This window comes from Thunnus thynnus, chromosome 22 (genome assembly GCF_963924715.1).
Source record: "Thunnus thynnus chromosome 22, fThuThy2.1, whole genome shotgun sequence".
NCBI lineage: Eukaryota > Metazoa > Chordata > Actinopteri > Scombriformes > Scombridae > Thunnus > Thunnus thynnus.
In genome coordinates, this window is record NC_089538.1 from 4503978 (window position 1) to 4570069 (window position 66092).

The 66092-nt window shown below is 36.8% G+C and overlaps 5 protein-coding genes and 1 long non-coding RNA gene across 10 annotated transcripts in view; 1 reads left to right on the forward strand and 5 right to left on the reverse strand.

Annotated features, from left to right (window-relative positions):
* Positions 1 to 10631: 10631 nt before the first annotated feature.
* LOC137174591 (uncharacterized) lies at positions 10632 to 15122 on the reverse strand. Its single transcript, XM_067579980.1, has 5 exons — positions 14887 to 15122; positions 14233 to 14598; positions 13869 to 13970; positions 12216 to 12316; positions 10632 to 11592 (listed from the first exon to the last, which is right to left on the reverse strand). The coding sequence occupies exons 1-5, from the start codon at positions 14942 to 14944 to the stop codon at positions 11443 to 11445; spliced, it is 777 nt and encodes a 258-aa protein (XP_067436081.1). The 5' UTR covers positions 14945 to 15122; the 3' UTR covers positions 10632 to 11442.
* Positions 15123 to 18152: 3030 nt separating this feature from the next.
* Positions 18153 to 23830, reverse strand: LOC137174589 (uncharacterized). Its single transcript, XM_067579979.1, has 5 exons — positions 23670 to 23830; positions 22785 to 23153; positions 22406 to 22519; positions 20784 to 20884; positions 18153 to 20135 (listed from the first exon to the last, which is right to left on the reverse strand). Exons 1-5 carry the CDS (start codon positions 23725 to 23727, stop codon positions 19983 to 19985), a joined length of 795 nt encoding a protein of 264 aa, XP_067436080.1. The 5' UTR covers positions 23728 to 23830; the 3' UTR covers positions 18153 to 19982.
* A 12625-nt stretch (positions 23831 to 36455) lies between these two features.
* LOC137174586 (uncharacterized) lies at positions 36456 to 41055 on the reverse strand. Its single transcript, XM_067579977.1, has 5 exons — positions 40997 to 41055; positions 40267 to 40644; positions 39888 to 40001; positions 38172 to 38272; positions 36456 to 37521 (listed from the first exon to the last, which is right to left on the reverse strand). Exons 1-5 carry the CDS (start codon positions 41046 to 41048, stop codon positions 37420 to 37422), a joined length of 747 nt encoding a protein of 248 aa, XP_067436078.1. The 5' UTR covers positions 41049 to 41055; the 3' UTR covers positions 36456 to 37419.
* Positions 41056 to 45162: 4107 nt separating this feature from the next.
* Positions 45163 to 46503, forward strand: LOC137174587 (uncharacterized). The gene is made up of 4 exons (XR_010925408.1): positions 45163 to 45248; positions 45570 to 45599; positions 46130 to 46235; positions 46420 to 46503. It is a non-coding gene; the product is annotated as an uncharacterized lncRNA (long non-coding RNA).
* A 199-nt stretch (positions 46504 to 46702) lies between these two features.
* LOC137174584 (uncharacterized) lies at positions 46703 to 60614 on the reverse strand. Of its 4 annotated transcripts, none has more exons than XM_067579970.1 (5): positions 60549 to 60614; positions 58873 to 59262; positions 57564 to 57962; positions 47005 to 47121; positions 46703 to 46897 (listed from the first exon to the last, which is right to left on the reverse strand). In XM_067579970.1, the coding sequence occupies exons 1-5, from the start codon at positions 60604 to 60606 to the stop codon at positions 46806 to 46808; spliced, it is 1056 nt and encodes a 351-aa protein (XP_067436071.1). In that variant the 5' UTR covers positions 60607 to 60614; the 3' UTR covers positions 46703 to 46805. The 4 variants fall into 4 exon arrangements, with proteins under 4 accessions (XP_067436071.1, XP_067436075.1, XP_067436073.1 ...); XM_067579974.1 differs by lacking the exons at positions 46703 to 46897; positions 57564 to 57962; positions 58873 to 59262; positions 60549 to 60614 and adding exons at positions 49933 to 50033; positions 51557 to 51670; positions 51947 to 52324; positions 52901 to 53209 and having other exon boundaries at positions 46910 to 47121; XM_067579972.1 differs by lacking the exons at positions 46703 to 46897; positions 47005 to 47121; positions 57564 to 57962; positions 58873 to 59262; positions 60549 to 60614 and adding exons at positions 49096 to 49312; positions 49933 to 50033; positions 51557 to 51670; positions 51947 to 52324; positions 52901 to 53205.
* A 4224-nt stretch (positions 60615 to 64838) lies between these two features.
* The window catches only part of LOC137174585 (uncharacterized), a 7476-nt gene continuing 6222 nt past the window's right edge, over positions 64839 to 66092 (reverse strand). For both annotated transcript variants that reach the window (XM_067579976.1, XM_067579975.1), the window contains exons 6-7: positions 65971 to 66071; positions 64839 to 65318 (exon numbers count right to left, since the gene is read on the reverse strand). In XM_067579976.1, coding sequence (XP_067436077.1) covers positions 65169 to 65318; positions 65971 to 66071 — 251 coding nt within the window. In that variant the 3' untranslated portion in view covers positions 64839 to 65168. The remainder of the gene's footprint in view (positions 65319 to 65970; positions 66072 to 66092) is intronic.

Genomic DNA, 66092 nt, shown 5'->3' on the forward strand with positions numbered 1-66092 from the left:
TAAAACCAAAGAAGAGTCAAAGTTCCAAAAATAAAAATTCACAAGGAACAAAAATCAAATTCTTCACTTTAAAACCGCAGAAACATTTGTAAAGGTGTCCTTTTTCATGCTCCAACCTTCCATGGAAGAAAAACAACAAACCAGGGAAATAGATTCAGCAGATGTATGTTATGACTTTCTGCTCATCTTATAAATGTTTCAAATGTGTCTTACCTCTGTTTCTTCATGGCCTTCTAACACAGTTTTGGGTCTGTTTGATGATGCTTTGGCAGATCCATTGACGATAACCAATTATAGGACAGGTTTGTCCTGAGGAAGACACGTGACATCACATAAAGCAGAGTGAGAAACTTTACTGCAGGAGAAAAAGTTGACAGGAAGATACCCAAATCAACAAGAGGACCTGAAATAGAAAACAACAGGGGTGAAATTTGCGAAGAATAAAGCCACCTGGTGCTGGTTGTCATAGTGCTGGTCTTGATCTTCATAGTGCTGGTCTTGGTCTTCATAGTACTGGTCTTGGTCTTCATAGTGCTGGTCTTGGTCTTCATGGTGCTGATCTTGGTCTTCATGGTGCTGGTCTTCATTGCTGGGAAAGCAGCTTGCACTAGGATTTGTGCCAAAGGTTGTAGGTGGGAGTGGGAGCTGCATGTGGTTGAAGTCTGTAGAAAAAGACCAATAGTGGCAGCAGTCTTCTACTTACCAGCTAAACCAGTTCAACACGTATCTCCAATTTTTCTAATTATTTGTAAGAAACTGCAAAACCCTTTCGGAAAAACGTCCTAGAAATGAACCATTAAATTCCTGCAAACTACATCCAAAATTTCCTGTAAATTGTTAGACAATTAAAGGAATAATAAGATAAAATAAAGTGTTACCAGAATTTTAATTCAAGGACAATAAAACTTGAACTTTAAATTTGAAGTTGAAGTCAGAGTGAAACTGTAAATCAGTCCCATTTGATGGGAACTTAACAGCCAAGTTCCTGTGATGTAAATGAGATCAATAAGTCTGTACAGTCGGTCTAAATGTGTCCCAAAACATTCACTAACATAATGTGCTGTTTTTGACATTTTGGAAATTTGTCTGATCCCAGACTTTCAAAGTTTTCGAATCTCACATTTTCCATGATGGAAGTTTGTTTTGTGGCTTTCGTCAGTCTCTGTGAGTCTTTAGTCCTTGTCAGGAAGTGAGAAGTCCTCAGTAGAGGAGATCATGTCCATCAAATCATTGAGTGAGACTTGTGAAAACCTATTCTTGACCGTTAGGTTTTGTGTATTTTTGAATGATGATCGTAAATAAATGATGCACCTGAAGACAAACATAGTAACCATGGAAATCTGAGCATCCATTTTCTACATGTCTCACCTGTCTGCTATAAAAGTTGCTTTCAGTCTTTGTATTACTGGGTTGTTCATATTAATATATGTTCTGTTTCAATGTGTCTTGAATGTCTCTTTATTTGGATGTGTCTGGATGATCACGTAGGAAAATAATGTGTCATAATAATAATAATAAGAAGAATAAGAATAAGAATAATAATGTGCCTAATTGGTCATTTATCGCATCAAAGCTGAACTCTCCCCCATAAAAGCTGCATGTGCTCCAAGCAGTAAATAGTCAGCAACTGAAGTCATCATCTAACAGAAGGCTGTTGATGAGTGTTGAGGATGGTGAATGTGGGCAGGTGAGAGTGACATGAGGATTGTTTGGAGTGACACAGTTAGTACAAACTAGGGGAGTCTGAGGCGTGTCTCTACCACAACATACTGTATAAATCCTCCATATATGAACCAACTTTTTTCCATCTTTCTTATAATTTGTATAATTGCACCAACATGTTTTGCAAAATCTCCTAAAATGTAACAGTTACATATCTGCAAATTATTATGAATATTTCCAGGAAATTAGAATAAATGCAGTGACCTGTAAAACAAAATATTACCAAAATAAGTTGTACTGAACAATGTTGATCTGATCTTAAGGAGCATGTTTGGTAAAGCTCCCTCTGGATGTTGTAGCAGTTCTCCACCTGCTGAGGGCGCAGCAGGACAAAATAAGTCAGGGAGAGAATCAGAGTTCAGCAGAGAAAAAGCAATGTGTTCATCCATGATGAGTACTACTGTATACACACCTGGATGTTTCCCATTACTGCAGTAGACTGCAGTTTTCACAGATGGGCTGCAGGTTTGGACCTAAGTGGATGGATTATTGCTTTGGAGGAAAATTTTATTAATGACAGACTAACATTTATATCTGCGGGCCTGATTGGTTGTTATGAGGTGAAAAACTTTTGACCCTTTACTAAAATACATGAAGACATGGTTTATATGCTGTGATAAATCTTACTAAAAGGATTTTGGTCTGGATGCTCTGAACCAATTATTGTAGGGGTCTTCCTGATGAATTAAAGACAATCACATATGTTCTGTATTATTGTATTTCATCACATCAACCTTTACATGTTTCTGTTTTTTCTACACTACACTTGTTTACTGTCTTTCCCAGAGTCACATGAGAAGAGCAATGGAACAACAGGTGAGGAACACATCAGTAACAACCTGATTTAATAGATAAAGTCCCAGTGTGGCACACGGGGTCAGTGTGGTTGAAAGCCTTGATCAAAATCAGTGACGTGTCAAACATCAGCCTCTCCATTTGAAGGTATATCTGTGTTGCTTCAGCTGATCTGCGGAAGGACAAATTCATTTGGTCTCCAAATTGTTGGAAATGTAAAAGCTCTTTTACGTAGCAAACCAGTGTTTGCTGCTCCACCAACTGGACATTTCCCCCATTAAAAGAATAATTGACATTTTGGGAAATATGCTGATTCTCTTTCTTTCTGAGAGTTACATGAGAGGATTGATACCACTCACGTATCTTTTTTTGTGATGATTTTTTTATTGGTGAATATACAGGCAGAGCACAATTGTTCTGTGTTTAACATGTTTCAACGATACTGATTAAAACAAAATACAAACAATAAAATATGAGAAAATAAAGAAAATCAAAAATCGTATCAAATCAAAATACAAATCGTACAATACACACTCCTTTAAAATAAACCAGTCACATGTCTGTAAGTAAAGATCTTCTTTCACTTTGCTTCTATCTTCCTTTCATCTCTTTCCTCTTCCTCTTGGTCTTCTTCTCTTCTTCCAGCAGCAGCTGAAACATGAGCGCACTCATCGATCAGCTCCACCAGTCATCACATACCATGCGTGCTGTTAACGTGTGGTTTAAAAGTCTTATATACTGTATAAGGAAGTTGAGTGTTGTGTTGTACCTGTTTTGTCTTGGTGAGACTTGGTCAGTCTGTTGTTGAAGAAGAGGAAGGTCAGAAGAAGAGTAAGGATGGACAGACACCGCAGCACAAAGATTAACACGTCCTTCCAGTAAGAACCTGAAATTACAATCCCTCTGATGTTACCTTCAGCCTTTAAATCATGCAGAATATGAGCTTACATGTGTCGTTCCGTCTTTAGGTTAGCTACACATTTTCATCACATTTTTACATTTCTTGTTTGGAAAGTTTACAGGATGCCAGTTAATTTCAGTAGATGATGAAGCCATTTGAAGGTTTAAATGGTTTAAATATATTTAAACAGATTTTACATCTGTCTTAATTGGAATATTTCATGATCATTTTTAACAATAGTTGTTTTAAATAAGATCATTTAAATGGGAATGTAACACCTTCCTTCATAAATTATGTTTTAAATGCATTGATTAATTAACTGAAAACCTATATAATGTAGCGTTGCATTTATGCAGTAAATCCTGTACAAGGATGAAGATGATATTTGTCCTAAAGGCGAAATGGCTTTTAACATTGATTTTAATAACATGCACTCAAGAACCGAACTGTAAGTAAATGCAGCAGATTATTCTACTTGTCCAAAACGTCAGAATGAAAGCACAGAGACACATGTCAGCAGTGCAGTGATACATGATACATGTTGATTTTCAACTAGTCATTGTCACTGCAACACTTTGTATGTTGGATGTTTAATCACTTACTGTCAGCTGTGTTGTCTTTTGTGTTGTCATGTGTGTTCTCATCTGTTCTCTCTCTGTTTTTAACTGTGATTACAGTACCTTTTCCTTTAGCCTCAGTTAAAAATGGTATCTCTTCAGACACTTTGCAGTAGTATATCCCTTCATCCTCTCTTGTGATGTTTGTAATGGTCAAGGTTGAACAGTTACAGGCCTCCTGCAGAGATCCTTGAAATGTATTTGTTGAGATGATGCCATTTTTATTCTTAATTTTTGTTTGATTTTTCAGCCAGTTAACTCCCACTCTTTCAAACATCTCTGTCCAGCAGCAGGTGATGTTTACCGTCTCCCCCTCCATGACAGAGACATCAGGACTCTGGGTCACAACAAGTGTGCCTGTTGATGAAACACCTATGAGGAGACAGAGTGATACAGGTTAGTTTATACTGCATCATTCCAGTAGAGGTAGGAGCTGGTGTGCAGTTGAGAAATGAGGTTGATAAAAGCAGTGAGGTTGAACCAAAGGCTTAAAAAGCCCCGTAGAGCTGCAGGGTTGGCTGATCATTTCTTTGTGGCTTTATCATTATAAAGGCAGACAGACATTACACATGGCCATTTGATTGATTCATTATTTATGTTTCCAATCACTCTACAACATTTCACAGAAATATAAGCAAGAAATTGTAACAAAGTAAACCAATGTCTTCCAGTTCCAAAAGTGTTATGTTAACACCCTCATCTCAAAAAAACAAACAAAAAACCCCTGATATTACATTTCAATAACATTTTGCTAGAAATTGTGTGGAAAGCAAAAAAACAAACAAACAAAAAATAAAAACACAATCCCTGAAAGTTTCTGAAAATTAAACCAATAATTATTTATTAAATATTTTTGATTTTAGTATGCAAGCATACAAAGAATTTGTCTTGGCATTTGTTCCCACAAATGCAACATAGAAGAATAAAATTAGAACAAAAGTAATAATGAAATAAACAAAATAATATTAAAATTAATTTAACTTGCATTTTAAATTTGAAATCTATGTACAGAATGGAATAGTTATAGTCTTGAAATGTAAAAGTTAAAATGAAATATTGACAGTCTAAAGGAAATATGGACAAAGGAATGAAGTGTATGAAATGTATGAAGGTGACAAGTGCAAAAATTAAATGTGATGTGTAATAAATAATTCAATTATGTAACAGTGAACACTCAGTAAGTTCATATCAGTTATACAGTATGTTGTATATATACTGTATATATTCTTAAAATGAAAATAGCTGAACAAGCTTTTAATTCACTACCCAGATAATTACAGTTTTACTCTGTAAATAAATACAAATCTGCTTTAGCGTCATACGTCCATGCCGAGCTTTGAAATGAGGTTTGCTTCTATAATTGTCACCTGATCTAGACTCAAATAACCTGTGAACATTCTCAATAATCTGTTTGTATGTTTATACATAGGCTAACAAACAAGTTATTTTTATCATTAATCATTTTTATTGCAATGAACTTAATAAATAGTCTTTCGGTATGTTTACTTATATCCACATTATTTATAATTCTTTATTTGATTCTTATCTGTAGAGTTATATTATCCACACAATAACTTCAGTATGATAAGATGAGTGAACAGTACATTTGAAGTGCTTATATAAGTTATGTGAGGTTTCAAAGAAAACCTCCAGTCCATTATCACACCCTGAAAATTTGATTTGAAAAATCTTTAGATAGTGTGACTCAATCATCCTTTTTCAATTCCCTAAATACTCTGGTTTTGATCATATGTAATGATTCACGGTTAATATGAAAAACCATCAATGTATGCAGCTTTAAACAGAGGTGATTTGAAGGTTAAAGTTGCATAATAATTGTGTTTTTACTTACTCCAAGATGAGAAGGCAAGTAGAGAGGCGAATAGCAAACTGCTCAGTAGAAGCTTCATCCTTTCAAAGCGATTCACCTTTGAATACTGAAACTCATCTCTTAAGCATCTACACACACTCACAAGATAATAGGTGCAAGGTATCATCTTCATTTGAGGTTTTTCTGAGAATTTTTGTAATGTATAAAACCACAACTAGTGTTCCCTTCCCTCTAGAAGAGTCAAAGGCAGCTAGAGGTTCTATTTCATCAATCAGTCATTATTGATACAATTGTATAGAACCTTTCATACAGGTTAAATAACTGACTGAAATGTAGATGGTAAACAGTGAAACAATCTGAGAGTAATGTACACGAGAAATAAGACTTTTGAAAATGCAATAAAATAAACTAGATTTAAAAACTATAACAGTAATAAAATGGAGTGAAATAAAAATTAGATTAAAAAATCTAGATAAAAAATAGCCACAATTGAAGTATGTCCTCCCCTCTCTGCCCTCACTGTGAAGCTTACACAAATTTAAAAAGAGAGAAAGAAATGTTTTCTTCTCTTCTGCCCTGCAGTGACAGATTCCCTTTCTTTTGTATAGTATATTTTTTAGATATTTTGCAAGATTTGATGCTCCCAAATTTTCCACAGCTACAGTATATCAGAAGTATCAAAGAAAACACTTAAAGCAGCAATAATCATTATTCTTTATATTTTGTGTAATGTGAAAGATCTTGCTGGTGATGATGAACCCATAGAGAATTATCACCCGACCCCACAGATGCCCTCAGTTCCTTTGAGCATTTTAGCATCTTTCAGCTCATTGTTTTGGTTTCACAGCCCACAACTTATCACTGTTTTGGTTCAGTCACAAAGCAGCAGACTTTGGTTTTCAGTTGAAAAGCTCTGATAAACTCACTCTATGTACCTGCACCAAACAGCAGACCAACAACTAGCTAGTTAGCAGCTGGCTGGGGAACACAGCAGAGCCAGGAATTTCCCTCTGGAGTTTGTATTGTTCTATCTCGACATTTTGAACATATTTTGTAGTTATTAGCACAGTATAGTGGAAATAATGTATTCCTTATAGTCACTATGTGTATAATGGCAGCTTTTTACTTGTACAATATTAAAATAAGGACAGGACATATCTGAACAGTACTGTACAGATTTATACTGATAAGAAATACTTGAGTTTGCTGTAGACATTGTACTTTACCGGGTGTACTGTTGACCTGCATCATGCATCACTTTTTTATAAGGTCTACTGAACCAGCCATTCTCAACCAGTGGGCTGCGGCCTACAGGTGGGCCTCAGAGCACCATCTAGTGGTTTCCAAATGGTTAAAATGGTTTTTCCAAATAATTTACAAAGTTTACAAAGCTAGTTATTTTTATATCTAAATAAATAAAAACATCAAATTAAAATGCATAATTTCAATGACTAGTTACATTTTAATATCACCACGCCAATAACGACACATCATTAGGTAAAGACAAACATGTTTTGCCACTGTTAGCCAGCTAGCTTCCATGTGGGTCCTGCTTCAGAAGACACGGCTCTATCCACTGTGTTGGAAAATGAACTGATGGAACTATCAGCAGACAGCAGCCTGAAGCTTCAGCTCACACAAGTTGACTCTGCTTCATTCTGGATACTGGCTGCCAGTCAATATCCCTCTCTGTCAAAACAAGCAATCAAATTTCTGTTGCCTTTCACCACCACCTATTTGTGTGAGTCAGGGGTTTCCGTTGTGACTGTCACAAACTCAAAGGCAAGGAACAATCTGAAAGCAACTTGGAATGCTACTCTGCACGTCAGTCTCTCACCCATCCCACCATAACTTGATCTCATTATTTCCCAGAAGCAAGTGTCTCACTGAGGGTAAACTGAATATTTATTTTGGTCATTACAGCTGACAGTGACATAACACGTATTTACATATTTATTTGTTATGTTTTTTTCATTTATTTTGGAAGGTGTTTCTCAGAAATGTTTTAACAATCAGAAGTGGGCCTTAAGTTACAAAAGGTTGAGAACCCCTGTACTAAACGGATGTGGCCTGGTGTTCTGTGCTCTGGACTACCAGTATGATGATGTGTGAAAACAGGAAGACCATCAACCACAAACTGCAAAATTTTCAGTCTTCAAAGCCATAACTGACAAAGCTCTTCAGCAGCACTGAGATGTTGTTTGTGACATGCAGCTCAACAAACACAGCTGCTAATTCATAGATAAATATTTCTGAGAATTGTGTTCTCCCTTTGACCTCACTATATTGTCACTTTGGGTCCACATAGGTTGTTCTAGAGTCAGAGTTAAGACTGATGGAGCTTTTGTTGTACTGGCACCAAATAGCATCAGATCATCCTGCACAGTCTACATTTAGTGTGATTGCGGTGCAACAGCACACTGTCTTGCAAACGTAAAGGCTCCATCCACTCAAAAATGTGTTTTTCTTCTTGTTCCTTCAGTTGGATGTTTGAGCTTCACTGTGCAGAATGATGTATGTACAGAGTTTGTTTTCACATTCATCTGCTGAAAGTGGAAAGTTTCTCTGGGCTCATTGAAAACATGATTTTAAGGGGCGGGCCTGAATGCATGATTTGCGACATCACAACTACTTTGAAACCAATTTAAGTAAACAATTTACACAAGTGTGATGTGGAAACTTGAAGCCTCTAGTGCACATACACTGAAAATGGACTTAACAGGGAAGTAGGAGACATCTTGTATCCAGTAATTAAACTTTTGAAATGAACAATATTTATATATTCATAGATTCTGGATTCACCAATGAGAAGAAGGCATAGATGTCCTTTTAAGGATTTGTATATTTATATTTATATTTATATTATTTTATATGTCGTAAAACATGGTTGAAGGAGATCTTTAACTTAAAATAAAACCCATTTATGCTACATATACTGTTCATATAATCATATGTGCATACTTTTATGTACAGTAGTTTCCTATATTTTTATGAAGCTTCCATATATAATTTGCTTTTCCTGAAATGGTATTTATTTACTTCTACAGTTTTAATGCTACAAAGACAATAGCTATGACTTTGTAAAACTGTACATAACTTTATCATGATGTACAGTTTATATGTTGTGTTATGAGTTAAATAATGCAATAAAGTCTATGGAGACCCATTCTGTTCCACTGTGTTTATAATACAGATGTGTGCACATTACAAACTCCAGTTAAACACCTCAATGTTCAGTGTTAGGCTCAACTACATAAGCACATCACGATGACATACACAGTTAATGAGTAATTATGACTTAAATGATACATTAAAATCTATGGTAGTCCATTCACTCAAATTGTAATTATAATTTGGCACCGAACGGTGTTGGTTTAAGGCTTCAACTGTTCTGTCGTTGTTTTATTTTCCATTGTGCTTCTGCACCACCACAAACTAGATTAACAGAGCTAAAGTTAATTTTTGCTACAACTTTTTTAAATTAATTGAAATAATTATGATAAGTTGTCTTTATTTCTTTAGCATGACTCAGCAGAGCATAGTGTTCTTTCAAAGGCCGACATTTTAAGTGGCATGTTTTTCACATATTGCTTCTGTAGTGAGTTCATACAGTGTTTGCATGTTGAAGCATTATGATGATTTCATGAAAATTCCCTATGACCAGCCTTATTTTCCAGGATTTGTGGTGCACTTATTTAGATTTTTATTTTTCAGTGTTCTCATTCTTTGCTCTTTCAAATAGAAAAGATAAACTGTTTTGATATGTGGGTATGTAAAGTAGTCTAGTTCAAATGTCAAGGAAGGTGGTAGGTCTACAGACTACGCAGACTTGATTTCACAGAGGTGAATATTTATTTAACATGTTCTCCATTGCACGTGTTACTCAGGCAAAAAAAAAAAAAAATTACAAGAAAATCAATGGAGAAAATTAACTCATATTGAATCGAACAAAGGCTTGCATGCATAGGTTATATTACATCATATGCTTATTATGTACAATCTTAAATCCTGCTAATTTATTGTTTCTTTGCAAATTTAGGTGTACCAGTGCACCCAATATGCCAGGCTGAACATCCATGTGCCGGTCCTCAGGATGTACATGGATGTAGAGCAAGGCATGAGGATTGACCTCAGGATGTCAAGGCAGGCCTTCAATGATCTTCTAAACATTTTGCACCTGGAGAGGGATCATGGCAGGTCATCTTCTTCCCCAGTCCAAACACTTTGGAGGAAGTTAGCTGAGGACAGCTGGCACAGCATGAGGCCTTCAATAAAGCTGTGGGGGCTATAGATGGTTGTCACATCCAAATGAAACCACCCAAACACATCCACTTAGATTATTTAACTACAAACAAAATTCATTCCACTCAACTTCAAGGCATAACTTCTCTGGGTGATTTCTAGACATTTTTGTTGGTTATAGAGGTTCAGTACATGACACACGGATTTTAAGAAATGGCCCTGTTTATTTCTGTTCCCTGTACTCCCCACCTGCTTTCTTTCTCTTGGAAGATGGAGGCTACCCTTGTCTTCAGCTTTTAATTATGATTGTAACTCCTATCAGACAACCATTACAGGGGAGGATGCAGGAGCGCTTCAATAAAACACATGGCTGGGCCTTGATTTAGAGGACATTTGGGGTAATGAAGGCATGGTGGCTAGCCACCTTATTCAAGGCACTCAATTTCTGTTCTGATGTTGCCTTGGTCTGTGCGTTCCCCCACAATGTGTGCCTCAGATGTCATGTAAGAGCCAGAGCTCCAGCCTGAAGACCTACATGACATCCAGGAGAGGACTGGGGCCCACATGAGGGACAGGTTATGTGCCCAGATATTGGCACCCCAGCATCTTCAGGCCCCATGAAGGGATCATGATTAAGCCAGCAGATGAAGTTTTATACGTTTAAGTATTGGGCTTAGTCAAATCCCCTTTAGTTTACATTTATACTTTAGTTTAAATTTATACCATCTACCACAACCCTGTGTTGCCCTTATAACATTTCTGTTCAACTTGTGGAAATCGTTTAATTTGGTGTGCTCATAAAGCTATTAATAACTACATTAATGCCTTCTTTGATTCGTGTTTGTGATGGAGCTATACAGGTTGATATTCAAGAATGATATTTAAACACATTTCTGTTTTGCATGCACAAATCTCCCTTAAAACAAACACTTTCAATATTCATGCTGAAGATCTCAATTCAAAGATTACTGCACTGAGATGGATAAAAAGCAACTCATGTTTAATGTCAGCTTTGAACTGAAGAATAATTTGATGTGAGGAAACAGACATGTTATTTATAGCCATACATATTTTCAAAAAACTAAACTTAAACAACTCCATAGGGTTGATAACTACGAACTAAAACATTCAAACCAAAAAGAAAAGGCTAGTTGTGCTTCTCCACCAACTTGCCAAAGATGCCAATAAGGGTGTCCAGCTGCTCCTGATGTTTTTCTTTCTTCCTCCTTTTCATCCAGCTCCCTCTACCTCTTCTCCTGCCTTTCAGTGTACTCCTTTAAGTATTACAACCTCATTATTCATTTTTTTTGGTTTAGGCCTTTTTGAGCACCTCATCAGGCTCCTCTAACATCTGATGAAGAGTACACTGCTGTAGTGATTAAGTTCAGAGGCTTGATGGAGTCCCTCTGCCTCAGAATCTGTGAACTTTGTTTCCTCTCCGTGTGTTCAAGGTAATCGAAGGATTCATACACCACCACCTGACACTAAGAGAGACAGAAAGTTTGTTTTTTTTTTAAATGCAATTACACATTGTGCTGATGGTTTGATCTGCTTAAAGGTCAATATTATGATTAGACCTTTACTAATGTGCACAGTAAAAAACTGAGTAGGCGTGAGCAACGGACACTATTAATCAGAAACAGGATGTCAGTTATATTTCATAATAATCTCTCAGCACTGGAAGTTGCAGCTTAAATCACTGCAGTTTGTGAAACATACTATTTCATTGTTTCTGACAGCGTATCAAGGCTGTAGCTTGTAATGTTGTTGTACTGGATTGCATGGATTGATGATCATATGTGTGAGTTATGTGGACAAAACATGTTTGTAATTTAGTCTAACACAACAACACCACAAAGTACAGTCTTGGAACATAATTTTTAAATAATATATCATTATTTGCATGGCTGTTGTATTGTATATAAGGCAATGTATTACATTATAAAAGTATTTTTCTGGTCACTCATTGTACAGTATATTGGACAGCATGATCAGTTTTCACACTATTTGACTTCTCTTTCACCACACTGAACAAAAGGGAATCAGGATCATGTTTGTTGGGTAGCATCATATTAATATGTTTTCTTCAGTCTGATATTGGACTCACCCACTGAGAGGAGCCTTTGGAGGAGCTGGTGCTGTGTTTGTCCATGTCTGCCACCTCAGAGTCAATGTGCGGAACCTCGTAGATCACCCTGGCTGCTATCGCTGAACCCATGAAACACACACACACACACACACATGCACTCAAATTATTATTAGAATTGTTGGGGAAAATGATGCAGAAGCGCATTGCGTAATTATAAGATAGTAAGTCATAATTATGAGAATCTTAAGTCATAATTACTGGATAGTAGGTCATATAATTATGGGATAGTAAGTCAGAATTATGAGATAAGGACTCCAATTTTTTTTTTCTTTGTTGAGCGCAATGTGCTTCTTTAAAATGAAGCCTAAGCTGTAATAAAAAAAAAAACATAAAAGCAGCAATCAGAGCGCTTAATGGGTAAACATGGTGCATTTAGTGGATAAGTAGCCCGATATTTGCTTCAGTAGTAGTAGAGACTGTAAAGTAGAGACTGCAACAGAGCTAAAAGGAGAGTGAATATTGGACATATATTCAATAGGTCGCCAGAAACACGACTCTAAATGAAAGCAAATGTTGCTCTGATGGATGATCTGATGGATGTGTAAATATGCAAACGTTTGCTAACACATTTGCAATATCAACTATATAAACTAACATGTTCGTGTTGGGTTTACAACTTTTTAAAAATCAGTTAATGTGGGTTTAAGAATTCATTTGAAGAGCCTGTTGGTCATCTTTAAAGCACAGTAAGGTTTAGCATTTATCAATCGATTTTATTTACTCCTCAGTTCACATTTAAGACAACTGACTGTTCTTGTAGGTTTATAGAACTGTTAGGTTTGCTAAAATGTATCTCTGAATCTGTAAGTTGCTTACAACACACTGTTGCTCATGATTTCATCCTGTAACTGTGTTGTCTACATTTTCTCTTGTTTTAAGTCTTTACAACTTCTTCTTTTTTGCTACTACTAATTATTGTTTTTGCTATTGGCTTTTCAGTGTTTCACACTATGAAGCTGTTAAAGCTGGCGACCATCCAATCTCTCTCTGAACTTTTGGGTAACTCGGAGGCTTCTTGTGTCAATCCGCTTCTCACTTTCAAAGAATTCTTATCAGCAGGTTCTTGTTTGAAATGGAGGATATTTTTTATTGTTTTTAAATGTCAGGTTTTGTTTAAGTTACAATCCTCTGCTATGTGTCCTTGAAGAAATGAAAGAAAGACGTGAAAAAACATATTTTCTCACTAACATTACCAGTGTTACTGTATCTAGTCATGCAGATATTTTGGGGGGTTTATCACATGTTTTGAGATGTCCGTCTCTGAGATTTCTGCTGCAACCTCAATAAATTGAAGGTAAATGGAATTTTTTGCACTCACGGCATTGAAAATTACATTTAAAAACACATTAATTGCATTCAATAGCATTAATTACAATCTAAATCAACAGCGCTATTTCTTTCAGAAAACATTTTCCAAGTTATTCACACAGATGAACTTTGAACATTCATGAAACCATTTCCTGCTGAAGAAATATTTTTCAATGCGCTAACTTTCACCTCTAGTGTATTTGGGTGGAGGCAGAAGACTCAGGCAAGCTGAGGCAGAAATAGCTGCATGAGCAGATACTCCGATGGGTAAGTAAGAAAAGAATAAGTGTCTTTTCTTTGTACCTTGGATGCAGACACAGAGGAGAGTGAGGAGCAGTATTGGAGCCACTACAGCCAGGCCAATGATCAGAGGAAGTGAATTGCCGGTAGAAGATGAAAAACTCCCTTGTGAGAAAAAAAAATGTGCAAAATATGAGAACAAGATAGTGATTGCTTTTTTTTACATACAATCCAATTAGTGCACAAATCTTATAATTTGTATTTGTACAACAAGCAAATAAGGTTTGACTGAGGTCATATAAGTTGTTTTCTGAACAGACTTCATCCCATTCTGAATACACTTCAATAAAAGCCCCGTCCACTGTAAAATCAATATACTAGTAAACTCTTATTGCAACACACAAGTTTCTAATGTTTTGTCACCTACCTTTTTCTGTTTTGTCCTTTATGTCGTCTCTGTCTTTAACTGTGATGACAGTACCTTTTCCTTTAGCCTCAGTGAAAAATGGTAGCTCCACATTCACCTTGCAGTAGTATTTCCCTTCATCCTCTCTTGTGATATTTGTAAAGGTCAAGGTTGAACAGTTACAGGCCTTCTTCTGCTGACATCCTTGAGATGTATTTGTTCTAATTTTATTCTTTATTTCTGTTTGATTTTTCAGCCAGTTAACTCTCACTCTTTCAACTCTTTCAAACGTCCCTGTCCAGCAGCAGGTGATGTTTACCGTCCCCCCCTCCACGACAGAGACATTAGCAGTCTGGCTCACATCAAGTATGCCTGTTGATGAAACACCTGTAAAGAGACAGTAAAGAGAGATAAATGATTTGGTAATTTATCACAAGACTGTACAAATTGCATCACTACAGAAGCTAAACGTAGTGAGTAATATATATATATATATATATATGAGAAGGACCTACACGCATTTATTCATTGGAGTCATATTTTAAACTACTTTTTTTGGCAGGCTATAACACGCACTACTGCATTCTGATATTGTCAGTGAAGACAATAATTACAAAAACCTGTCGTCGTTTTATTCTTGCACAACAGAAGCAGAATGTCTGTATTTCTACTTACTCCAAGATGAGAGATCACAGAGCGAAGCCAGAAGCAGACAGCTCAGTAGAAGCTTCATCTTTCCACAATGATTCACCTCTGACGACTGACACTCATCTCTTCACATCTGCTGCAAGTCCCTCCCAGCATACGCTCACACATGAACACACACACACAACAGAAACATACTGGGCATCAAGTGTGAAAAACCACGATTTCTGTTCCTTCCTCTTTAAGAAAGAAGGTGATGACTTTCTGTCTGTTTAATATAATTCTCCTGGTGGAAGTTGGTTCAGTTCACTTGTTGCTTGATTAATGAGTTTGTTGTGAGTTTGTTGCTCTGTGTCCATCAACCAGTCAGATCCATGGTCACAGGTTAAGTGTTATTTTTGGTATCACCACTAGGAGGCACTAAAGTCCTACAAAGAAGTGTTGTGACTCACAGACCCTCCATTGGGTTTATCTTTAGAAAATACTTGTTGTACAACCAAGAATTGTGTAAACCAGCAAAGCTTTATTGAATTTCAGTCGAGAGGGTGGAAGTGTCTGGATATACAGTATCTGCAGAAGATTTGCAGGGATGCAAAAAGAATCTTTCGCAGGTGCATTAGAAGAGAGGACATGAGGTGTGATATGGATGAGAACTTGAGGTCAAGTGCAGAAGAAGTGTTGAATAGCACTGCTGTAGATTGAACCTGCAGCTCTCCTGTAGTGTTGCTGTTTTTGAGGTCAATGTGTTACGAGTGACAAAGTTTTCTTATTTAATGTTGAGACAAATGTTGTGGAACAAGAGTTTTTCATGCATGTTGGTTAAAGTTAACTCAGTATAGAGAAATCAAAATGGGGCTAACCAACTCTACAAAACTTGTCGTTTTTCTATGCAAACCTTGACATCTTGAATGTTGAACTCATTACTAAATAGTCAGCAACTGACGTCATCATCTAACAGAAGGCTGTTGATGAGTGTTGAGGATGGTGAATGTGGGCAGGTGTGAGTGACATGAGGACTGTTTGGAGTGACACAGTTAGTACAAACTAGGGGAGTCTGACGCGTGTCTCTACCATAACATACTGTATAAATCCTCCACATATGAACCAACTTTTTTCCATCTTTCTTATAATTTGTATAATTGCACCAACATGTTTTGCAAAATCTCCTAAAATGTAACAGTTACATATCTGCAAATTATTCTGAATATTTCCAGGAAATAAGAATAAATGCAGTGACCTGTAAATCAAAATATTACCAAAATAAGTTGTACTGAACAATGTTGATCTGATCTTGAGGAGCATGTTTGGTAAATCTCCCTCTGGATGTTGTAGCAGTGCTCCACCTCCTGAGGGCGCAGCAGGACAAAATAAGTCAGGGAGAGAATCAGAGTTGTGCAGAGAAAAGGCAATGTGTTTGCATACATACCAACATCCATGATGAGTACTACTGTATACACACCTGGATGTTTCCCATTACTACAGTAGACTGCAGTTTTCACAGATGGGCTGCAGGTATGGACCTAGGTGGATGGATTATTGTTTTGGAGGAAAATTTTATTAATGACAGACTAACATTTATATCTGTGGGCCTGATTGGTTATTATGAGGTGAAAAACTTTTGACCCTTTACTAAAATACATGAAGACATGGTTTATATGCTGTTATAAATCTTACTAAAAGGATTTTGGTCTGGATGCTCTGAACCAATCATTGGAGGGGTCTTCCTGATGAATTAAAGACAATCACATATGTTCTGTATTATTGTATTTCATCACATCAACCTTTACATGTTTCCGTTTTTTCTACACTACACTTGTTTTCTGTCTTACATGTCACATGAGAAGAGCAATGGAACAACAGGTGAGGAACACATCAGTAACAACCTGATTTAATAGATAAAGTCCCAGTGTGACACACGGGGTCAGTGTGGTTGAAAGCCTCGATCAAAATCAGTGACATGTCAAACATCAGCCTCTCCATTTGAAGGTATATCTGTGTTGCTTCAGCTGATCTGCCGAAGGACAAATTCATTTGGTCTCCAAATTGTTGTCAAGCCTCAGAAAATGTAAAAGCTCTTTTACGAAGCAAACCAGCATTTGCTGCTCCACCAACTAGACATTTCCTCCATTACCAGAATAATTTGACATTTTGGGAAATATGCTGATTCTCTTTCTTTCTGAGAGTTACATGACACCTTGCAGAAATATATGCCTGCATCCTTTCTTGTGATACTTGAAATGGTCAAGGTTGAACAGTTACAGGCCTCCTTCTGCAGAGATCCTTGAGATTGATCTTTTGAGATGATGCCATTTTTATTCTTAATTTCTGTTTGATTTTTCAGCCAGTTAACTCCCAACGTCTCTGTCCAGCAGCAGGTGATGTTTACCGTCTCCCCCTCCATGACAGCAACATCAGGACTCTGGGTCACAACAAGTGTGCCTTTCCCTCAGAGGAAACTTCATCCTTTCACACCGGTTCACCACTGACTACTGATACTCATCTCTCTACAGCTGAGTCCCTTACACTGACTGAACTCACACACGCAAAACAACACATACCGAGAATTACCTTTATTTTTAAGTTTCTCACAAGTTATGGCAGAGGTGTGCAAAACCACAAGTTAACACGTTGACAGACACATTTTGACGAGCTGTAAACACAGAACAGAATTTTTACTGCTGCCAGAAAGCAAAAAGTGAAAGTACTCAAGATGACAGAAGCATCAATAACAGCTTCTACATTTTTGGAAATGTATCCTCACCAAGACGACGTAATCATAAGATGACATCATCATTTTTATCTTCTCTCTGCAACTATTTCTGTCTCATTTCCTTCCTCTTCATCTTCCTCTCTTCTGTGGGCTGAAACAGGTGTATTTTCCAGAGTGGCTGAAACATGACACATTTATGGATCAGCTTCACCAATCTCAACACACTGTAACATGTATGCTGTTACTGCATAGTCCTGATCATTATAGTGAAAGTTACATTGTACCTGGTGTGTGTTGCTGTGTTTTGGTCCCTGAACTGTTGAGGTAGAAGAAGGTAGCAGCAAGGGTGAGGATGGGCAGACATCGCAGGACATGAACTAACACTTCCTCCCTCTGAGAACCTGAAAGTCACAAAACAAAGGCAAGTGCTGAGTTACACATAAGCTGCTATTATTACCAGTAATACTTTGACCAAATACCTGACATCCATTTCTTCATTTAAATGAAAACAAGACTAAAAGTCTACGGCCACATTTGAGGAATGAACTCAGTTCTAACGTTCCAATCTGCTGCAGTGTCACTCATCCATTCTTCATAGCTCATATTTTGCCCTTGTAGGCTCATATACTCACACTTATGCTAACTAGGAAGGCGATATCAACATCCATGAGGGATCAGTGTTTAGGGCTTGTGTCAACAACAAGCAGCAAATACAACAACTTATGGCTGAAGCTAATGTGGAAGTACCATAAAGTGCAATACTCCAACTGACTCCCATTCCAAAAGCCTCAACTTCTCTCTAGAAATACTAAGTCATGGTCTCAGTCACTAAATTCAAGCCCACTAATAAGTGTGCTGGTGGTCATTTTGGAAATGATTGCTCCATTAATAAGATTTGAAGAATTATAGTAGCTTTGATGTCTGCTGTGTGGAAAACTACTTGTCCAAAATGTCAGAATGAAAGCACAGAGACACATGTCAGCAGTGCAGTGCAGATTTATACAGTGTCAGCTACCTGCTGCTTTTTATCCTCAACATCACACACTCATCAAAGGTGATACATGTTGATTTTCAACTAGTTATTGTCACTGCAACACTTTGTATGTTGGATGTTTAATGTTGTTTGTGACATGCAGCTCAACAAACACAGCTGCTAATTCATAGACAAACATTTCTGAGAATTGTGTTCTCCCTTTGACCTCACTATATTGTCACTTTGGGTCCACATAGGTTGTTCTAGAGTCAGAGTTAAAACTGATGGAGCTTTTGTTGTACTGGCACCAAATAGCATCAGATCATCCTGCACAGTCTCCATTTAGTGTGATTGCGGTGCAACAGCACAGTGTCTTGCAAACGTAAAGTCTCCATCCACTCAAAAATGTGTTTTTCTTCTTGTTCCTTGAGTTGGATGTTTGAGCTTCGCTGTGCAGAATGATGTATGTACAGAGTTTGTTTTCACATTCATCTGCTGAAAGTGGAAAGTTTCTCTGGGCTCATTGAAAACATGATTTTAAGGGGCGGGCCTGAATGCATGATTTGCGACATCACAACTACTTTGAAATCAAACGAGCGCCAGTAAATAAAAGTGTGATGTGGAAACTTTAAGCCTCTAGTGCACATACACTGAAAATGGACTTAACAGGGAAGTAGGTGACATTGTATCCAGTAGATGAAGTTTTATACGTTTAAGTGTTGGACTTAGTCAAATCTCCTTTAGTTTACATTTATACTTTAGTTTAAATTTATACCAGCTACCACAACCCTGTGTTGCCCTTATAACATTTCTGTTCAACTTGTGGAAATCATTTAATTTGGTGTGCTCATAAAGCTATTAATAACTACATTAATGCCTTCTTTGATTCTTGTTTGTGATGGATTTTGATATTCAAGAATGACATTTAAACACATTTCTGTTTTGCATGCACAAATCTCCCTTAAAGCAAACACTTTCAATATTCATGCTGAAGATCTCAATTCAAAGAATACTGCACTGAGATGGATAAAAAGCAACTCATGTTTAATGTCAGCTTTGAACTGAAGAATAATTTGATGTAAGGAAACAGACATGTTATTTATAGCCATACATATTTTCAAAAAACTGAACTTAAACAACTCCATAGGGTTGATAACTACGAACTAAAACATTCAAACCAAAAAGAAAAGGCTAGTTGTGCTTCTCCACCAACTTGCCAAAGATGCCAATAAGGGTGTCCAGCTGCTGCTGATGTTTTTCTTTCTTCCTCCTTTTCATCCAGCTCCCTCTACCTCTTCTCCTGCCTTTCAGTGTACTCCTTTAAGTATTAGAACTTCATTATTCCTTTTTTTTTGTTTAGGCCTTTTTGAGCCCCCAGACAGTTGGTTTGGGGCAGTGGATGGTCCTGGAGCGGAGGTACTAGGCACTTCATTGGGCACCTCATCAGGCTCCTCTAACATCTGATGAAGAGTTCACTGCTGTAGCGATTAAGTTCAGAGGCTTGATGGAGTCCCTCTGCCTCAGATCAGTCTGTGAACTTTGTTTACTCTCTGTGTGTTCAAGGTGATCGAAGGATTCATACACCACCACCTGACACTGAGAAAGACAGAGATTTTTTTTTAAAAAAATGCAATTACATATTGTGCTGATGGTTTGTTCTGCTTAAAGGTCAATATTATGATTAGACCTTTACTAATGAGCACAGTAAAAAACTGAGTAGGCGTGAGCAACAGACACTATTCATCAGAAACAGGATGTCAGTTATATTTCATAATAATTTCTCAGCACTGGAAGTTGCAATTACTGCAGTTTGTGAAACATACTATTTCATTGTTTCTGACAGCGTATCAAGGCTGTAGCTTGTGATGTTGTTGTACTGGATTGCACTGGATTGTATGGTGTTTCATATGCTTTTGCACTTTCATATGTGTGAGTTATGTAGACAAAACATGTTAGAATATACTGTAATTTAGTCTAACACAACAACACCACAAAGTACAGTCTTGAAACATAATTTTTAAATAATATATCATTACTTGCATGGCTGTTGTATTGTATATAAGACAATGTATTACATTATAAAAATATTTTTCTGGTCACTCATTATGCAGTATATTGGACAGCATGATCAGTTTTCACACTATTTGACTTCTCTTTCACCACACTGAACAAAAGGGAATCAGGATCATGTTTGTTGGGTAGCACCACATTAATATGTTTTCTTCAGTCTGATATTGGACTCACCCACTGAGAGGAGCCTTTGGAGGAGCTGGTGCTGTGTTTGTCCATGTCTGCCACCTCAGAGTCAAAGTGCGGAACCTCATAGATCACCCTGGCTGCTATCGCTGAACCCATGAAACACACACACACACACAAATTATTATTGAAATTGTTGGGAAAAATGACACAGAAGCGCATTGCGTAATTATGAGATAGTAAGACATAATTATGAGATACTTAAGTCGTAATTATGGGATACTTAAGTCATAATTAAGGGATACTTAAGTCAAAATTGTTGAACACAATAAAAAAAATACATAAAAGCAGTAATCAGACAAAGTTAACACCTAACGGGTAACATGGTGCATTTAGTGGCTAAGTAGCCCGATATTTGCTTCAGTAGTAGTAGAGACTTGAAGTAGAGACTGAAACAGAGCTAAAAGGAGAGTGAATATTGGACATATATTCAATAGGTCACCAGAAACACGACTCTAAATGAAAGAAAATGTTGCTCTGATGGATGATCTGATGGATGTGTAAATATGCAAATGTTTGCTAACACATTTGCAATATCAACTATATAAACTAATATGTTCGTGTTGGGTTTACAACTTTTTAAAAATCAGTTAATGTGGGTTTAAGAATTCACTTGAAGAGCCTGTTGGTCATCTTTAAAGCACAGTAAGGTTTAGTATTTATCAATTATCGATTTTATTTACTCCTCAGTTCAAATTTAAGACAACTGACTAGTAGGTTTATAGAACTGTTAGGTTTGCTAAAATGTATCTCTGAATCTTAAAGTTGCTTAAAACACACTGTCGCTCATGATTTCATCCTGTAACTGTGTCATCTACATTTTCTCTTCTTTTAAGTCTTTACAACTTCTTCTTTTTTGCTACTACTAATTATTGTTTTTGCTATTGGCTTTTCAGTGTTTCACACTATGAAGCTGTTAAAGCTGGCGACCATCCAATCTCTCTCTGAACTTTTGGGTAACTCGGAGGTTTCTTGTGTCAATCTGCTTCTCACCTTCACTTTTAAAGACTTCTTATCAGCCGCAATACACAGGTTCTTGTTTGAAATGGAGGCTATTTTTCTTTTTTTTTAAATGTCAGGTTTTGTTTAAGTTACAATCCTCTGCTCTGTGTCCTTGCAGAAATGAAAGAAAGATATGAAAAAACATATTTTCTCACTAACATTACCAGTGTTACTGTATCTAGTCATGCAGATATTTTGGGGGGTTTAGCACATGTTTTGAGATGTCCGTCTCTGAGTTTTCTGCTGCAACCCCAATAAATTGAAGGTGAATAGATTTTTTTTGCACTCACAGCATTGAAAATTACATTAAAAATAATTAAATGAATTACATTAAATTGCATTAATTACAATCTAAACTATCACTATCTCATTCAAAAAACATTCCCAAGTTACTCACACAGATGAACTTTGAACATTCATGAAACCATTTCCTGCTGAAGAAATATTTTTCAATGCGCTAACTTTCACCTCCAGTGTATTTGGGTGGAGGCAGAAGACTCAGGCAAGCTGAGGCAGAAATAGCTGCATGAGCAGATACCCATGAGAGGTAAGTAGGGAAATGATAAGTGTCTGATACTTGAATAATAATGCTGCATTTTTCTTTGTACCTTGTTTCCTTCGCAGTATGCAGACACAGAGGAGAGTGAGGAGCAGCATTGGAGCCACTACAGCCAGGGTAATGATCAAGGAAAGTGGATTGCCGATAAAAGATGAAAAACTCCCTTGTGAGAAAATACACAAATGTATCAATTATGAGATAAAGATAGTGAATGCTTTTTACATACAATCCAATTTGTGCATGAATCTTATAATTTATATTTGTACAACAAGAAAATAAGGTTTGACTGAGGTCATATAAATTGCTGTTTTGTGAACAGACCTCATCCCATTCTGAATACACTTCAATAAAAGCCCCGTCCACTGTAAAATCAATATACTAGTAAACTCTTATTGCAACACACAAATTTCTAATGTTTTGTCACCTACCTTCTTCTGTCTTGTCCTTTATGTTGTCTCTGTCTTTAACTGTGATGACTGTACCTTTTCCTTTAGCCTCAGTGAAAAATGGTATCTCCACATTCACCTTGCAGTAGTATTTCCCTTCATCCTCTCTTGTGATATTTGTAAAGGTCAAGGTTGAACAGTTACAGGCCTCCTTCTGCAGAGATCCTTGAGATGTATTTGTTGAGTTGCAGATTCTAGTTATATTCTTAATTTCTGTTTGATTTTTCAGCCAGTTAACTCCCACTCTTTCAAACGTCCCTGTCCAGCAGCAGGTGATGTTTACCGTCTCCCCCTCCATGACAGAGACATCAGCAGTCTGGGTCACAACAAGTGTGCCTGTTGATGAAACACCTGTAAAGAGACAGTAAAGAGATTTAAATGATTTGGTAATTTATCACAAGACTGTACAAATTGCATCATTACAGAAGCTAAACGTAGTGAGTAATATGTTTTTGGCACTTTTCAACAGGATATGTGATTCAATCTGAATTGTGGGTAAAATTGTGAACATCCCGTAAAGTGCTGAAACATCACATCACATCACAGGTTTTCATTTCTCTTTAAGGTGAATATTAATACTGCTCTGAAAGTGACTGTACAAAAAACATTTTTCAGTGTAAAAAGGGAGTATCAAACCATAGAAACGTATATACATATATATATATGAGAAGAACCAACACACATTTACTCATTGGAGTCATATTTTAAACTACTTTTGTTGGCAGTCTACAGTCGCATTACAGCATTCTGATATTCAGTCGGTAAAGACAATAATTACAAAAACCTGTCATCATTTTGACCTTTAAGAGATGTCTTTGAGCGCATATTCTTGCACAACAGAAGCAGAATGTCTGTATTTCTACTTACTCCAAGATGAGAGATCACAGAGCGAAGCCAGAAGCAGACAGCTCAGTAGAAGCTTCATCTTTCCACAATGATTCACCTCTGATGACTGACACTTATCTCTTCACATCTGCTGCAAGTCCCTCCCAGCATACGCTCACACATGAACACACACACACACAACAGAAACATACCGGGCATCATCTTTTCTTCAGTGTCCTCATCTTTCCTGCAAGAGAAGTGTGAAAAACCACAATGTCTGTTTCTTCCTCTTTTCGAAAGACGGTGATTACTTTCTATGCCTGTTTAACATGATTCTCACGAAAGAGTTTGAAAAAAGACATTCTGCTCTTCTGCTTGACAAAGATCCTCTTTTATTATATTCAAAATGCTGACATACAGTAGGTTACTAACTAAATAGATACTGAGGAGAGAAGCATTGGAACAGTCAGTATTTCTTTTAAGAAATAAATGTATTGAGATTATGATGATGACAAGGTTTTATTCTCATAGACTGTGTTTTTTCAACATGGACTCCATTTCTAACACTAAACTCAGTCCTAAGTTCACCTGATGTATTTTTATAGTACGTTCATTATCACAGCAATTGAGCATCCAATAAGTGTAACCTGTAGTCATACACTGTATTTTGTTGGTTTACTTTGGTTAGAGCCAGTGGTGGAATGTAACTATGTACATTTACTCAAGTGCTGCACTTAAGTACAATTTTAGGTACTTTTACTTTCCATTTCATGCTGCTGTAAAGTTCTACTCCACTACATTTCAGAGGGATTTATGTTGCTTACTCCCCTTAACTATTTACCCCACTACTTGTATTTTCCGTTTATAGTTAAAAATCAAATTATACATTCATACAATATGATGCAGTACCATTACTACTAATCTACCCAGTAGTGTATAAAGTATCTAAAGTTGGCTCCACATTGACAAACTAAAACATTAAAATGTTTTGACATGTATTTGTAGGAGTGATATAGTGATAAAAACAAATAATATAATATATTGTAATAATATTGCACTTTAAAAGAAGTCCTGCTAAATGAGTACTTTTACTCTTGATACTTTAAGTGCATGTGGCTGATGATACCTCTGTACTTTCACTTCAGTAACATTTTGAATTCAGGAATTGAGTATTTTTACATCGTTGTATTTTTACTTTTACTTTAGTAAAGGGTCTGAATACTTTTCCCATCACTGGTTAGAGCCCCTATTTATGTAGTTTTTATGTGATTGTACCATCTTTCAAATCATTTTGAAGGCGCAAGTGTTTGTTTGTAGAAACTGTAGACAGTCCTGGTGGAAGTTGTTTCAGTTCACTTGTTGTTAGATAAATGAGTTGCAGCATTGTTCTGTGTCCATCAAACAGTCAGATCCATGGTCACAGGTTAAGTGTTATTTTTGATATCACCACTAGGAGGCACTAAAGTCCTACAAAGAAGTGTTGTGACTCACTGACCCTTCATTGGGTTTATCTTTAGAAAATACTTGTTGTACAACCAAGAATTGTGTAAACCAGCAAAGCTTTATTGAATTTCAGTCGGGACAGTGGAAGTGTCTGCACATACAGTATCTGCAGAAGATTTGCAGGGATGCAAAAAGAATCTTTCCCAGGTGCATTAGAAGAGAGGACATGAGGTGTGATATGGATGAGAACTTGAGGTCAAGTGCAGAGGAAGTGTTGAGTAGCACTGCTGTAGATTGAACCTGCAGCTCTCCTGTAGTGTTGCTGTTTTTGAGATCAATATGTTACGAGTGACAAAGTTTTCTTATTTAATGTTGAGACAAATGTTGTGGAACAAGAGTTTTTCACACACAACTCATCAGATCCATTAGATACACTGTTAAATTGTAGAAGTTGAGAAAACTCAAAGGCAGCCAGTTACACAGTCTTTTTCTTTACTCTGCTGTGTTATTTTAAGAGGTTCTAATGTTCAAAACCAAAGAAGAGTCAAAGTTCCAAAAATAAAAATTCATGAGGAACAAAAATCAAATTCTTCACTTTGAAACCACAGAAACATTTGTAAAGGTTTCCTTTTTCATGCTCCGACCTTCCATGGAAGAAAAACAACAAACCAGGGAAATAGATTCAGCAGATACATGTTATGACTTTCTGCTCATCTTCTAACACAGTTTCAGGTCTGTTTGATGATGCTTTGGCAGATCAATTGACGATAACCAATTACAGGACAGGTTTGTCCTAAGAAAGACATGTGGCATCACATAAAGCAGAGTGAGAAACTTTACTGCAGGAGAAAAAGTTAACAGGAAGATGCCCAAATCAACAAGAGGACCTGAAATAGAAAACAACAGGGGTGAAATTTGCGAAGAATAAAGCCACCTGGTGCTGGTCTTCATAGTGCTGGTCTTGGTCTTCATGGTGCTGGTCTTGGTCTTCATGGTGCTGGTCTTTATCCTCATGGTGCTGGTCTTGGTCTTCATGGTGCTGGTCTTCATTGCTGGGAAAGCAGCTTGCACTAGGTTGTAGGTGGGAGTGGGAGCTGCATGTGGTTGAAGTCTGTAGAAAAAGACCAATAGTGGCAGCGGTCTTCTACTTACCAGCTAAACCAGTTCAACACTTATCTCCAATTTTTCTAATTATTTGTAAGAAACTGCAAAACCCTTTCGGAAAAACGTCCTAGAAATGAACTATTAAATTGAAATTAAATTCCTGCAAACTACATCCAAAATTTCCTGTAAATTGTTAGACAATTAAAGGAATAATAAAATAAAATAAAGTGTTACCAGAATTTTAATTCAAGGACAATAAAACTTGAACTTTAAATTTGAAGTTGAAGTCAGAGTGAAACTGTAAATCAGTCACATTTGATGGGAACTTAACAACAAAGTTCCTGTGATGTAAATGAGATGAATAAGTCTGTACAGTCGGTCTAAATGTGTCCCAAAACATTCACTAACATAATGTGCTGTTTTTGACATTTTGGAAATTTGTCTGATCCCAGACTTTCAAAGTTTTCGAATCTCACATTTTCCATGATGGAAGTTTGTTTTGTGGCTTTCATCAGTCTCTGTGAGTCTTTAGTCCTTGTCAGGAAGTGAGAAGTCCTCAGTGGAGGAGATCATGTTCATCAAATCATTGAGTGAGACTTGTGAAAACTTATTCTTGACCGTTAGGTTTTGTGTATTTTTGAATGATGATCATAAATAAATGATGCACCTGAAGACAAACATAGTAACCATGGAAACCTCAGCATAAATTTTCTTCTCATGTCACTTGTCTGCTATAAAAGTTGCTTTCAGTCTTTGTATTACTGGGTTGTTCATATTAATATATGTTCTGTTTCAATGTGTCATGAGTTTCTCTTTATTTGGATGTGTCTGGATGATTGTGTAGGAAAATAATGTGTCATAATAATAATAATAATAATAATAATAATAATAATAATAATAATAATAATAATAATAATGGTCATTTATCTCATCAAAGCTGAACTCTCCTCCATAAAAGCTGCATGTGCTCCAAGCAGTAAATAGTCAGCAACTGAAGTCATCATCTAACAGAAGGCTGTTGATGAGTGTTGAGGATGGTGAATGTGGGCAGGTGTGAGTGACATGAGGATTGTTTGGAGTGACACAGTTAGTACAAACTAGGGGAGCCTGAAGCGTGTCTCTACCACAATATACTGTATAAATCCACATATGAACCAACTTTTTTCCATCTTTCTTATAATTTGTATAATTGCACCAAAACGTTTCGCAAATCTCTTAAAATTTAACAGTTACATATCTGCAAATTATTATTAATATTTCCAGGAAATTAGAATAAATGCAGTGACCTGTAAAATAAAATGTTACCAAAATAAGTTGCACTAAACAACTTTACCTGAAGTCTTTGCACTTCAGTGTTACAATGCTAATGAGAGATGTCAGGTGTTATTGTTTTGTACATTTTTCACCACTAACCTGCATTGTTACCTGATCTTGTGGAGCATGTTTGGTAAAGCTCCGTCTGGATGTTGTAGCAGTGCTCCACCTCCTGAGGGCGCAGCAGGACAAAACAAGTCAGGGAGAGAATCAGAGTTGAGCAGAGAAAAAGCAATGTGTTCATCCATGATGAGTACTACTGTATACACACCTGGATGTTTCCCATTACTACAGTAGACTGCAGTTTTCACAGATGGGCTGCAGGTTTGGACCTAAGTGGATGGATTATTGTTTTGGAGGAAAATTTTATTAATGACAGACTAACATTTATATCTGCGGGCCTGATTGGTTGTTATGAGGTGAAAAACTTTTGACCCTTTACTAAAATACATAAAGACATGGTTTATATGCTGTTAAAAATCTTACTAAAAGGATTTTGGTCTGGATGCTCTGAACCAATCATTGGAGGGGTCTTCCTGATGAATTAAAGACACTCAAGTATGTTCTGCATTATTGTATTTCATCACATCAACCTTCACATGTTTCTGTTTTTTTTACACTACACTTGTTTTCTGTCTTACCCAGAGTCACATGAGAAGAGTAATGGAGCAACAGGTGAGGAACACATCAGTAACAACCTGATTTAATAGATAAAGTCCCAGTGTGGCACACGGGGTCAGTGTGGTTGAAAGCTGTGGTCGCCTCGATCAAAATCAGTGTAAAACATCAGCCTCTCCATTTGAATGTATATCTGTGTTGCTTCAGCTGATCTGCGGAAGGACAAATTCATTTGGTCTCCAAATTGTTGTCAAGCTTCAGAGAATGTAAAAGCTCTTTTACGTAGCAAACCAGTGTTTGCTGCTCCACCAACTGGACATTTCCCCCATTAAAAGAATAATTGACATTTTGGGAAATATGCTGCTTCTCTTTCTTTCTGAGAGTTACATGAGAGGATTGATACCACTTACATGTCTTTTTTTGTAATGATTTTTTATTGGTGAAAATACAGGCAGAGCACAATTGTTCTGTATTTAACATGTTTCAAAGATACTGATTAAAACGAAATACAAACAATAAAATATGAGAAAATAAAGAAAATCAAAAATCTACTACTATCTACTACCACTGTTTCAACTCTTTCAAACGTCTCTGTCCAGCAGCAGGTGATGTTTACCGTCTCCCCCTCCATGACAGAGACATCAGGACTCTGGGTCACAACAAGTGTGCCTGTTGATGAAATACCTGTGAGGAGACAAAGTGATACAATATGGATAGCAGGGATCCCATGACATGTTTAAAATCAACAAAAATACAGAAGTGATTTGAAAGGAAAGGCTAAAATGATCTGTATTGGTACTTACTCCAAGATGGGAGTTCACAGAGAGTGACGAGAAGAAAGCTGCCCAGAGGAAACTTCATCCTTTCACACTGGTTCACCACTGACTACTGATACTCATCTCTCTACAGCTAAGTCCCTTACACTGACTGAACTCACATACGCAAAACAACACATACCAAGAATTACTTTATATATATAGAAATACTTTATTTTGATGTTTCTCACAAGTTATCGCAGAGGTGTGCAAAACCACAAGTTAACACGTTGACAGACACATTTTGACGAGCTGTAAACACAGAACAGAATTTTTACTGCTGCCAGAAAGCAAAGAGTGACAGTAGTCAAGGTGACAGAAGCACTAATAAAATTTTCTACATTTTTGGAAATGTATCCTAATCAAGACAATGTAATCATTAGATGACACCATCCTTTTCATCTTCTCTCTGCAACTATTTCTGTCTCATTTCCTTCCTCTTCATCTTCCTCTCTTCTGTGGGCTGAAACAGGTGTATTTTCCAGAGTGGCTGAAACATGAACACATTTATGGATCAGCTTCACGAATCTCAACACACTGTAACATGTATGCTGCTACTGCATAGTCCTGATCATTATAGTGAAAGTTACATTGTACCTGGTGTGTTTATTTTAACCAAATACCTGACATCCATTTCTGCATTTAAATGAAAACAAGACTAAAAGTCTACGGCCACACTAGAGGAATGAACTCAGTTCAAACGTTCCAATCTGCTGCAGTGTCACTCATCCATTCCTCATAGCTCATATTTTGCCCTTGCAGGCTCATATACTCACACTTATGCTAACTAGGAAGGCGATATCAACTTCCATGAGGGATCAGTATTTAGGGCTTGTGTCAACAACAAGCAGCAACTACAACAACTTAAGGCTGAAGCCAATGTGGAAGTACCTTAAAAGGCAATACCACTGTTGACCACTAGATGCTCCAACTGACTCCCATTCAAAGAGCCTCAATTTACACACTAAGTCATGGTCTCAATCACTAAATTCAAGCCTTATTATAAGTGTGCTGGTGGTTATTTGGAAATGATTGCTTCATTAATAGGATTTGAAGAATTATAGTAGCTTTGATGTCTGCTGTGTGGACAACTAATTCGCCAAAACGTCAGAATGAAAGCAGAGACACTTGTAGATTTATACAGTGTCAGCTACCTGCTGCTTTTTATCCTCAACATCACACACTCATCAAAGGTGATAAATGTTGATTTTCAACTAGTCATTGTCACTGCAACACTTTGTATGTTGGATGTTTAATCACTTACCACCAGCTGTGTTGTCTTTTGCATCGTCATGTGTGTTCTCATCTGTTCTCTCTCTGTTTTTAACTGTGATGACAGTACCTTTTCCTTTAGCCTCAGTGAAAAATGGTATCTCTACAGACACCTTGCAGAAGTATATCCCTGAATCCTTTCTGGTGATACTTGAAATGGTCAAGGTTGAACATTTGCAGGCCTCCTTCTGCAGAGATCCTTGAAATGTTTTTGTTGAGATGATGCCATTTTTATTCTTAATTTCTGTTTGATTTTTCAGCCAGTTAACTCCCACTCTTTCAACTCTTCCAAACGTCTCTGTCCAGTAGCAGGCAATGTTTACCGTCTCCCCCTCCATGACAGAGACATCAGGACTCTGGGTCACAACAAGTGTGCCTGTTGAAGAAACACCTGTGAGAAGACAGAGTGATACAGGTTAGTTTATACTGCATCATATCAGTAGAGGTACGAGCTGGTGTACAGTTGAGAAACGAGGTTGATAAAAGCAGTGAGGTTGAACCAAAGGCTTAAAAAGCCCTGTAGAGCTGCAGGGTTGGCTGATCATTTCTTTGTGGCTTTATTATTATAAAGGCCGCAGACATTACACATGGCCATTTGATTGATTCATTATTTATGTTTCCAATCACTCTGCAACATTTCACAGAAATATAAGCAGGAAATCAGTGTAAACCAATCTCTTCCAGTTCCAGAAATATTATATTAACACCCTCATGTCAAAAAACACAGCAATGCTTTAGCGTCATACATCACTCATCCATTCCTCATAGCTCATATTTTGCCCTTGTAGGCTCATACACTCACATTTATGCTAACTAGGAAGGTGATATCAATGTCCATGAGGGATCAGTGCTTAGGGCTTGTGTTTACAACAAGCAGCAACCACAACAACTTAAGGCTGAAGCCAACGTGGAAGTACCTTAAAGTGCAATACCACTGATGACCACTAGATGCTCCAACTGACTCCCATTCAAAAAGCATCAACTTAGACACTAAGTCATGGTCTCAATCACTAAATTCAAGCCTTATTATAAGTGTGCTGGTGGTTCTTTGGAAATGATTGCTCCGTTAATAGGATTTGAAGAATTATAATAGCTTTGATGTCTGCTGTGTGGACAACTACTTGTCCAAAACATCAGAATGAAAGCACAGAGACACATGTCAGCAGTGCAGTGCAGATTTATACAGTGTCAGCTGCCCACTGCTTTTTATCCTCAACATCACACACTCATCAAATTATTTCTTTGTGGCTTTATCATTATAAAGGCCACAGACATTACACATGGCCATTTGATTGATTTATTATTTATGTTTCCAATCACTCTGCAACATTTCACAGAAATATAAGCAGAAAATTGTAACAAAGTAAACCAATATCTTCCAGTTCCAAAAGTGTTATGTGAACACCCTCATCTCAAAAAAACATACAAAAAACCCCTGATATTACATTTCAATAACATTTTGCTAGAAATCGTGTGGAAAGCAAAAAAACAAACAAACAAAAAATAAAAACACAATCCCTGAAAGTTTCTGAAAATTAAACCAATAATTATTTATTAAATAATTTTGATTTTAGTATGCAAGCATACAAAGAATGTGTCTTGGCATTTGTTCCCACAAACACAACATAGAAAAATAAAAATAGAACAAAAGTAATAATGAAACAAACTATTCAACTAACTAATATTTATTAGTTATTAAAAGTAATTAAGTAATCAATTTAAAATTACATTTAAATTTAAAATCTATGCACAGAATGGAATGGATATAGTCTTGAAATATAAAACTTGAAATGAAATATTGACTGTACAAAGCAAATATGGACAAAGGAATGAAGTGTATGAAATATTTGACAAGCGCAAAAATTAAGTTAAATTAAGTTCATATCAGTTATACAGTATGTTGTATATATACTGTATATATTCTTAAAGTGAAAATAGCTGAACAACATTTTAAGTCACTACCCAGATAATTACACAGTTTTACTCTGTAAATAAATACAAATCTGCTTTAGCGTCATACGTTCATACTGACCTTTGAAATGAAATTTGCTTCTATAATCATCACCCCATCTAGACTCAAATAACCTGTGAACATTCTCAGTAATCTGTTTGTATGTCTATACATAAGCTAGCAAACAAGTCATTTTTAATTCACTTCAATCTTTCATTTTTATTGCAATGAGAAGTCTTTTGGTATGTTTACTTATATCCACATTATTATAATTCTTTATTTGATTCTTATCTGTAGAGTTATATTATCCACACAATAACTTCAGTATGATAAGATGAGTGAACAGTACATTTGAAGTGCTTAAATAAGTTATGTGAGGTTTCAAAGAAAACCTCCAGTCCATTATCACACCCTGAAAATTTGATTTGAAAAATCTTTAGACACTGTGACTATAACTCTGGTTTTGATAATATGTAATGATTCACGGTTAATATGAAAAACCATCAATGTATGCAGCTTTATACAGAGGTGATTTGAAGGTTACAGTTGCATAATAATTACGTTTTTACTTACTCCAAGATGAGAAGGCAAGTAGAGAGGCGAGTAGCAGACCCGTCAGTAGAAGCTTCATCCTTTCAAAGCGATTCACCTCTGAATACTGAAACTCATCTCTTAAGCACCTACACACACTCACAAGACAATAGGTGCAAGGCATCATCTTCATTTGAGGTTTCTCTGAGAATTTTTGTAATGTATAAAACCACAACTAGTGTTCCCTTCCCTCTAGAAGAGTCAAAGGCAGCTAGAGGTTCTATTTCATCAATCAGTCATTATTGATACAATTGTATAGAACCTTTCATACAGGTTAAATAACTGACTGAAATGTAGATGGTAAACAGTGAAACAATCTGAGAGTAATGTACATGAGAAATAAGACTTTTGAAAACGCAATAAAATAAACTAGATTTAAAAACTATAACAATAATAAAATGGAGTGAAATAAAAATTAGATTAAAAAATCTAGATAAAAAATAGCCACAATTGAAGTATGTCCTCCCCTCTCTGCCCTCACTGTGAAGATTAAAGAAATGTTTTCTTCTCTTCTGCCCTGCAGTGACAGATTCCCTTTCTTTCGTATAGTATATTTTTTAGATATTTTGCAAGATTTGATGATCCCAAATTTTCCACAGCTACAGTATATCAGAAGTATCAAAGAAAACACTTAAAGCAACAATAATCATTATTCTTTATATTTTGTGTAATGTGAAAGATCTTGCTGGTGATGATGAACCCATAGAGAATTATCACCCGACCCCACAGATGCCCTCAGTTCTTTTGAGCATTTTAGCATCTTTCAGCTCATTGTTTTGGTTTCACCGCCCACAACTTATCACTGTTTTGGTTCAGTCACAAAGCAGCAGACTTTGGTTTTCAGTTGAAAAGCTCTGATAAACTCACTCTATGTACCTGCACCAAACAGCAGACCAACAACTAGCTAGTTAGCAGCTGGCTGGGGAACACAGCAGAGGCAGGAATTTCCCTCTGGAGTTTGTATTGTTCTATCTATCTAGTTATTAGCACAGTATAATGGAAATAATATATTCCTTATAGTCACTATGTGTATAATTGCAGCTTCTTACTTGTACAATATTAAAATAAGGACAGGACATATCTGAGCAGTACTGTACAGATTTATACTGATAAGAATAAGTTTAATAATAAGTACATGAGTTTGCTGTAGACATTGTACTTTACCGGGTGTACTGTTGACCTGCATCATGTTGCACTTTTTTATAAGGTCTACTGAACCAGCCATTCTCAACCAGTGGGCTGCAGCCCACAGGTGGGCCTCAGAGCACCATCTAGTGGTTTCCAAACGGTTAAAATGATTTTTTCAGATAATTTACAAAGTTTACAAAGCTAGTTATTTTTATATCTAAATAAATAAAAACATCAAATTAAAATGCATAATTTCAATGACTAGTTACATTTTAATATCACCGCGCCAATAACAACACATCATTAGGTAGAGACAAACGTGTTTTGCCACTGTTAGCCAGCTAGCTTCCATGTGGGTCCTGCTTCAGAAGACATGGCTCTATCCACTGTGTTGGAAAATGAACTGATGGAACTATCAGCAGACAGCAGCCTGAAGCTTCAGCTCACACAAGTTGACCTTGCTTCATTCTGGATACTGGCTGCCAGTCAATATCCCTCTCTGTCAAAACAAGCAATCAAATTTCTGTTGCCTTTCACCACCACCTATTTGTGTGAGTCAGGGGTTTCCATTGTGACTGTCACAAACTCAAAGGCAAGGAACAATCTGAAAGCAACTTGGAATGCTACTCTGCACGTCAGTCTCTCACCCATCCCACCATGACTTGATCTCATTATTTCCCAGAAGCAAGTGTCTCACTGAGGGTAAACTGAATATTTATTTTGGTCATTACAGCTGACAGTGACATAACACGTATTTACATATTTATTTGTTATGTTTTTTTCATTTATTTTGGAAGGTGTTTTTTTCGGAAATGTTTCAACAATCAGAAGTGGGCCTTAAGTTACAAAAGGTTGAGAACCCCTGTACTAAACGGATGTGGCCTGGTGTTCTGTGCTCTGGACTACCAGTATGATGATGTGTGAAAACAGGAAGACCATCAACCACAAACTGCAAAATTTTCAGTCTTCAAAGCCATAACTGACAAAGCTCTTCAGCAGCACTGAGATGTTGTTTGTGACATGCAGCTCAACAAACACAGCTGCTAATTCATAGACAAACATTTCTGAGAATTGTGTTCTCCCTTTGACTTTCACTATATTGTCACTTTGGGTCCACTTAGGTTGTTCTAGAGTCAGAGTTAAAACTGATGGAGCTTTTGTTGTACTGGCACCAAATAGCATCAGATCATCCTGCACAGTCTACATTTAGTGTGATTGCGGTGCAACAGCACACTGTCTTGCAAACGTAAAGTCTCCATCCACTCAAAAATGTGTTTTTCTTCTTGTTCCTTCAGTTGGATGTTTGAGCTTCACTGTGCAGAATGATGTATGTACAGAGTTTGTTTTCACATTCATCTGCTGAAAGTGGAAAGTTTCTCTGGGCTCATTGAAAACATGATTTTAAGGGGCGGGCCTGAATGCATGATTTGTGACATCACAACTGCTTTGAAATCAAACGAGCGCCAGTAAATAAAAGTGTGATGTGGAAACTTTAAGCCTCTAGTGCACATACACTGAAAATGGACTTAACAGGGAAGTAGGAGACATCTTGTATCCAGTAGTTAAACTTTTGAAATGAACAATATTTAAATATTTATAGATTCTGGATTTACCAATGAGAAGAAGGCATAGATGTCCTTTCAAGGATTTGTATATTTTATATTATTTTATATGTCCTGAAACATGGATGAAGGAGATCTTTAACTTTAAAATAAAACCCATTTTTGTTACATATACTGTTCATATAATCATATGTGCATAATTTTATGTACAGTAGTTTCCTATATTTTTATGAAGCTTCCATATATAATTTGCTTTTCCTGAAATGGTATTTATTTACTTCTACAGTTTTAATGCTACAAAGACAATAGCTATGACTTTGTAAAACTGTACATAACTTTATCATGATGTACAGTTTATATGTTGTGTTAAATAATGTTAAATAGTTAAATAATGCAATAAAGTCTATGGAGGCCCATTCTGTTCCACTGTGTTTATAATACAGATGTGTGTATATTACAAACTCCACTTAAAGACCTCAATACTCAGTGTTAGGCTCAACTACATAAGCACATTATGATGACATACACAGTTAATGAGTTATTATGACTTACATGATACATTAAAATGTATGGTAGCCCATTCACTCAAATTGTAATTATAATTTGACAATGAACGGTGTTGGTTTAAGGTTTCAACTGTTCTGTCATTGTGTTTTATTTTTCCATTGTGCTTCTGTACCACCACAAACTAGATTAACAGAGCTAAAGTTAATTTTTGCTACAACGAGAATTAGACATGATCTTTTTTTAAATTAATGGCAAGAAAGGAAATAATTATGGTAAGTTGTCTTTATTTCTTTAGCATAACTCAACATTTGCATGTTGAAGCATTATGATGATTTCATGAAAATTCCCTATGACCAGCCTTTATTTCCAGGATTTATGGAAATATATAATTTATAATTTGGCACCGATGGTTGTCATGTCCAAATTAAACCACCCAAACACATCCAGTTAGATTATTTATTTATTTATTTATTCAGCTTCCAATTATGATTGTAACTCCTATCAGACAACCATTACAGGGGAGGATGCAGGAGCGCTTCAATAAAACGCATGGCTGGGCCTTGATTTAGAGGACATTTAGGGTAATGAGGCATGGTGGCTAGCCACCTAATTCAAGGCACTCATTTTCTGTTCTGATGTTGCTTTGGTCTGTGCGTTCTCCTACATTGTGTGCCTCACGCATGGAGATGTAATGGAAGAGCCAGAGCTCCAGCCTGAAGAACCAGGTCCCCCTGCTCCACTTGACCTACATGACATCCAGGAGAGGACTGGGGCCCAAATGAGGGACAGGTTATGTGCCCAGATATCGGCACCCCAGCATCTTCAGGCCCCATGAAGGGATCATGATTAGGCCAGCAGATGAAGTTTTATACGTTTAAGTGTTGGACTTAGTCAAATCCCCTTTAGTTTACATTTATACTTTAGTTTAAATTTATACCAGCTACCACAACCCTGTGTTGCCCTTATAACATTTCTGTTCAACTTGTAGAAATCGTTTAATTTGGTGTGCTCATAAAGCTATTAATAACTACATTACTGCCTTCTTTGATTCTTGTTTGTGATGGATTTTGATATTCAAGAATGACATAAACACATTTCTGTTTTGCATGCACAAATCTCCCTTAAAACAAACACTTTCAATATTCATGCTGAAGATCTCAATTCAAAGAATACTGCACTGAGATGAATGAAAAGCAACTCATGTTTAATGTCAGCTTTGAACTGAAGAATAATTTGATGTAAGGAAACAGACATGTTATTTATAGCCATACATATTTTCAAAAAACTGAACTTAAACAACTCCATAGGGTTGATAACCATGAACTAAAACATTCAAACCAAAAAGAAAAGGCTAGTTGTGCTTCTCCACCAACTTGCCAAAGATGCCAATAAGGGTGTCCAGCTGCTCCTGACGTTTTTCTTTCTTCCTCCTTTTCATCCAGCTCCCTCTACCTCTTCTCCTGCCTTTCAGTGTACTCCTTTAAGTATTACAACCTCATGGAGTCCCTCTGCCTCAGATCAGTCTGTGAACTTTGTTTCCTCTCTGTGTGTTCAAAGTAATCGAAGGATTCATACACCACCACCTGACACTGAGAGAGACAGAGAGATTTTTTTTTAAAAAAATGCAATTACACATTGTGCTGATGGTTTGTTCTGCTTAAAGGTCAATATTATGATTTGACCTTTACTAATGAGCACAGTAAAAAACTGAGTAGGCAACAGACACTATTCATCAGAAACAGGATGTCAGTTATATTTCATAATAATTTCTCAGCACTGGAAGTTGCAGCTTAAATCACTGCAGTTTGTGAAACATACTATTTCATTGTTTCTGACAGTGTATCAAGGCTGTAGCTTGTAATGTTGTTGTACTGGATTGTAGTGTATTGTATGGTGTTTCATATGCTTTTGCACTTTCATATGTGTGAGTTATGTAGACAAAACATGTTAGAATATACTGTAATTTAGTCTAACACAAAAACACCACAAAGTACAGTCTTGAAACATCATTTTTAAACTATACATCATTACTTGCATGGCTGTTGTATTGTATATAAGACAATGTATTACATTATAAAAGTATTTTTCTGGTCACTCATTATGCAGTATATTGGACAGCATGATCAGTTTTCACACTATTTGACTTCTCTTTCACCACACTGAACAAAAGGGAATCAGGATCATGTTTGTTGGGTAGCACCACATTAATATGTTTTCTTCAGTCTGATATTGGACTCACCCACTGAGAGGAGCCTTTGGAGGAGCTGGTGCTGTGTTTGTCCATGTCTGCCACCTCAGAGTCAAAGTGCGGAACCTCATAGATCACCCTGGCTGCTATCGCTGAACCCATGAAACACACACACACACACAAATTATTATTGAAATTGTTGGGAAAAATGACGCAGAAGCGCATTGCATAATTATGAGATAGTAAGCCATAATTATGAGATACTTAAGTCATAATTAAGGGATACTTAAGTCAAAATTGTGAGATACTTAAGTCATAATTGTTGAACACAATAAAAAAAATACATAAAAGCAGCAATCAGAGCGCATAACGGGTAAACATGGTGCATTTAGTGGATAAGTAGCCCGATATTTGCCTCAGTAGTAGTAGAGACTGTAAAGTAGACACTGAAACAGACCTAAAAGGAGAGTGAATATTGGACATATATTCAATAGGTCGCCAGAAACACGACTCTAAATGAAAGAAAATGTTGCTCTGATGGATGATCTGATGGATGTGTAAATATGCAAACATTTGCTAACACATTTGCAATATCAACTATATAAACTAACATGTTCGTGTTGGGTTTACTTTTAAAACTTAAAAAAAAAAAAAAAAATCAGTTAATGTGGGTTTAAGAATTCATTTGGAGAGCCTGTTGGTCATCTTTAAAGCACAGTAAGGTTTAGCATTTATCAATCGGTTTTATTTACTCCTCAGTTCAAATTTAAGACAACTGACTGCTCTTGTAGGTTTATAGAACTGTTAGGTTTGCTAAAATGTATCTCTGAATCTTAAAGTTGCTTAAAACACACTGTTGCTCATGATTTCATCCTGTAAATGTATCGTCTACATTTTCTCTTCTTTTAAGTCTTTACAACTTCTTCTTTTTTCCTACTACTAATTATTGTTTTTGCTATTGGCTTTTCAGTGTTTCACGCTATGAAGCTGTTAAAGCTGGCGACCATCCAATCTCTCTCTGAACTTTTGGGTAACTCGGAGGCTTCTTGTGTCAATCTGCTTCTCACCTTCACTTTCAAAGACTTCTTATCAGCCGCAATACGCAGGTTCTTGTTTGAAATGGAGGCTATTTTTCTTTTTTTAAAATGTCAGGTTTTGTTTCAGTTTTACACACAACGTGGATTTCACAATGCTAACTGTAGTAGAAGCTTCTTTGGTCTTTGACAGTCTGATCTATAATGAGCTAAATTACTATCCTCTGCTATGTGTCCTCAAGAAATGAAAGAAAGACATGAAAAAATATATTTTCTCACTAACATTACCAGTGATACTGTATCTAGTCATGCAGATATTTTGGGGGGTTTAGCACATGTTTTGAGATGTCCGTCTCTGAGTTTTCTGCTGCAACCTCAATAATTTGAAGGTGTATGGAATTTGTTTTGTACTCACAGCATTGAAAATTACACTAAAAATAATTACATGAATTACATTAAATTGCATTAATTACAATCTAAACTAGCGCTATCTCTTTCAAAAAACATTTCCAAGTTACTCACACAGATGAACTTTGAACATTCATAAAACCATTTCCTGCTGAAGTAATATTTTTCAATGCGCTAACTTTCACCTCCAGTGTATTTGGGTGGAGGCAGAAGACTCAGGCAAGCTGAGGCAGAAATAGCTGCATGAGCAGATACCCATGAGAGGTAAGTAGGGAAATGATAAGTGTCTGATACTTGAATAATAATGCTGCATTTTTCTTTGTACCTTGTTTCCTTCGCAGTATGCAGACACAGAGGAGAGTGAGGAGCAGCATTGGAGCCACTACAGCCAGGGTAATGATCAGGGGAAGTGAATTGCCGGTAGAAGATGAAAAACTCCCTTGTGAGAAAAAACACAAATGTGTCAATTATGAGATCAAGAGAGTGAATGCTTTTTACATACAATCCAATTTGTGCATGAATCTTATAGTTTATATTTGTATAACAAGCAAATAAGGTTTGACTGAGGTTATATAAATTGCTGTTTTGTGAACAGACCTCATCCCATTCTGAATACACTTCAATAAAAGCCCCGTCCACTGTAAAATCAATATACTAGTAAACTCTTATTGCAACACACAAGTTTCTAATGTTTTGTCACCTACCTTCTTCTGTTTTGTCCTTTATGTTTATGTCTCTGTCCAGAACTGTGATGACAGAACCATTTCCTTTATGCTCAGTTAAAAGTGGTATCTCCTCAATCACCTTGCAGTAGTATTTCCCTTCATCCCCTCTTGTGATATTTGTAAAGGTCAAGGTTGAACAGTTACAGGCCTTCTTCTGCTGGCATCCTTGAGATATATTTGTTGAGATTACTCTAGTTTTATTCTTAATTTCTGTTTGGTTTTTCAGCCAGTTAACTCCCACTCTTTCAACTCTTCCAAACGTCCATGTCCAGCAGCAGGTGATGTTTACCGTCTCCCCCTCCATGACAGAGACATCAGCAGTCTGGGTCACATGAAGTGTGCCTGTTGATGAAACACCTGTAAAGAGACAGTAAAGAGATTTAAGTGATTTGGTAATTTATCACAAGACTGTACAAATTGCATCACTACAGAAGCTAAACGTAGGATATGTGATTCAATCTGAATTGTGGGTAAAGTTGTCAACATCCCATTAAGTGCTGAAACATCACATCACAGGTTTTCATTACATATATATATATATATATATATATATATATATATATATATATATGAGCAGAACACTACAGCATTCTGATATTGTCAGTGAAGACAATAATTACAAAAACCTGTCATTATGTTGACCTTTAAGAGATGTTTTTGAACGCATATTCTTGCACAACAGAAGCAGAATGTCTGTATTTCTACTTACTCCAAGATGAGCAGAGCGGAGCCAGAAGCAGACAGCTCAGTAGAAGCTTCATCTTTCCACAATGATTCACCTCTGACGACTGACACTCATCTCTTCACATCTGCTGCAAGTCCCTCCCAGCATACGCTCACACATGAACACACACACACACAACCGAAACATACCGGGCATCATCTTTTCTTCAGTGTCCTCATCTTTCCTGCAGAGAAGTGTGAAAACCCACAATGTTTGTTCCTTCCTCTGTCTGTTTAATATAATTCTCACAAGAGAGTTTGAAAAAAGACATTCTGCTCTTCTGCTTGACAAAGATCCTCTTTTATCATACTAAAAATACTGACATACAGTAGGTTACTAACTAAATCGATACTGAGGAGAGAAGCATTGGAACAGTCAGTATTTCTTTTAAGAAATAAATGTATTGAGATTATAATGATGACAAGGTTTTATTCTCATAGACTGTGTTTTTTCAACATGGACTCCATTTCTAACACTAAACTCAGTCCTTAGTTCACCTGATGTATTTTTATAGTACGTTCATTATCAGCATTGGAACATCCAATAAGTGTAACCTGTAGTCATACACTGTATTTTGTTGGTTTACTTTGGTTAGAGCCAGTGGTGGAATGTAACTAAGTACATTTACTCAAGTGCTGCACTTAAGTACAATTTTGAGGTACTTTTACTTTCCATTTCATGCTGTTGTAAAGTTCTACTACACTACATTTCAGAGGGATTTATGTTATTTACTCCCCTTAACTATTTACTCCACTACTTGTATTTTCCATTTATAGTTAAAAATCAAATTATACATTCATACAATATGATGCAGTACCATTACTACTAATCTACCCAGTAGTGTATAAAGTATCTAAAGTTGGCTCCACATTGACAAACTAAAACATTAAAATGTTTTGACATGTATTTGTAGCAGTGATATAGTGATAAAAACAAATAATATAATATATTGTAATAATATTGCACTTTAAAAGAAGTCCTTCTGCTAAATGATACTTTAAGTACATGTGGCTGATGATACCTCTGTACTTTCACTTCGGTAACATTTTGAATTCAGGAATTGAGTATTTTTACATCGTTGTATTTTTACTTTTACTTTAGTAAAGGGTCTGAATACTTTTCCCACCACTGGTTAGAGCCACTATTTATGTAGTTTTTATGTGATTGTACCATCTTTCAAATCATTTTGAAGGCGCGAGTGTTTGTTTGTAGAAATCATAGACAGTCCTGGTGGAAGTTGGTTCAGTTCACTTGTTGCTTGATTAATGAGTTTGTTGTGAGTTTGTTGCTCTGTGTCCATCAACCAGTCAGATCCATGGTCACAGGTTAAGTGTTATTTTTGGTATCACCACTAGGAGGCACTAAAGTCCTACAAAGAAGTGTTGTGGACTCACAGACCCTTCATTGGGTTTATCTTTAGAAAATACTTGTTGTACAACCAAGAATTGTGTAAACCAGCAAAGCTTTATTGAATTTCAGTCGAGAAGGTGGAAGTGTCTGGACATACAGCATCTGCAGAAGATTTGCAGGGATGCAAAAAGAATCTTTCCCGGGTGCATTAGAAGAGAGGACATGAGGTGTGATATGGATGAGAACTTGAGGTCAAGTGCAGAAGAAGTGTTGAATAGCACTGCTGTAGATTGAACCTGCAGCTCTCCTGTAGTGTTGCTGTTTTTGAGGTCAATGTGTTACGAGTGACAAAGTTTTCTTATTTAATGTTGAGACAAATGTTGTGGAACAAGAGTTTTTCATGCATGTTGTTTAAAGTTAACTCAGTATAGAGAAATCAAAATGGGAGTAACCAACTGCAAAAACTTGTCGTTTTTCTATGCAAACCTTGACATCTTGAATGTTGAACTCATCACTGTCAAATTGTAGAGGTTGAGAAAACTCAAAGGCAGCCAGTTACACAGTCTTTTTGTTTACTCTGCTGTGTCAACTTATTTTAAGAGGTTCTAATGTTGATTTAATTAAACATCTAGATCAGTTTTATCAGTTCCGCTGGTTCTGTCAACTGATGATTTGTTTGTTTACAAAGCTTAAAAGTTTAATGAAGTCAGACTCCATGATGCCTCAACAGAGCTGTGAATATAGTTTCCTGGAGGAGGAAGAGATAATAGAAGTATCAATGTGACCGACAACATAAAACCAAAGAAGAGTCAAAGTTCCCAAAATAAAAATTCATAAGGAACAAAATTCAAATTCTTCACTTTAAAACCGCAGAAACATTTGTAAAGGTTTCCTTTTTCATGCTCCGACCTTCCATGGAAGAAAAACAACAAACCAGGGAAATAGATTCAGCAGATACATGTCATGACTTTCTGCTCATCTTACAAATGTTTCAAATGTGTCTTACCTCTGTTTCTTCATGGCCTTCTAACACAGCTTCAGGTCTGTTTGATGATGCTTTGGCAGATCCATTGACGATAACCAATTACAGGACAGGTTTGTCCTGAGAAAGACGCGTGATATCACATAAAGCAGAGTGAGAAACTTTACTGCAGGAGAAAAAGTTGACAGGAAGATGCCCAAATCAACAAGAGGACCTGAAATAGAAAACAACAGGGGTGAAATCTGTGAAGAATAAAGCTACATGGTGCTGGTCTTCATGGTGCTGGTCTTGGTCTTCATGGTGCTGGTCTTCATAGTGCTGGTCTTGGTCTTCATGGTGATGGTCTTGGTCTTCATGGTGCTGGTCTTGGTCTTCATGGTGCTGGCCTTCATTGCTGGGAAAGCAGCTTGCACTAGGATTTGTGCCAAAAGTTGTAGGTGGCTCTCCAATTTTTCTAATTATTTGTAAGAAACTGCAAAACCCTCTCGGAAAAACGTCCTAGAAATGAACCATTAAATTCCTGCAAACTACATCCAAAATTTCCTGTAAATTGTTAGACAATTAAAGGAATAATAAGATAAAATAAAGTGTTACCAGAATTTTAATTCAAGGACAATAAAACTTGAACTTTAAATTTGAAGTTGAAGTCAGAGTGAAACTGTAAATCAGTCACATTTGATGGGAACTTAACAGCAAAGTTCCTGTGATGTAAATGAGATCAATAAGTCTGTACAGTCGGTCTAAATGTGTCCCAAAACATTCACTAACGTAATGTGCTGTTTCTGACATTTTGGAAATTTGTCTGATCCCAGACTTTCAAAGTTTTCGAATCTCACATTTTCCATGATGGAAGTTTGTTTTGTGGCTTTCATCAGTCTCTGTGAGTCTTTAGTCCTTGTCAGGAAGTGAGAAGTCCTCAGTAGAGGAGATCATGTCCATCAAATCATTGAGTGAGACTTGTGAAAACTTATTCTTGACCGTTAGGTTTTGTGTATTTTTGAATGATGATCATAAATAAATGATGCACCTGAAGACAAACATAGTAACCATGGAAACCTCAGCATAAATTTTCTTCTCATGTCACTTGTCTGCTATAAAAGTTGCTTTCAGTCTTTGTATTACTGGGTTGTTCATATTAATATATGTTCTGTTTCAATGTGTAATGAGTGTCTCTTTATTTGGATGTGTCTGGATGATTGTGTAGGAAAATAATGTGTCATAATAATAATAATAATAATAATAATAATAATAATAATAATAATAATAATAATGGTCATTTATCTCATCAAAGCTGAACTCTCCTCCATAAAAGCTCCATGTGCTCCAAGCAGTAAATAGTCAGCAACTGAAGTCATCATCTAACAGAAGGCTGTTGATGAGTGTTGAGGATGGTGAATGTGGGCAGGTGAGAGTGACATGAGGATTGTTTGGAGTGACACAGTTAGTACAAACTAGGGGAGCCTGAAGCGTGTCTCTACCACAACATACTGTATAAATCCTCCACATATGAACCAACTTTTTTCCATCTTTCTTATAGTTTGTATAATTGCACCAACATGTTTTGCAAAATCTCCAAAAATGTAACAGTTACATATCTGCAAATTATTATGAATATTTCCAGGAAATAAGAATAAATGCAGTGACCTGTAAAACAAAATATTACCAAAATAAGTTGTACTGAACAATGTTGATCTGATCTTAAGGAGCATGTTTGGTAAAGCTCCTTCTGGATGTTGTAGCAGTGCTCCACCTCCTGAGGGCGCAGCAGGACAAAACAAGTCAGGGAGAGAATCAGAATTCAGCAGAGAAAAAGCAATGTGTTCATCCATGATGAGTACTACTGTATACACACCTGGATGTTTCCCATTACTGCAGTTGACTGCAGTTTTCACAGATGGGCTGCAGGTTTGGACCTAAGTGGATGGATTATTGTTTTGGAGGAAAATTTTATTAATGACAGACTAACATTTACATCTGCAGGCCTGATTGTTTGTCATGAGGTGAAAAACTTTTGACCCTTTACTAAAATACATGAAGACATGGTTTATATACTGTTATAAATCTTACTAAAAGGATTTTGGTCTGGATGCTCTGAACCAATCATTGGAGGGGTCTTCCTGATGAATTAAAGACAATCACATATGTTCTGTATTATTGTATTTCATCACATCAACCTTTACATGTTTCAATTTTTTCTACACTACACTTGTTTTCTGTCTTTCTCAGAGTCACATGAGAAGAGCAATGGAACAACAGGTGAGGAACACATCAGTAACAACCTGATTTAATAGATAAAGTCCCAGTGTGGCACACGGGGTCAGTGTGGTTGAAAGCCTTGATCAAAATCAGTGACATGTCAAACATCAGCCTCTCCATTTGAATGTATATCTGTGTTGCTTCAGCTGATCTGCGGAAGGACAAATTCATTTGGTCTCCAAATTGTTGTCAAGCTTCAGAAAATGTAAAAGCTCTTTTACGTAGCAAACCAGCGTTTGCTGCTCCACCAACTGGACATTTCCTCCATTACAAGAATAATTTGACATTTTGGGAAATATGCTGATTCTCTTTCTTTCTGAGAGTTACATGACACCTTGCAGAAATATATGCCTGCATCCTTTCTTGTGATACTTGAAATGGTCAAGGTTGAACAGTTACAGGCCTCCTTCTGCAGAGATCCTTGAGATTGATCTTTTGAGATGATGCCATTTTTATTCTTAATTTCTGTTTGATTTTTCAGCCAGTTAACTCCCATTCTTTCAACTCTTTCAAACGTCTCTGTCCAGCAGCAGGTGATGTTTACCGTCTCCCAATCCATGACAGCAACATCAGGACTCTGGGTCACAACAAGTGTACCTGTTGATGAAACACCTATGAGGAGACAAAGTGATACAGGTTAGTTCATACTGCATCATTTGAGCACGAATGAAGAATTATTGACACATTTGTTTCCAACTAAACTTTAGGATTTTGTGCAGTATGGATGGCGGGGATCCCATGACATGTTTAAAATCAACAAAAATACAGAAGTGATTTGAAAGGAAAGGCTAAAATGATCTGTGTTGGTACTTACTCCAAGATGTGAGTTCACAGAGAGTGACGAGAAGAAAGCTACTCAGAGGAAACTTCATCCTTTCACACCGGTTCACCACTGACTACTGATACTCATCTCTCTACAGCTAAGTCCCTTACACTGACTGAACTCACACACGCAAAACAACACATACCAAGAATTACCTTTATTTTTATGTTTCTCACAAGTTATCGCAGAGGTGTGCAAAACCACAAGTTAACACATTGACAGACACATTTTGACGAGCTGTAAACACAGAACAGAATTTTTACTGCTGCCAGAAAGCAAAGAGTGACAGTAGTCAAGGTGACAGAAGCATCAATAACAGCTTCTACATTTTTGGAAATGTATCCTCATCAAGACGACGTAATCATAAGATGACATCATCATTTTTATCTTCTCTCTGCAACTATTTCTGTCTCATTTCCTTCCTCTTCATCTTCCTCTCTTCTGTGGGCTGAAACAGGTGTATTTTCCAGAGTGGCTGAAACATGAACACATTTATGGATCAGCTTCACGAATCTCAACACACTGTAACATGTATGCTGCTACTGCATAGTCCTGATCATTATAGTGAAAGTTACATTGTACCTGGTGTGTGTTGCTGTGTTTTGGTCCCTGAACTGTTGAGGTAGAAGAAGGTTGCAACAAGGGCGAGGATGGGCAGACATCGCAGGACATGAACTAACACTTCCTCCCTCTGAGAACCTGAAAGTCACAAAACAAAGGCAAGTGCTGAGTTACACATAAGCTGCTATTAATACCAGTAATACTTTAACCAAACATCTGACATCCATTTCTGCCTTTAAATGAAAACAAGACTAAAAGTCTACGGCCACATTAGAGGAATGAACTCAGTTCTAACGTTCCAATCTGCTGCAGCGTCACTCATCCATTCCTCATAGCTCATATTTTGCCCTTGTAGGTTCATATACTCACACTTATGCTAACTAGGAAGGTGATATCAACATCCATGAGGGATCAGTGTTTAGGGCTTGTGTCAACAACAAGCAGCAAATACAACAACTTATGGCTGAAGCTAATGTGGAAGTACCATAAAGTGCAATACCACTGACAACCACTAGATGCTCCAACTGACTCCCATTCCAAAAGCCTCAACTTCTCTCTAGAAATACTAAGTCATGGTCTCAGTCGCTAAATTCAAGCCCACTAATAAGTGTGCTGGTGGTCATTTTGGAAATGATTGCTCCATTAATAAGATTTGAAGAATTATAGTAGCTTTGATGTCTGCTGTGTGGAAAACTACTTGTCCAAAATGTCAGAATGAAAGCACAGAGACACATGTCAGCAGTGCAGTGCAGATTTATACAGTGTCAGCTACCTGCTGCTTTTTATCCTCAACATCACACACTCATCAAAGGTGATACATGTTGATTTTCAACTAGTCATTGTCACTGCAACACTTTGTATGTTGGATGTTTAATGTTGTTTGTGACATGCAGCTCAACAAACACAGCTGCTAATTCATAGACAAACATTTCTGAGAATTGTGTTCTCCCTTTGACCTCACTATATTGTCACTTTGGGTCCACGTAGGTTGTTCTAGAGTCAGAGTTAAAACTGATGGAGCTTTTGTTGTACTGGCACCAAATAGCATCAGATCATCCTGCACAGTCTCCATTTAGTGTGATTGCGGTGCAACAGCACAGTGTCTTGCAAACGTAAAGTCTCCATCCACTCAAAAATGTGTTTTTCTTCTTGTTCCTTCAGTTGGATGTTTGAGCTTCGCTGTGCAGAATGATGTATGTACAGAGTTTGTTTTCACATTCATCTGCTGAAAGTGGAAAGTTTCTCTGGGCTCATTGAAAACATGATTTTAAGGGGCGGGCCTACATGCATGATTTGCGACATCACAACTACTTTGAAATCAAACGAGCGCCAGTAAATAAAAGTGTGATGTGGAAACTTGAAGCCTCTAGTGCACATACACTGAAAATGGACTTAACAGCGAAGTAGGAGACATCTTGTGTCCAGTAGATGAAGTTTTATACGTTTAAGTGTTGTGCTTAGTCAAATCCCTTTTAGTTTACATTTATACTTTAGTTTAAATTTATACCAGCTACCACAACCCTGTGTTGCCCTTATAACATTTCTGTTCAACTTGTGGAAATCGTTTAATTTGGTGTGCTCATAAAGCTATTAATAACTACATTAATGCCTTCTTTGATTCTTGTTTGTGATGGATTTTGATATTCAAGAATGACATTTAAACACATTTCTGTTTTGCATGCACAAATCTCCCTTAAAGCAAACACTTTCAATGTTCATGCTGAAGATCTCAATTCAAAGAATACTGCACTGAGATGAATGAAAAGCAACTCATGTTTAATGTCAGCTTTGAACTGAAGAATAATTTGATGTGAGGAAACAGACATGTTATTTATAGCCATACATATTTTCAAAAAACTGAACTTAAACAACTCCATAGGGTTGATAACCATGAACTAAAACATTCAAACCAAAAAGAAAAGGCTAGTTGTGCTTCTCCACCAACTTGCCAAAGATGCCAATAAGGGTGTCCAGCTGCTCCTGATGTTTTTCTTTCTTCCTCCTTTTCATCCTCTACCTCTTCTCCTGCCTTTCAGTGTACTTCTTAAAGTATTACAACCTCATTATTCCTTTTTTTTTTTTGTTTCTTTTGTTTCTTTTTGAGCCCCCAGACAGTTGGTTTGGGGCAGTGGATGGTCCTGGAGCAGAGGTACAGGGCACTTCATTGGGCACCTCATCAGGCTCCTCTAACATCTGATGTAGAGTTCACTGCTGTAGTGATTAAGTTCAGAGGCTTGATGGAGTCCCTCTGCCTCAGATCAGTCTGTGAACTTTGTTTACTCTCTGTGTGTTCAAGGTAATCGAAGGATTCATACACTGGCACCTGACACTGAGAAAGACAGAGAGATTTTTTTTAAAAATGCAATTACACATTGTGCTGATGGTTTGATCTGCTTAAAGGTCAATATTATGATTAGACCTTTACTAATGTGCACAGTAAAAAACTGAGTAGGCGTGAGCAACAGACACTATTCATCAGAAACAGGATGTCAGTTATATTTCATAATAATTTCTCAGCACTGGAAGTTGCAGCTTAAAGTACTGCAGTTTGTGAAACATACTATTTCATTGTTTCTGACAGCGTATCAAGGCTGTAGCTTGTAATGTTGTTGTACTGGATTGCATGGATTGATGATCATATGTGTGAGTTATGTGGACAAAACATGTTTGTAATTTAGTCTAACACAAAAACACCACAAAGTACAGTCTTGAAACATAATTTTTAAATAATATATCATTACTTGCATGGCTGTTGTATTGTATATAAGGCAATGTATTACATTATAAAAGTATTTTTCTGGTCACTCATTATGCAGTATATTGGACAGCATGATCAGTTTTCACACTATTTGACTTCTCTTTCACCACACTGAACAAAAGGGAATCAGGATCATGTTTGTTGGGTAGCACAATATTAATATTTTTTCTTCAGTCTGATATTGGACTCACCCACTGAAAGGAGCCACTGGAGGAGCTGGTGCTGTGTTTGTCCATGTCTGCCACCTCAGAGTCAATGTGCGGAACCTCGTAGATCACCCTGGCTGCTATCGCTGAACCCATGAAACACACACACACACACACACCAATTATTATTGAAATTGTCAGGAAAAATGACACAAAAGCGTATTGCGTAATTATGAGATAGTAAGACATAATTATGAGATACTTAAGTCGTAATTATGGGATACTTAAGTCATAATTGTTGAACACTTAAGTCATACTTGTTGAACACAATAAAAAAATACATAAAAGCAGCAATCAGACAAAGTTAACAACTAGCAGGTAACATGGTGCATTTAGTGACTACGTAGCCCGATATTTGCCTCAGTAGTAGTAGAGACTGTAAAGTAGAGACCGCAACAGAGCTAAAAGGAGAGTGAATATTGGACATATATTCAATAGGTCGCCAGAAACACGACTCTAAATGAAAGCAAATGTTGCTCTGATGGATGATCTGATGGATGTGTAAATATGCAAACATTTGCTAACACATTTGCAATATCAACTATATAAACTAACATGTTCGTATTGGGTTTACAACTTTTTAAAAATCAGTTAATGTGGGTTTAAGAAATCATTTGAGGAGCCTGTTGGTCATCTTTAAAGCACAGTAAGGTTTAGCATTTATCAATTGCTTTTATTTACTCCTCAGTTCAAATTTAAGACAACTGACTGTACTTACTTCTTGTAGGTTTATAGAACTGTTAGGTTTGCTAAAATGTATCTCTGAATCTTTAAGTTGCTTACAACACACTGTTGCTCATGATTTCATCCTGTAAATGTATCGTCTACATTTTCTCTTGTTTTAAGTCTTTACAACTTCTTCTTTTTTGCTACTACTAATTATTGTTTTTGCTATTGGCTTTTCAGTGTTTCACGCTATGAAGCTGTTAAAGCTGGCGACCATCCAATCTCTCTCTGAACTTTTGGGTAACTCGAAGGCTTCTTGTGTCAATCTGCTTCTCACCTTCACTTTCAAAGACTTCTTATCAGCCGCAATACGCAGGTTCTTCTTTGAAATGGAGGCTATTTTTCTTTTTTTTTTAAATGTCAGGTTTTGTTTAAGTAACAATCCTCTGCTCTGTGTCCTTGCAGAAATGAAAGAAAGACATGAAAAAATATATTTTCTCACTAACATTACCAGTGTTACTGTATCTAGCATATATTTTGGGGGGTTTAGCACATGTTTTGAGATGTCTGTCTCTGAGTTTTCTGCTGCAACCTCAATAAATTGAAGGTAAATGGAATTTTTTGCACTCACAGCATTGAAAATTACATTAAAAATAATAACATGAATTACATTAAATTGCATTAATTACAATCTAAACTAGCGCTATCTCTTTCAAAAAACATTTCCAAGTTACTCACACAGATGAACTTTGAACATTCATGAAACCATTTCCTGCTGAAGAAATATTTTCAATGCGCTACACCTCCAGTGTATTTGGGTGGAGGCAGAAGACTCAGGCAAGCTGAGGCAGAAATAGCTGCATGACCAGATACCCATGAGAGGTAAGTAGGGAAATGATAAGTGTCTGATACTTGAATAATAATGCTGCATTTTTCTTTGTACCTTGTTTCCTTCGCAGTATGCAGACACAGATGAGAGTGAGGAGCAGCATTGGAGCCACTACAGCAAGGGTAATGATCAGGGGAAGTGAATTGCTGGTAAAAGATGAAAAACTCCCTTGTGAGAAAAAACACAAATGTGTCAATTATGAGATCAAGAGAGTGAATGCTTTTTACATACAATCCAATTTGTGCATGAATCTTATAGTTTATATTTGTATAACAAGCAAATAAGGTTTGACTGAGGTCATATAAGTTGTTGTTTTCTGAACAGACCTCATCCCATTCTGAATACACTTCAATAAAAGCCCCGTCCACTGTAAAATCAATATACTAGTAAACTCTTACTGCACTCTTATTGCAACACACAAGTTTCTAATGTTTTGTCACCTACCTTCTTCTGTCTTGTCCTTTATGTTGTCTCTGTCTTTAACTGTGATGACAGTACCTTTTCCTTTAGCCTCAGTGAAAACTGGTATCTCCACATTCACCTTGCAGTAGTATTTCCCTTCATCCTCTCTTGTGATATTTGTAAAGGTCAAGGTTGAACAGTTACAGGCCTCCTTCTGCAGAGATCCTTGAGATGTATTTGTTGAGTTGCAGATTCTAGTTATATTCTTTATTTCTGTTTGGTTTTTCAGCCAGTTAACTCCCACTCTTTCAACTCTTTCAGACGTCCATGTCCAGCAGCAGGTGATGTTTACCGTCTCCCCCTCCACGACAGAGACATCAGCAGTCTGGGTCACATCAACTGTGCCTGTTGATGAAACACCTGTAAAGAGACAGTAAAGAGAGATAAATGATTTGGTAATTTATCACAAGACTGTACAAATTGCATCACTACAGAAGCTAAACGTAGTGAGTAATATGTTTTTGGCACTTTTCAACAACAGGATATGTGATTCAATCTGTATTGTGGGTAAAGTTGTCAACATCCCGTAAAGTGCTGAAACATCACATCATATCACAGGTTTTCATTCCTCTTTCAGGTGAATATACTGCTCTGAAAGTGACTGTACCAAAAACATTTTTCAGTGTAAAAAGGGAGTATCAAACCATAGAAACGTATATACATATATATATATATATATATATATATATATATATATATATATATATATATATATATATATATATGAGAAGAACCAACACACATTTACTCATTGGAGTCATATTTTAAACTATTTTTGTTGGCAGGCTATAACACGCACTACAGCATTCTGATATTCTGATATTCAGTCAGTAAAGACAATAATTACAAAAACCTGTCATCATTTTGACCTTTAAGAGACGTCTTTGAGCGCATATTCTTGCACAACAGAAGCAGAATGTCTGTATTTCTACTTACTCCAAGATGAGAGATCACAGAGCGAAGCCAGAAGCAGACAGCTCAGTAGAAGCTTCATCTTTCCACAATGATTCACCTCTGACGACTGACACTTATCTCTTCACATCTGCTGCAAGTCCCTCCCAGCATACGCTCACACATGAACACACACACACAACAGAAACATACTGGGCATCAAGTGTGAAAAACCACGATGTCTGTTCCTTCCTCTTTAAGAAAGAAGGCGATGACTTTCTGTCTGTTTAATATAATTCTCACAAAAGAGTTTGAAAAAAGACATTCTGCTCTTCTGCTTGACAAAGATCCTCTTTTATTATACTCAAAATACTGACATACAGTAGGTTACTAACTAAATAGATACTGAGGAGAGAGGCATTGGAACAGTCAGTATTTCTTTTAAGAAATAAATGTATTGAGATTATAATGATGACAAGGTTTTATTCTCATAGACTGTGTTTTTTCAACATGGACTCCATTTCTAACACTAAACTCAGTCCTAAGTTCACCTGATGTATTTTTATAGTACATTCATTATCAGCATTTGAGCATCCAATAAGTGTAACCTGTAGTCATACACTGTATTTTGTTGGTTTACTTTGGTTAGAGCCAGTGGTGGAATGTAACTATGTACATTTACTCAAGTGCTGCACTTAAGTACAATTTTGAGGTACTTTTACTTTCCATTTCATGCTGCTGTAAAGTTCTACTACACTACATTTCAGAGGGATTTATGTTGCTTACTCCCCTTAACTATTTACTCCACTACTTGTATTTTCCATTTATAGTTAAAAATCAAATTATACATTCATACAATATGATGCAGTACCATTACTACTAATCTACCCAGTAGTGTATAAAGTATCTAAAGTTGGCTCCACATTGACAAACTAAAACATTAAAATGTTTTGACATGTATTTGTAGGAGTGATATAGTGATAAAAACAAATAATGTAATATATTGTAATAATATTGCACTTTAAAAGAAGTCCTTCTGCTAAATGAATACTTTTACTTTTGATACTTTAAGTGCATGTGGCTGATGATACCTCTGTACTTTCACTTCGGTAACATTTTGAATTCAGGAATTGAGTATTTTTACATCGTTGTATTTTTACTTTTACTTTAGTAAAGGGTCTGAATACTTTTCCCACCACTGGTTAGAGCCACTATTTATGTAGTTTTTATGTGATTGTACCATCTTTCAAATCATTTTGAAGGCGCGAGTGTTTGTTTGTAGAAATCATAGACAGTCCTGGTGGAAGTTGGTTCAGTTCACATAGTAACCATGGAAACCTCAGCATTTTCTACATGTCTCACCTGTCTGCTATAAAAGTTGCTTTCAGTCTTTGTATTACTGGGTTGTTCATATTAATATATGTTCTGTTTCAATGTGTCTTGAATGTCTCTTTATTTGGATGTGTCTGGATGATCATGTAGGAAAATAATGTGTCATAATAATAATAATAATAATAATAATAATAATAATAATAATAATAATAATAACAACAACAATAACAACAACAATAATAATAATAATAATAATAATAATAATAATAATAATAATAATAATAATAATAATAATAATAATAATAATAATAATAATAATGGTCATTTATCTCATCAAAGCTGAACTCTCCTCCATAAAAGCTGCATGTGCTCCAAGCAGTAAATAGTCAGCAACTGAAGTCATCATCTAACAGAAGGCTGTTGATGAGTGTTGAGGATGGTGAATGTGGGCAGGTGAGAGTGACATGAGGATTGTTTGGAGTGACACAGTTAGTACAAACTAGGGGAGTCTTACGCGTGTCTCTACCATAACATACTGTATAAATCCTCCACATATGAACCAACTTTTTTCCATCTTTCTTATAATTTGTATAATTGCACCAACATGTTTTGCAAATCTCCTAAAATGTAACAGTTACATATCTGCAAATTATTATGAATATTTCCAGGAAATTAGAATAAATGCAGTGACCTGTAAAACAAAATATTACCAAAATAAGTTGCACTAAACAACTTTACCTGAAGTCTTTGCACTTCAGTGTTACAATGCTAATGAGAGATGTCAGGTGTTATTGTTTTGTACATTTTTCACCACTAACCTGCATTGTTACCTGATCTTGAGGAGCATGTTTGGTAAAGCTCCCTCTGGATGTTGTAGCAGTGCTCCACCTCCTGAGGGCGCAGCAGGACAAAACAAGTCAGGGAGAGAATCAGAGTTGTGCAGAGAAAAAGCAATGTGTTTGCATACATACCAACATCCATGATGAGTACTACTGTATACACACCTGGATGTTTCCCATTACTGCAGTAGACTGCAGTTTTCACAGATGGGCAGCAGGTTTGAACCTAAGTGGATGGATTATTGTTTTGGAGGAAAATTTTATTAATGACAGACTAACATTTACATCTGCAGGCCTGATTGGTTGTTATGAGGTGAAAAACTTTTGACCCTTTACTAAAATACATGAAGACATGGTTTATATACTGTTATAAATCTTACTAAAAGGATTTTGGTCTGGATGCTCTGAACCAATCATTGGAGGGGTCTTCCTGATGAATTAAAGACAATCACATATGTTCTGTATTATTGTATTTCATCACATCAACCTTTACATGTTTCAATTTTTTCTACACTACACTTGTTTTCTGTCTTTCTCAGAGTCACATGAGAAGAGCAATGGAACAACAGGTGAGGAACACATCAGTAACAACCTGATTTAATAGATAAAGTCCCAGTGTGGCACATGGGGTCAGTGTGGTTGAAAGCCTTGATCAAAATTAGTGACATGTCAAACATCAGCCTCTCCATTTGAAGGTATATCTGTGTTGCTTCAGCGGATCTGTTGAAGGACAAATTCATTTGGTCTCCAAATTGTTGTCAAGCTTCAGAAAATGTAAAAGCTCTTTTACGTAGCAAACCAGCGTTTGCTGCTCCACCAACTGGACATTTCCTCCATTACAAGAATAATTTGACATTTTGGGAAATATGCTTATTCTCTTTCTTTCTGAGAGTTACATGACACCTTGCAGAAATATATGCCTGCATCCTTTCTTGTGATACTTGAAATGGTCAAGGTTGAACAGTTACAGGCCTCCTTCTGCAGAGATCCTTGAGATTGATCTTTTGAGATGATGCCATTTTTATTCTTAATTTCTGTTTGGTTTTTCAGCCAGTTAACTCCCACTCTTTCAACTCTTTCAAACGTCTCTGTCCAGCAGCAGGTGATGTTTACCGTCTCCCCCTCCATGACAGCAACATCAGGACTCTGGGTCACAACAAGTGTGCCTTTCCCTCAGAGGAAACTTCATCCTTTCACACCGGTTCACCACTGACTACTGATACTCATCTCTCTACAGCTAAGTTCCTTACACTGACTGAACTTACACACGCAAAACAACACATACCAAGAATTACCTTTATTTTTATGTTTCTCACAAGTTATCGCAGAGGTGTGCAAAACCACAAGTTAACACGTTGACAGACACATTTTGACGAGCTGTAAACACAGAACAGAATTTTTACTGCTGCCAGAAAGTACTCAAGATGACAGAAGCACTAATAAAATTTTCTACATTTTTGGAAATGTATCTTAATCAAGACAATATAATCATTAGATGACACCATCCTTTTCATCTTCTCTCTGCAACTATTTCTGTCTCATTTCCTTCCTCTTCATCTTCCTCTCTTCTGTGGGCTGAAACAGGTGTATTTTCCAGAGTGGCTGAAACATGACACATTTATGGATCAGCTTCACCAATCTCAACACACTGTAACATGTATGCTGCTACTGCATAGTCCTGATCATTATAGTGAAAGTTACATTGTACCTGGTGTGTGTTGCTGTGTTTTGGTCCCTGAACTGTTGAGGTAGAAGAAGGTTGCAACAAGGGCGAGGATGGGCAGACATCGCAGGACATGAACTAAAACTTCCTCCCTCTGAGAACCTGAAAGTCACAAGACAAAGGCAAGTGCTGAGTTACACATAAGCTGCTATTAATACCAGTAATACTTTAACCAAATACCTGACATCCATTTCTGCCTTTAAATGAAAACAAGACTAAAAGTCTACGGCCACATTAGAGAAATGAACTCAGTTCTAACGTTCCAATCTGCTGCAGTGTCACTCATCCATTCCTCATAGCTCATATTTTGCCCTTGTAGGTTCATATACTCACACTTATGCTAACTAGGAAGGCGATATCAACTTCCATGAGGGATCAGCGTTTAGGGCTTGTGTCAACAACAAGCAGCAACTACAACAACTTAAGGCTGAAGCCAATGTGGAAGTACCTTAAAAGGCAATACTACTGACAACCACTAGATGCTCCAACTGACTCCCATTCAAAAAGCCTCAATTTACACACTAAGTCATGGTCTCAATCACTAAATTCAAGCCTTATTATAAGTGTGCTGGTGGTTATTTGGAAATAATTGCTTCATTAATAGGATTTGAAGAATTATCGTAGCTCTGCTGTGTGGACAACTACTTGTCCAAAACGTCAGAATGAAAGCAGAGACACTTGTAGATTTATACAGTGTCAGCTACCTGCTGCTTTTTATCCTCAACATCACACACTCATCAAAGGTGATAAATGTTGATTTTCAACTAGTCATTGTCACTGCAACACTTTGTATGTTGGATGTTTAATCACTTACCACCAGCTGTGTTGTCTTTTGCATCGTCATGTGTGTTCTCATCTGTTCTCTCTCTGTTTTTAACTGTGATGACAGTACCTTTTCCTTTAGCCTCAGTGAAAAATGGTATCTCTACAGACACCTTGCAGAAGTATATCCCTGAATCCTTTCTTGTGATACTTGAAATGGTCAAGGTTGAACAGTTACAGGCCTCCTTCTGCAGAGATCCTTGAAATGTATTTGTTGAGATGATGCCATTTTTATTCTTAATTACTGTTTGATTTTTCAGCCAGTTAACTCCCACTGTTTCAACTCTTCCAAACGTCTCTGTCCAGTAGCAGGCGATGTTTACCATCTCCCCCTCCATGACAGAGACATCAGGACTCTGGGTCACAACAAGTGTGCCTGTTGAAGAAACACCTATGAGGAGACAGAGTGATACAGGTTAGTTTATACTGCATCATTTCAGTAGAGGTAGGAGCTGGTGTACAGTTGAGAAACAAGGTTGATAAAAGCAGTGAGGTTGAACCAAAGGCTTAAAAAGCCCCGTAGAGCTGCAGGGTTGGCTGATCATTTCTTTGTGGCTTTATCATTATAAAGGCCGCAGACATTACACATGGCCATTTGATTGATTCATTATTTATGTTTCCAATCACTCTGCAACATTCCACAGATATATAAGCAGGAAATTAGTGTAAACCAATCTCTTCTAGTTCCAGAAATATTATATTAACACCCTCATGTCAAAAAGCACAGCGATGCTTTAGCATCATACGTCACTCATCCATTCCTCATAGCTCATATTTTGCCCTTGTAGGCTCATACACTCACATTTATGCTAACTAGGAAGGTGATATCAATGTCCATGAGGGATCAGTGCTTAGGGTTTGTGTTTAAAACAAGCAGCAACCACAACAACTTAAGGCTGAAGCCAATGTGGAAGTACCATAAAGTGCAATACCTCCAACGGCCACTAGATATTCCAACTGACTCCCATTCCAAAAGCCTCAATTCAGAAATACTAAGTCATGGTCTCCTTCGCTAAATTCAAGCCCTCTAGTTGGTGGTCATTTTGGAAATGATTGCTCCATTAATAAGATTTGAAGAATTATAGTAGCTTTGATGTCTGCTGTGTGGACAACTACTTGTCCAAAACGTTAGAGTGAAAGCACAGAGACACATGTCAGCAGTGCAGTGCAGATTTATACAGTGTCAGCTACCTGCTGCTTTTTATCCTCAACATCACACACTCATCAAAGGTGATACATGTTGATTTTCAACTAGTCATTGTCACTGCAACACTTTGTATGTTGGATGTGTAATCACTTACCACCATCTGTGTTGTCTTTTGCATCGTCATGTGTGTTCTCATCTGTTCTCTCTCCGGTCTTAACTGTGATGACAGAACCATTTCCTTTAGCCACAGTTAAAAATGGTATCTCTACAGACACGTTGCAGAAGTATATCCCTGAATCCTCTCTTGTGATACTTGAAAGGGTCAAGGTCGAACATTTACAGGCCTCCTTCCGCAGAGATCCTTGAGATGTATTTGTTGAGATGATTCCATTGTTATTCCTAATTTTTGTTTGATTTTTCAGCCAGTTAACTTTCACTCTTTCAAACCTCCCCGTCCAGCAGCAGGTGATGTTTACCGTCTCCCCCTCCATGACAGAGACATCAGGAGTCTGGGTCACAACAAGTGTGCCTGTTGAAGAAACACCTGTGGGAGACACAGTGATACAGGTTAGTTTATACTGCATCATTTCAGTAAAGGTGGGAGCTGGTGTACAGTTGAGAAACAAGGTTGATAAAAGCAACATAGGCTTAAAAAGCCCCGTAGAGCTGCAGGGTTGGCTGATTATTTCTTTGTGGCTTTATCATTATAAAGGCCACAGACATTACACATGGCCATTTGATTGATTCATTATTTATGTTTCCAATCACTCTGCAACATTTCACAGAAATATAAGCAGGAAATTGTAACAAAGTAAACCAATGTCTTCCAGTTCCAAAAGTGTTATGTGAACACCCTCATCTCAAAAAAAAAAACAAAAAACCCCTGATATTACATTTCAATAACATTTTGCTAGAAATTGTGTGGAAAGCAAAACAACAAACAAACAAAAAATAAAAACACAATCCCTGAAAGTTTCTTAAACCAAAATTATTTATCAAATATAACTATTCAACTAACTAATATTTATTAGTTATTAAAAGTAATTAATTTAAAATTGCATGCACAGAATGGAATAGTTATAGTCTTGAAATATAAAACTTGAAATGAAATATTGACTGTACAAAGCAAATATGGACAAAGGACTGAAGTGTATGAAATATATGACAAGCGCAAAAATTAAGTTAAATTAAGTTCATATCAGTTATACAGTATGTTGTATATATACTGTATATATTCTTAAAGTGAAAATAGCTGAACAACATTTTAAGTCACTACCCAGATAATTACACAGTTTTACTCTGTAAATGAATACAAATCTGCTTTAGCGTCATACGTTCATACTGACCTTTGAAATGAAGTTTGCTTCTATAATCATCACCCGATCTAGAATTTTGAACATTCTCAGTAATCTGTTTCTATGTCTATACATAAGCTAGCAAACAAGTCATTTTTAATTCACTTCAATCTTTCATTTTTATTGCAATGAGAAGTATTTTGGTATGTTTACTTGTATCCACATTATTTATAATTCTTTATTTGATTCTTATCTGTAGAGTTATATTATCCACACAATAACTTCAGTATGATAAGATGAGTGAACAGTACATTTGAAGTGCTTAAATAAGTTATGTGAGGTTTCAAAGAAAACCTCCAGTCCATTATCACACCCTGAAAATTTGATTTGAAAAATCTTTAGACACTGTGACTGTAACTCTGGTTTTGATCATATGTAATGATTCACGGTTAATATGAAAAACCATCAATGTATGCAGCTTTAAACAGAGGTGATTTGAAGGTTGAAGTTGCATAATTATTACGTTTTTACTTACTCCAAGATGAGAAGGCAAGTAGAGAGGTGAGTAGCAGACCCGTCAGTAAAAGCTTCATCCTTTTAAAGCGATTCACCTTTGAATACTGAAACTCATCTCTTAAGCATCTACACACACTCACAAGATAATAGGTGCAAGGCATCATCTTCATTTGAGGTTTCTCTGAGAATTTTTGTAATGTATAAAACCATGACTAGTGTTCCCTTCTCTCTAGAAGAGTCAAAGGCAGCTATAGGTTCTATTTAATCAATCAGTCATTATTGATACAATTGTATAGAACCTTTCACACAGGTTAAATAACTGACTGAAATGTAGATGGTAAACAGTGAAACAATCTGAGAGTAATGTACACGAGAAATAAGACTTTTGAAAACGCAATAAAATAAACTAGATTTAAAAACTATACCAATAATAAAATGGAGTGAAATAAAAATTAGATTAAAAAATCTAGATAAAAAATAGCCACAATTGAAGTATGTCCTCCCCTCTCTGCCCTCACTGTGAAGCTTAAAGAAATTTAAAAAGAGAGAAAGAGAGTTTTCTTCTCTTCTGCCCTGCAGTGACAGATTCCTTTTCTTTCGTATAGTATATTTTTGCATATTTTGATATTATGCACATTATATGCACATTTGATATTTTGCAAGATTTGATGCTCCCAAATTTTCCACAGCTACAGTATATCAGAAGTATCAAAGAAAACACTTAAAGCAACAATAATCATTATTCTTTATATTTTGTGTAATGTGAAAGATCTTGCTGGTGATGATGAACCCACAGAGAATTATCACCCAACCCCACAGATGCCCTCAGTTCTTTTGAGCATTTTAGCATCTTTCAGCTCATTGTTTTGGTTTCACCGCCCACAACTTATCATTGTTTTGGTTCAGTCACAAAGCAGCAGACTTTGGTTTTCAGTTGAAAAGCTCTGATAAATTCACTCTATGTACCTGCACCAAACAGCAGACCAACAACTAGCTAGTTAGCAGCTGGCTGGGGAACACAACAGAGCCAGGAATTTCCCTCTGGAGTTTGTATTGTTCTTTCTCGACATTTTGAACATATTTTGTAGTTATTAGCACAGTATAGTGGAAATAATGTATTCCTTATAGTCACTATGTGTATAATGGCAGCTTTTTACTTGTACAATATTAAAATAAGGACAGGACATATCTGAGCAGTACTGTACAGATTTATACTGATAAGAAATACATGAGTTTGCCATAGACATTGTACTTTACCAGGTGTACTGTTGACCTGCATCATGTTGCACTTTTTTATAAGGTCTACTGAACCAGCCATTCTCAACCAGTGGGCTGCGGCCCACAGGTGGGCCTCAGAGCACCATCTAGTGGTTTCCAAATGGTTAAAAAGATTTTTCCAAATAATTTACAAAGTTTACAAAGCTAGTTATTTTTATATCTAAATAAATAAAAACATCAAATTAAAATGCATAATTTCAATGACTAGTTACATTTTAATATCACCACGCCAATAACGACACATCATTAGGTAGAGACAAACGTGTTTTGCCATTGTTAGCCAGCTAGCTTCCATGTGGGTCCTGCTTCAGAAGACATGGCTCTATCCACTGTGTTGGAAAATGAACTGATGGAACTATCAGCAGACAGCAGCCTGAAGCTTCAGCTCACACAAGTTGACCTTGTTTCATTCTGGATATTGGCTGCCAGTCAATATCCCTCTCTGTCAAAACAAGCAATCAAATTTCTGTTGCCTTTCACCACCACCTATTTGTGTGAGTCAGGGGTTTCCATTGTGACTGTCACAAACTCAAAGGCAAGGAACAAACTGAACGCAACTTGGAATGCTACTCTGCACGTCAGTCTCTCACCCATCCCACCATAACTTGATCTCATTATTTCCCAGACGCAAGTGTCTCACTGAGGGTAAACTGAATATTTATTTTGGTCATTACAGCTGACAGTGACATAACACGTATTTACATATTTATTTGTTATGTTTTTTTGTTTTGCTTTTTTCATTTATTTTGGAAGGTGTTTCTCGGAAATATTTTAACAATCAGAAGTGGGCCTTAAGTTACAAAAGGTTGAGAACCCCTGTACTAAACGGATGTGGCCTGGTGTTCTGTGCTCTGGACTACCAGTATGATGATGTGTGAAAACAGGAAGACCATCAACCACAAACTGCAAAATTTTCAGTCTTCAAAGCCATAACTGACAAAGCTCTTCAGCAGCACTGAGATGTTGTTTGTGACATGCAGCTCAACAAACACAGCTGCTAATTCATAGACAAACATTTCTGAGAATTGTGTTCTCCATTTGACCTCACTATATTGTCACTTTGGGTCCACTTAGGTTGTTCTAGAGTCAGAGTTAAAACTGATGGAGCTTTTGTTGTACTAGCACCAAATAGCATCAGATCATCCTGCACAGTCTCCATTTAGTGTGATTGCGGTGCAACAGCACACTGTCTTGCAAACGTAAAGTCTCCATCCACTCAAAAATGGGTTTTTCTTCTTGTTCCTTCAGTTGGATGTTTGAGCTTCACTGTGCAGAATGATGTATGTACAGAGTTTGTTTTCACATTCATCTGCTGAAAGTGGAAAGTTTCTCTGGGCTCATTGAAAACATGATTTTAAGGGGCGGGCCTACATGCATGATTTGCAACATCACAACTACTTTGAAACCAATCGAGCGCCAGTAAATAATTTAGAGTGTGATGTGGAAACTTTAAGCCTCTAGTGCACACTGAAAATGGACTTAATAGGGAAGTAGGAGACATCTTGTATCCATTAGTTAAACTTTTGAAATGAACAATATTTACATATTCATAGACTACATGGATGAAGGAGATCTTTAACTTAAAATAAAACCCATTTATGCTACATATATTGTTCATACATGCATATGTGCATAATTTTATGTACAGTAGTTTCCTATATTTTTATGAAGCTTCCATATATAATTTGCTTTTCCTGAAATGGTACTTATTTACTTCTACAGTTTTAATGCTACCAAGACAATAGCTATAACTTTGTAAAACTGTACATAACTTTATCATGATGTACAGTTTATATGTTGTGTTAAATAATGTTAAATAGTTAAATAATGCAATAAAGTCTAGGGAGACCCATTCTGTTCCACTGTGTTTATAACACAGATGTGTGCATATTACAAACTCCAGTTAAACTCCTCAATGCTCAGTGTTAGGCTCAACTACATAAGCACATTATGATGACATACACAGTTAATGAGTTATTATGACTTACATGATACATTAAAATGTATGGTAGCCAATTTATTCAAATTGTAATTATAATTTGGCACCGATGGTTGTCACGTCCAAATTAAACCACTCAAACACATCCAGTTAGATTATTTAACTACAAACAAAATTCACTCCACTCAACTTCAAGGCATCTGTGACTTCTCTGGGTGATTTCTGGACATTTTTGTAGGTTATAGAGGTTCAGTACATGACACACGGATTTTAAGAAATGGCCCTGTTTATTTCAGTTCCCTGTACCCCCCACCTGCTTTCTTTCTCTTGGAAGATGGAGGCTACCCTTGTCTTCAGCTTCTAATTATGATTGTAACTCCTATCAGACAACCATTACAGGGGAGGATGCAGGAGCGCTTCAATAAAACGCATGGCTGGGCCTTGATTTAGAGGACATTTGGGGTAATGAAGGCATGGTGGCTAGCCACCTTATTCAAGGCACTCAATTTCTGTTCTGATGTTGCCATGGTCTGTGCGTTCCCCCACAATGTGTGCCTTACACATGGAGATGTCATGGAAGAGCCAGAGCTCCAGCCTGAAGAACCAGGTCCCCCTGCTCCACTTGACCTACATGACATCCAGGAGAGGACTGGGGCCCACATGAGGGACAGGTTATGTGCCCAGATATTGGCACCCCAGCATCTTCAGGCCCCATGAAGGGATCATGATTAAGCCAGCAGATGAAGTTTTATACGTTTTAGTATTGGGCTTAGTCAAATCCCCTTAAGTTTACATATATACTTTAGTTTAAATTTATACTAGCTACTACAACCCTGTGTTGCCCTTATAATATTTCTGTTCAACTTGTGGAAATCGTTTAATTTGATGTGCTCATAAAGCTATTAATAACTACATTAATGCCTTCTTTGATTCTTGTTTGTGATGGATTTTGATATTCAAGAATGACATTAAAACACATTTCTGTTTTGCATGCACAAATCTCCCTTAAAACAAACACTTTCAATGTTCATGCTGAAGATCTCAATTCAAAGATTACTGCACTGAGATGGATAAAAAGCAACTCATGTTTAATGTCAGCTTTGAACTGAAGAATAATTTGATGTGAGGAAACAGACATGTTATTTATAGCCATACATATTTTCAAAAAACTGAACTTAAACAACTCCATAGGGTTGATAACCACGAACTAAAACATTCAAACCAAAAAGAAAAGGCTAGTTGTGCTTCTCCACCAACTTGCCAAAGATGCCAATAATGGTGTCCAGCTGCTCCTGATGTTTTTCTTTCTTCCTCCTTTTCATCCAGCTCCCTCTACCTCTTCTCCTGCCTTTCAGTATACTCCTTTAAGTATTACAACTTCATTATTCCTTTTTTTTGGTTTAGGCCTTTTTGAGCACCTCATCAGGCTCCTCTAACATCTGATGAAGAGTACACTGCTGTAGTGATTAAGTTCAGAGGCTTGATGGAGTCCCTCTGCCTCAGAATCTGTGAACTTTGTTTCCTCTCCGTGTGTTCAAGGTAATCGAAAGATTCATACACCACCACCTGACACTAAGAGAGACAGAGATTTTTTTTAAAAAATGCAATTACACATTGTGCTGATGGTTTGTTCTGCTTAAAGGTCAATATTATGATTAGACCTTTACTAATGTGCACAGTAAAAAACTGAGTAGGCGTGAGCAACAGACACTATTAATCAGAAACAGGATGTCAGTTATATTTCATAATAATTTCTCAGCACTGCAAGTTGCAGCTTAAATCACTGCAGTTTGTGAAACATACTATTTCATTGTTTCTGACAGCGTATCAAGGCTGTAGCTTGTAATGTTGTTGTACTGGATTGTAGTGTATTGTATGGTGTTTCATATGCTTTTGCACTTTCATATGTGTGAGTTATGTAGACAAAACATGTTAGAATATACTGTAATTTAGTCTAACACAAAAACACCACAAAGTACAGTCTTGAAACATCATTTTTAAATAATACATCATTATTTGCATGGCTATTGTATTGTATATAAGGCAATGTATTACATCATAAAAGTATTTTTCTGGTCACTCATTATGCAGTATATTGGACAGCATGATCAGTTTTCACACTATTTGACTTCTCTTTCACCACACTGAACAAAAGGGAATCAGGATCATGTTTGTTGGGTAGCATCATATTAATATTTTTTCTTCAGTCTGATATTGGACTCACCCACTGAGAGGAGCCACTGGAGGAGCTGGTGCTGTGTTTGTCCATGTCTGTAACCTCAGAGTCAATGTGCGGAACCTCATAGATCACCCTGGCTGCTATCGCTGAACCCATGAAACACACAC

Bases quoted from the DNA above. Each gene is read 5' to 3' on its own strand.
- LOC137174589 (XM_067579979.1), bottom strand. From the start codon at position 23,727: ATGAAGCTTCTACTGAGCTGTCTGCTTCTGGCTTCGCTCTGTGATCTC. The intron at 23,154-23,669 runs GTAAGTAGAAAT...GTCTCTTTACAG, and splicing joins CTGTGATCTCTCATCTTGGA to GTGTTTCATCAACAGGCACA. The intron at 20,136-20,783 runs GTGAGTCCAATA...TGTCTTTCTCAG, and splicing joins CCAAAGGCTCCTCTCAGTGG to TGTCAGGTGGTGGTGTATGA.
- LOC137174591 (XM_067579980.1), bottom strand. From the start codon at position 14,944: ATGAAGCTTCTACTGAGCTGTCTGCTTCTGGCTTCGCTCTGTGATCTC. The intron at 12,317-13,868 runs GTACAAAGAAAA...TCATGGGTTCAG, and splicing joins CCTCTGTGTCTGCATCCAAG to CGATAGCAGCCAGGGTGATC. The intron at 11,593-12,215 runs GTGAGTCCAATA...TGTCTCTCTTAG, and splicing joins CCAAAGGCTCCTCTCAGTGG to TGTCAGGTGGTGGTGTATGA.
- LOC137174586 (XM_067579977.1), bottom strand. From the start codon at position 41,048: ATGAAGCTTCTACTGAGCTGTCTGCTTCTGGCTCCGCTCTGCTCATCT. The intron at 38,273-39,887 runs GTACAAAGAAAA...TCATGGGTTCAG, and splicing joins CATACTGCGAAGGAAACAAG to CGATAGCAGCCAGGGTGATC. The intron at 37,522-38,171 runs GTGAGTCCAATA...TGTCTCTCTCAG, and splicing joins CCAAAGGCTCCTCTCAGTGG to TGTCAGGTGGTGGTGTATGA.
- LOC137174584 (XM_067579970.1), bottom strand. From the start codon at position 60,606: ATGAAGCTTTTACTGACGGGTCTGCTACTCACCTCTCTACTTGCCTTC. The intron at 57,963-58,872 runs GTAAGTGATTAC...GTCTCCTCATAG, and splicing joins AAAAGACAACACAGATGGTG to GTGTTTCTTCAACAGGCACA. The intron at 47,122-57,563 runs GTAAGTGATTAA...TGTGACTTTCAG, and splicing joins AAAAGACAACACAGCTGGTG to GTTCTCAGAGGGAGGAAGTG.